Source organism: Oncorhynchus kisutch, linkage group LG5, assembly GCF_002021735.2.
Source record: "Oncorhynchus kisutch isolate 150728-3 linkage group LG5, Okis_V2, whole genome shotgun sequence".
NCBI classification, from domain to species: Eukaryota; Metazoa; Chordata; class Actinopteri; order Salmoniformes; family Salmonidae; genus Oncorhynchus; species Oncorhynchus kisutch.
Genome location: NC_034178.2, coordinates 64,154,707 through 64,218,252, shown reverse-complemented (window position 1 = coordinate 64,218,252; position 63,546 = coordinate 64,154,707). Strand labels below are relative to the sequence as shown.

Sequence of the window (63,546 nt, the reverse complement as noted above, 5' to 3'; positions counted from 1 at the left end):
TTGTGTTTGTATGACTTGGCCGGTGATTGAAGTCCCAACCTTCCAATCTCAGGGTGGACACTATAACCAGAAGCACCTGAGTTGGTTGAGGCTTTAACTAAAGTGCTACCAATTGTTCAGCTCACTACCTTTAACCATTATTTCCTGATATTGGGCATCGGTTCAGCAATGTGCCACACGTTTTGATGGTTTCCATGAGTAATCATTAGTCTTGACAATAGATCTACTCATGTTGCCTTTCCTGTTTTCCCCTTTAACTTTGTACAGCAAATTCAGAGAATGATGATTCGGAGTGAATAATGTTTTCCTCACACACTTTGCTATGTCCTATCCTTACTAGGCTCAAAGGGCCCTTGGTTGGCCACTTTAGAATCGACCAGCTCAGCTATTTTGGAAAGGCCCCATCTCACACTTCCTTTCAGATTCCTTAGCATTGCTCAAGTATGTACTTAAAATTCCCATGTATACTTTATCTTCAGAGAATTCAATACATCTCCTTGTTGGTGGAGATTTCGGTAGCCCTTTCCACTCCTGACATCACGTAAACGGGTTGAAAATGGCAGATCTTGTCATTGTTAAACGCCTAAATTGGAACGCAGTCGCTGTACAGTAACATGCTATACATGACGTCAGAGTTACGGTTTTCCGCTTCACTGTTCTGTATGGTTTTTGACGAACAAACGTTATAAATTTGAGCACCCCCCGCCCCCTTCCCTCCCACTAATTGTGCTACTTTTGCACATTTGTTGTTCTCTGAGTGAGGGAAATGCTGTAAATTGAGAAGTCGATGTGTTCTGAAAGATGAGACATTGAGGATTATAATAAATACAGCGTTGATGTCATACAAGCAAACCACACACCCGTGAGTCCAAATGTGCACATCACATTTCCATATTTGAAAAATAATGTAAATTACAGTATCAACGTTTATGATCGCTATGTTTGATCCACAGTTAAAAGGATGACTGCCATGTGTTATACCCTGCCTGGGTTGTCCTGGACAGAATGAGCCTATGTTTGTCGTGTTGCATGCAGCGGAACACACACTTGAATGCACTCATGTCATGACTCCATTCTATAAGCCCCAAAATTACAATATGTTTGTCTGAAGTGCCGTTTGAAAGCCTAACACTGTAAGATCATATTTTATAACTTGTTAACCAACTTTATAACCATATCGGCAAGAGAAGACGCTTTCAAATGATTCCCACCTGACCCAGTTTGCAATTTATAATGGAATGTTTTTGGATTGCGTAAAGAAAAACAGTAATTGTGTGGATCCGGGCTGTGTTCCTATCAAAGCTAGGAGAGTTTTAAAAAAATCACCTTATAGTTGAAGGCTCTTTCCTTGAGTCATATACAGTGGGGCAAAAAAAGTATTTAGTCAGCCACCAATTGTGCAAGTTCTCCCACTTAAAAATATGAGAGAGGCCTGTCATTTTCATCATAGGTACACTTCAACTATGACAGACAAAATGATTTTAAAAAATCCAGAAAATCACATTGTAGGATTTTTTATGAATTTATTTGCAAATTATGGTGGAAAATAAGTATTTGGTCACCTACAAACAAACGAGATTTCTGGCTCTCACAGACCTGTAACTTCTTCTTTAAGAGGCTCCTCTGTCCTCCACTCATTACCTGTATTAATGGCACCTGTTTGAACTTGTTATCAGTATAAAAGACACCTGTCCACAACCTCAAACAGTCACACTCCAAACTCCACTATGGCCAAGACCAAAGAGCTCTCAAAGGACACCAGAAACAAAATTGTAGACCTGCACCAGGCTGGGAAGACTGAATCTGCAATAGGTAAGCAGCTTGGTTTGAAGAAATCAACTGTGGGAGCAATTATTAGGAAATGGAAGACATACAAGACCACTGATAATCTCCCTCGATCTGGGGCTCCACGCAAGATCTCACCCCGTGGGGTCAAAATGATCATAAGAACGGTGAGCAAAAATCCCAGAACTAGTGAATGACCTGCAGAGAGCTGGGACCAAAGTAACAAAGCCTACCATCAGTAACACAGTACGCCGCCAGGGACTCAAATCCTGCAGTGCCAGACGTGTCCCCCTGCTTAAGCCAGTACATGTCCAGGCCTGTCTGAAGTTTGCTAGAGAGCATTTGGATGATCCAGAAGAAGATTGGGAGAATGTCATATGGTCAGATGAAACCAAAATAGAACCTTTTGGTAAAAACTCAACTCGTCGTTTTTGGAGGACAAAGAATGCTGAGTTGCATCCAAAGAACACCATACCTACTGTGAAGCATGGGGGTGGAAACATCATGCTTTGGGGCTGTTTTTCTGCAAAGGGACCAGGACGACTGATCCGTGTAAAGGAAAAAATGAATGGGGCCATGTATCGTGAGATTTTGAGTGAAAACCTCCTTCCATCAGCAAGGGCATTGAAGATGAAACATGGCTGGGTCTTTCAGCATGACAATGATCCCAAACACACCGCCCGGGCAATGAAGGAGTGGCTTCGTAAGAAGCATTTCAAGGTCCTGGAGTGGCCTTGCCAGTCTCCAGATCTCAACCCCATAAAAAATCTTTGGAGGGAGTTGAAAGTCCGTGTTGCCCAGCAACATCCCCAAAACATCACTGCTCTAGAGGAGATCTGCTTGGAGGAATGTGCCAAAATAACAGAAACAGTGTGTGAAAACCTTGTGAAGACTTACAGAACATATTTGACCTCTGTCATTGCCAACAAAGGGTATATAACAAAGTATTGAGATAAACTTTTGTTATTGACCAAATACTTATTTTCCATCATCATTTGCAAATAAATTCATAAAAAATCCTACAATGTGATTTTCTGGATTTTTTTTCTTCTCATTTTGTCTGTCATAGTTGAAGTGTACCTATGATGAAAATTACAGGCCTCTCTCATCTTTTTAAGTGGGAGAAATTGCACAATTGGTGGCTGACTAAATACTTTTTTGCCCCACTGTAAATACATTGAAATTAGTTAAGAACTGTGCAGTTTGGTGAGGTGTGTGGCCAATTGGAGACACACGTTAGACATCTCAGTCAAACTCTTGTAATCGTTTTTTTCTCATCTTGCACCTACTCCAAAATGTCAATGAATATTATTTTTATGTTACTGAATGTATACAGAGTATTTTGAGATTTCGTTTTTGCCAAATGCTGTGAAAAGTACAGTACATGTAAAATGAACATAAAATCAACAGTGTAATGTTTGGAATCAGTCTTGTGTCAGGTAAACTGTTGTCTTAACCTTTGGTGTGTTCATTTCCCCATAATCTCAAGTGTTTTCTTTCCATTGCTACCATGGTCATGCATACGCTTTTTATTGTTATTATGTTAGAAACATTTCAATATGGCCCAATTTCCACAAGTGTAAGGGGTTAACCATATGAAAACATCACCACAAATGTGTTGGTATGAGGGGCTGAAATTAGACTAGGGACAACAACAACTATGTAAAAATATATTTAATTTCAACGCAAAATACAAAATGGTGTTGAAAAGGCAACCAAATAGTCTCATTTGTTCCTCCAAAATCACATTTCACCAAACCAGCATTATGAGAGGAACATTCTTTTTTTGACAGTCATATTTTTTACAGTCTTTTTCCGCAGTTCGAAGGCATTCTGGCCTATGTGTCGGTCTGTGTAGGAGTAGGTGTGATAGCTGGAGTTTTTCCCTGAGGTGCGGACTTGAACTAAACCATCCTTGGAATTTGAGAGTTGTCTATCTTCGGCTCATTCGTAGTGCACGGGTTGCATGCATTTTCAGACAACCCCGACCATCTTTCCCCTGCAAAAATAAATGTCATGTTCGGTCAATGTCATTCATTAAGATCAGAATTGATTTCTGGAAAATTCTGAAGCGGGAACCATCTGCGACCAACATATGAATACTACATGCATCTTTGTCTTTGGCTTAAATCCATGCTCATTCTCCCTTGTGGATAATACAAATAGTTTAGTGAAATCTAATGTCATTGATATCAACAAACCCTTCCTCGGCTTTTCCTTTAAAGGATATCTAAGCAGACTGAAAATGATATTAATAAATGCACGATGTCCCAACAGGGATCATTTTCCATGTGTGTGTTCTCTCTCAAGAAGCTGTTTGACAGATTTTAGCATGTTTGACAAATTTCCCTTAACTGACGGATGCCCATTATGATGAATCTTCAAGTGACATGGTAAGAAAGTATTTAACAAAATAGGCCTAGTATTGTTTTGATGCCATACTATCATTGTGAAATGACTATTTTTGTAAATGACATTGAATGCACAGAAACAGTAGATTATAATAACATGATGCAATACTAGCTGTCAAATGTGCCACTCGCCCACTTCATAACCATAGGCTACTGCCTGTCTACTACGTAAAATAAGTTAAATATATTTGAAATTCATACTTGACATAGCACTGTCATGCACGCTTACCCCTTTCCGCTGGTTGCTCAAGCAAAAGGTGCAGATTGTTCTGGGTTGCTTCCCCTCGCCATCTCCTTGCACGCGATACACTGCACTCAAGCACGGCTGCCCATCCTCGCACCCGTCCCCAAGGACAAGAATGTTGGCCAAGTGCGAGATGTAGCTGGACGCCAACCGGAGCGTTTCAATTTTGGAGAGCTTTCTGTCCACCGGCTCCGTGGGTATGAGTGTCCGGAGCGCGGTGAAGGCGGTGTTGACGCTTTGGGTCCGGTCTCGCTCCCTGGCGTTGGCTGTGTTGCGCTGTTTGACCACAACAACCCCACCGACTCCCACCACGCGGGAAATCTGCCGACAAGTTTTCTCTGAAGAGGCACAGCATCCATAGCTCTGGTCCGAGCTGCCGTCGCTCTCGCTGCGGTTCCCCTCGTCGTCCGACATCATGTTGAAGTCAGGAGGATATGAGGAGAAGGGGTAAGTTGCCACCGGCCGAAGCATGGTATAGGCCATGATAAACTAAAGTATAATGAAACTATTCCCTAGAGAAGCCAACAGTTTAATTTGTGGGCATGGACAGCCGTGGAGACCAGAACGTGCATAAGAATTCCCCCTCGAATAAGAAAAAAATGTTTTGACATATCCCCGTAGGATGGTGTGGCCCGGATGGTCAACAGTGAGTGTGTGTAAACGTGCTTGAGTGAGCTCTTATAGCCTACTGTAGCTCTTCAGCAGAAGGGGAGGGGTTGTTCAGGCAAACCAATCTGTCCAAAAGGACCAATAACTGTCCAAAAGAAACAATTTCCCTCGAAATTATATTATAGACTATAAACAACTTTTATAATTTTAATAGGTCAGTATCATTTTCAGAAAATTAAGCATAATTTACATGATATGGTGGAGTTTCAATTATTTATTGAATTCCCCTTAAACACTGTTTGACACTGGAGGCTGCTTTTGCCATTTAATTATGCACCACGCTAAAAAAAGAAGAAGCTATTATTATGAGAAAAACCTTTTGTCCAACATTGCACTAATTTAAATTGGCCTACTACCATTGTTGGATATTCAAAATATGTAATGAGTGTGATTATGCAGAACGAATGTGAGGTGTGGCACTCAAATCAAATCCTTTATATAAAAATGTTAGGTTTTGGTCAACAAGGACCTACATAAGATATAGAAAGGTGAGTGCACTTACCAAAACTGCTAGAAAGCAAGCAATCTTAAACCACAACAAATTGTTTATTATGTAGGCCCAAGTATACATATTACAGTTTAATATCATGTAATCAAACTAAAGTAGGCCTAGGATCATTGACAAGGGGGTTCTAAACTCCATCTCCTCTTAAAAATAATAACACTTTACTTAAAGCATCCAGGTATGATGCTTTATAAGTTATGTATAACTTCACAACATTACAATGTCTTATAACAAGGTATATGTTATGTCTCTCTATAGGTATTAGTCTAAAGCCCCTGTGACAGATTCTGTCCTCAGAGGCCAATCTAAGAGTGGCACAACGGTGAGCCCTGGTTAGTTTGTTTAAAGGGTTAAGTGAGCTGGGTAAATAAACAGGCAGCAGATGCTGGAGGTGATCAAGCCCTCCACTTTCTCTAGTTGCGGCCCCAAATGGCACCCTATTCCCTATATAGTGCACTACTTTTGATGGACCCTGATAAAAAGTAGTGCACTATAAAGGGAATAGGGTGCTGTTTGGGATGCTCACACAGAGTGCGGAAAAGCAAATGGCTTCCAGATTCTCTGGTGTGTGCCATCAAAAGGCCTGTTTGGCTTGCTTTACAAACAACCTCTGACACATCGAACCACCGACAGACCCTGCTGGCTCTGGCACTAGCTCAGCTGCACCAACAATGGTGACCTGCAGAAGACCCGGTGCCCACTCATAAACTGGGACACCACAAGCCAAGGTTATTTTTACTGCTCCTCAGCCGGCCAGCAGCACGACCCCTTACTCACTTTCCCCCAGCTCACAGTTTGGAACCGTAAATACTTTGTCCCCCCCCCCCCCCCGCACCAAGGAATACCACTTAAAACTTGTTGAGGTGATTAACTAAGGGATATTTAGTTTGCAGTCAGTGTGCTCCAAAGTAGTGTTTGTAGGTGTACAATGAGAAGGTGGTATTTAAGTGCAATTTATAGACTATGGTGCAAAAAGTAATTGGTCATTTTTTAGGACAGAAAAATAACAAATAAAAAATGACATTTGCAAGAAACCACGAGTTGTGACCATTACATGACAAAAGAAAGTGGAAAAACCAGATAACGTTTTTAAGTGATGTCTGTATAGGCAGGCAGCTGAACAGTGTGTCACAACAGGCCTGACAAATAGCCCCCTTTAGGACAATACACCAACTCCTCCTGACTGTTTTCTCTCTTGGACAACTCCTGCACTGTTTTGAGTGATGTTATGGTGACCACATCGTGAGTCAGACCCAATATTGTAATATAACCAGCAGAGCGCTGCCATGATGACCCGCTAGGGTTAGATACTCTCTGTAGTCAGGCGTGTTGACTCATGGATGCCTCGGAGAAAACCGATAAAACCCTGACCCAGAGCAGCTCTAGCCTGGTCCCAGATCTGTTTGTGCTGTCTTGCCAACACTCGTGGTCATGAAGTCATCACACACTCTTAGATAAAAAAGGTTATATCTAGAACCTTAAAGGGTTTTTCGACTGTCCTCGTAGGAGAACCCTTTGAAGAAAACGTTTTAGTTCCAGGTAGAACCATTTTGGGTTCTATGTAGGATTCTCCAATGTGGACAGCTGAAGAACCCTTTTTTCTAAGAGTGTAGGAGTTGGCAAGACAACACAAACAGATATAGAACCAGGCTAGAGTAGCTACACCAAATATCACCCTGCCAGCTGCAGCTCTCCTAGAATATTGGGGGCATACAATAGATTGTAATATTGACAATACTTCCAGCATGAGGTTTTTGTACAGAAAAGTAAATGCAGTGGTAGGATATGAGGTCTGAATAACATTTCAGATGCCTATATCACTCATTTAGAGAGACTGCTCCAACAGAAGTGGTTATTGCTGCAAACATCACACCGTTTTTGTGGAGGAGGTGCATCATGATGTCTGTATTAAACAGAACGTCGCTGCCCCTCCCACCTGTGGGGAAAACAAGGTTAACTAAGTTACTCCATTGGCCCACAGCAAAAACATGACATTTTTCAAACACAATTTTCATGTTGTCTGCTTGTTTAAATCAATGACAAAACTACATTTAAGAAAAGTACAACTTGTCTAAAGATGACTTTTCAACATTGCCTTCTGCAGAGCATTTTCACTTAGAAAAACCTAATATTGTAGCCTCTCTCATGCCCTTTGTCATTACGGTGCTAGTGTAACCGATGTGAAATGGCTAGCTAGTTAGTGGTGGTGCGCGCTAAAAGCGTTTTAATCGGTGACGTCACTCGCTCTGAGACCTTGAAGTAGTGCTTCGAGGGTGACTGTTGATGTGTGCAGAGGGTCCCTGGTTCGATGCCAGATAGGGGCAAGGAGAGGGACGGAAGCTATACTGTTACACTAGCAGCCACGTGTGTGAGTGCTAGCTAGCTATTTACTGGAACATTAAGCTAGACAAGACCAATAACACAAACAAACGGACTATACAGTTTAGCTAGAAATAGTGAGTGGAGTTACAAACGGACTATACTAAACAAGCCTTACCTGTGATGAAATGTTTCCCACACACATAGCTACGTACTTGGGCACCGGGTCCCACTCTCCCACCCCGAAAAGCCGACTCTGTTCCCTACATGGGAAATATTATTTTCCCCCAATTTGTGGGCGTGATCGAGGGAAATTCCTTATTATTATGGGAATACTGACTGGGACTATTTAATGCTGAAACACATCAGTTGTCATTGTTATTATATAACGTATTAAATATAAGAACATGACACTTTTTATTCTACTTTAATGTCTATCAATACCATTATTTCCAGTTTGTCCCTCAGTTCATGCAACTTGGTAGGACTATAAAGTAGCAATAGTATACTTTTTTGACCCCTTAAATGTGACCTAAAGATGAGGCTTTCAATCTAACTCTCCCCCCTCTTTTTTTTCTCTCTGCCTCCCTCTCTCCCGCCCTTCTAAAGATACTGATTGTCTTACACAGCTTTCGACATGCTGAGTTATCTGGACAGGTGGGAGTGTCAGTTAAAATCAGCACTAAATGGCCCTATACTTCAGTAGTCTGACTACACCACAATCTATTTACTCTAGTTTCACTTGATTTGAGGATTACATGAACAAATTAGGAAAAATGTACATGTTTGAGACTGATCCAATGAGATAGGTCCAATGTTCCCTTAAAACATTATTTAAAAAATCATAATGTAGGCCTACCAGAGTGGCCGACCATCCAAAACAATGGAGAAAATGCACCCCATAACATTTTAACACGGAAACAGCTGTTCTATCATTCAGCCTACAGTAGCAGCCAATGTTTGGTGTTCAATGTAGGCCTACATTTCATGCGACTTTTGAAAAAACATGCAGGGCTTGACATTAACCTGTTTATTCACTTGTCCTTCAGAGGTGACTGGAAATGGAGGTGAGTGGAAATGGAGGTGAGTGGAAATGGAGGTGAGTGAAAATGGAGGTGACTGGAAATGGAGAAGACTGGAAATGGAGGTGAGTGAAAATGGAGGTGACTGGAAATGGAGGTGACTGGAAATGGAGGTGAGTGAAAATGGAGGTGAGTGATAATGGAGGTGACTGGAAATGGAGGTGAGTGAAAATGGAGGTGACTGGAAATGGAGGTGACTGGAAATGGAGGTGACTGGAAATGGAGGTGAGTGAAAATGTTGTAATGTGTTTGATGCAAGAAAACACTTTACAAAATAAAATCAATTATTATTCCCAGAGAGTCAGATGAAAATATTAGCCTCTTCCTATTAACTACTTAGCTATCTTAAAATACAACACTGCCCCTTTAAGACATAAACGCTCTTTACCTGACCTGTTTTTCAAAGATGGCTAGAAATGTACATGTTTTGTGTTCTTGTAGGAAGCAATCACTCTCCCAATGTTGACCAGAAATGAGAGAGAACAGGGCCAATAACTCCATACAACTAGCAATGAATATGAACATACAGTAAGTGTACACGTGGCTACATGCAGCTCTCGCGGTGATCTCAAAACATGCACATCTACTCACGTCTGCTGGTGCCTGTTAATGCAATAGAATCCTAATGTGATGCTCTTTGCAAAATCTCTTGCATAGGTTTTGCATACTAAGTCTTGCATAGTTCGTTTTATTTCGGTATGTTGCATTGAAAGTGGCTAATATCAACCCCTCTGAATCAGAGAGGTGCCTTTATCGAGGTCATCGGGGCCTGGGGAGCAGTGGTTGTGGAGGTTAACTGCCTTGCTCAGGGGCAGAACAGCAGATTTTCCCAGAACAGCAGATTTTCTGGTTTGAGATAGTACTTAGAAATGTTTCCTATATAATAACAATGCATTTTGTTACATTGCTAGATAGATTAAAAAACAGCAAACATTTCCTATTATAGGTGACATTCTCTCAAGGTTACACTTGCTGGGTCAAGTATTGACCTGAGGACATTTGGGTGGTATTTTTGGTGGGACGGACGGATATCCAAACGGAGTAGGTGCCGAGGTTTGATGAACTAACTATCATGTCATCATCATCTCCTCTGAGACCCTCATCTCTCCCAGACAGTTTGGAGGTCCACCCCTCGATCACAAACAGGAAGTTTTCTCACACGCGACGATTCTTTGGAGAAGCCTGCTAACAGGCCTTAATGGTCGCCTGGCCGGGCCTGCGGTTCCTCTGACCCACATTAGACAGCTTCCTCTTGGACCGCATGGGACCTCGGGACCCTTGTCTCAGCTCCATGGTGTTCACGGGCCGGCTAGTTTATCAGGCTGGAGAATCTACAAGAACCTACAAGGCGGGCCATAAAAGCTCCTCTTTTATGATCCTACTTCCAAGGTTGAAGATTTGATCAGATTTAATAAAGGTAGGCTATAAAAGGCCTCTTCCGCTATATCCCTCTGACGTAACGTGCTCTTGATTTGGGCCGCTTGTATCCTCAGTCGCGATTGGCTGAGAGTGGACCTGGAGTGGGGATACGGATTCTTTTGTTAATTGTTTTGATGTTTTTTTATGTATAGTGTGTGGGGTTTGGCTGTTTTTAATAGCTAGGTACATCCTTTTCATGGACTGTGGTTTAGAATAGCGTGTGTATGTGGGATGGGTGTTTGTGTGTACGGACCGCATTGTGTCTAAAAATAGTAGTCTGGAGTGCACTGAGACACATAGCTGTACTTTCCCATGGGGGACCCAGTGGCCGGGGGCCGAAAAGGGAAGTTTCTGGGCCCCTGTCTGGGCCAGAGGGGGGAAAGGGGCCTGGTTCTCATGACACCTGACCCAGTCCACATCCTGTCCTCAGCCCTACAGCGTGGTGTGGTTAGGGGGCCGAGCCGGGCCAGTGGAGAGCCTCTGACCCAAACTAGATCCGGATGGCACTCTGACTGGCTCTCTGACTGGCTCTCTGGAGGCACAAGCATGGGGGAAACACACTGCTGTCACACCCTACATGGTGGTTTTCCCTATGTACTGTATACTAAGGACTGACTGTATGGTCGTACAAACCTTGTTTGTTTGATGGATCCTTTTTCATAAAAGTGGTAGCCCCCTCTGCTGGTCAAGAAAAGAGCTGTTATTTGTTAGTTGAATTAACTCAAAGTTGTTGTGTGGAGCAAGAAGGATTCAAACAAAATGTATTCTGAATTTGTTGATACTTTTGTTTTCTTAATGGTTTATGTGTCAGATAATGTTACCTCGAGTGAACATGTGTGTTAAGTTGATGATGGTTGACCCCTTGAAAATGGAACATGGCACAGAGAACAACTTAGTGAAAATATGATATTTTAATCATTAATATTACTTGGTAAAAGTTCAAGGCATTTTTTCAAGGTTTTTCATGATTACATACAAAGTTGAGGACAATTCAAATTCAACAGCTGTATTGTAGACCTAAATAGGGCAAATAATTAATGGTACCAATCCTTAATAATGGTATAAAAATGTTACTTTACATGTCTTTACATGTCTGACTATCACATTGTAGCTTACAATTACATCCTTTGCATAGATTCAAAAACAAAGGGGCATATTAATAATTTCCTATGTAGAACACAAATATATCAACAACTATTGTGAATGAGATCAGATATAGCACTACTTAGTCTCAGAATTATATTACAGCATTTTATAAGATGTTCAATTCATAAATCAAATTCACAACATAACCAATCAATTTATCATTTGATAAATAAATAAATACATAAATTAAAAAATGTATAAATAAACAAATATGTCTCTTGTGGAAGACATGTTTAAGGGGAATTAAGAGCTAATTGGCATATAAAATAATACTGGAATGTAAATTATTGCAAGTAAATAAATAAGAATTCATAAAATAAATATTTTAAAAAATATATAAGTTATTCAGTCCTCATCATCAGTTATCTTCTATGTTCTTGAACAACCCTCAATGCCATTATTATTGCTCTCTACCAAAAGGCAGGAAGAGGAAGACGAGTGTTGAGGAGTGCTCTCTTTGACAAGGGTTATGTTTATTAGGCACCGAATGGAAGAAATCGGACTGAAACAAGGAGAGGGACTACCTGGATTTGTCCAATAAGAAACCCTCATTTTCGCTTTCAGTTACGAAGCATTTTAAAATATTTTCTGTTATATGCCCTAATGAACACAACCCTGGTCTCTCTTGTAAGAAGATGTTATCTCAGTGAAACCGACCTGGATAAATAAGCTGAAATAGAAAATAAACTGATCCCTGATCAGTCCTCAGAGCAGCAATCCTCTTCGTCTCCAGAGCCCTTGAAGCAGGCCGACTCGTAGTGCTTGTTCAGGTAGGACTTGAGTACAAAGCTCTTGCCGCAGTGCTTGCACTCATAGTGCTTGAAGGCTGAGTGCGTCTGCATGTGGGCACGCAGGTTGGAGCGGTCCGCAAACGCTTTCCCGCAATGGGCACAGGCAAATGGTTTTTCGCCCGTGTGCGAGCGCATGTGACCCTGCAGCAGCCACGGCCGGCTGAACACCTTGCTGCACACGCTGCACTCGTGCCGCAGGTCGTGGGTGAGCATGTGCATGGCCAGCGCCGGCATGGACACATAGGCCTTGTGGCACGTGGGGCACGTCCTGGCCTGCTGGCCGTCCAGGCTGCGGTGCGTCTGCTTGTGGCGGCTCAGGTTGGATGAGGTGGCGTAGGTCTTGCCACATTCGCCACACGTGTGGCGGCCCGATCCCTTGGATTTCCCGGACTTCCCTTTGGCAGCCTTAGCCACTGTGGCTCCTGTGGAGCTTTCTTCTGTACTGCTATCTCTCTCCTCACCTTCCTTGTGTTGGTGCCTGTGGTTGGCCCTTGTTTGAGAGCGGCCGTCGGAGATGAGGAAAGCGTCCACTGGGTAGTAGATGCTGCTATCCGAGTCGGTGGTGACGCTCGAGTGGGGGCTGTCGGGCTGCTCCATGTCATGGTCAAAGTAGTCCTCCCCCCCGCTGCTCCCCGTGCTCCCCGGAGAGTACAGGGGCCCCACAGAGAGCCCGGTCTGCCGCTTCGAACCCAGCTCCTTTGTGCTCTGGCATATTGAGGGGATGACATAATCCTGGATGTAGCCTGTAGCAGGTTGGAAGAGAAAGAATTTGAATAAATAAGGGCATACATTTATAAAAATGTATACACATTTTTACTAAATAATTTATTACAAAATACGTTTTGGGATCGAGGATGTTATGGTTTTATGATTGCAGCACTCTTTCTGATGCCAGTTGAAAGCATCTTGTTGTTTTTTAGTTTTTTTGTTGAGCCATTGAATAAAAACCTCTCACTGGGCACAGACGTCGATTCAACGTCTGTTCAACGTTAGTTCAACATAATTTCATTGAAATTACATGGAAACGACGTTGATTCAACCAGTGTGTGTCCAGTGAGCTGGATCTTCCATGCGTTGCGAATCATTATGAAACTATACAAGAAACCAAAAGCAAGTACTTGGTTCAGCAAGATTTGCGAATTAAATATGAATGACTCTTCAGTGCACCGTTTTTCAGCGATCAATAACTCATCCGGCTCAGAACAAGGCTTGTATCCCAAATGGCACCATATTCCCTATATAATGCACTACTTTTGACCAGGGCCCATAGGGAATAGGGTGCCATTTGGGACGCATCTAAGGACAATCATTGCTAGCTACATCAAAAACACCATCACATACGAAACACAAGTTCTATGCACTGACACAACAGTCATAAAATTAAACACACTTGTTAGTTGTCCACAACCGATCCACCTGTCACCTTCCCATCCAATGCCACCATATATAAATCTGGGCCAAAACAGAATGTCTAAGAAGAGAAATTCCCCAAAGCTCTAATTCATTTTAATAAGATCATTCTCCATTAGTGGCGTGTTGAAAGTGCCTGTGAGTATGGTAATAGAGAGATTGAATGACAGGTGCAGTGTCATTTGAGGATGGGGATGGAAAGGAGGAGTTATAGTCTGATCTTGACAGCAGTATATTGTGCTCCCCCTGCAACACAAAGGGATTCAGACAGCTGGCATCCTAAATCTGGGAACAGATTATCCGGCGAGCCAAAGCTCTGTGGTTATGAAGGACATTCCACCAACAACAAGAACAAAACACACCACACATTTTCGATGGAAGTGTTTTGCCCTGAAATCACAGTATGAGTTGACAAAACCTGTACATCTAAAGTTGGTTGTACTCCCCTCTCATTTTTTTGAATCCATTTTGTGACATCATAAACAAATGATGTTACATAAAGCATGTTGCCCTTTTCCATTTAAGGTAATATGTTCTAATGTATGCTCTTTTTCACCATTTAACATTGAGTTTTGTCAATTCATCAGAAAAACATTATATTTTGTCAATGGATTTTAGAGGGGGACAGAGAGGGATTTAATTTCTGCAATTCGACCCCCTGTGGGTATCTAGCATCCTGTAAGATCAGATGGGATGGAGGAGGATGAGGAGATGGAGATATGGAGGGGGGTTGGTGATGATAAGGGGAAAAGCTCAAGAATAACAGCTAAGGACAAACCAGTCCCATGTGGATATCTGCTTTCTGGTGGTGATGGATAGATTTGGACCTCACAAAGGCTTGGATGGGATTTCAAGCCTAATGTACGCATCCATGTATACCATTATGCATGTACACAATAGTATTAAAGCCTGTTGTGTGATCTGCTCAGTATTAAATTCATTGGTCCAGTGTGACCTGAATACTATTTAGCATCACTGGAGTTAGAAAACAAAAGGATTGAATTGAAAACACAACATCACAGGCTTCATGGCAGAAGACATGGATCAAGAGGTTGATCCGTTTACTGAATAAAAAAAAAAAAAGAAGTAATTTTTAAAACAAATGCTTTTGTGATTTTTTCATTCCTAAACAAATACAGTATTGCAACAACAAAAAATATCTAAAACCTACAACTCTAATCTATATACTCCTGAGTGGCGCTGCGGTCTAAGTCACTGCATCTCAGTGCTAGAGGCGTCACTACAGACCCTGGTTTGATTCCAGGCTATATCACAACCGGCCGTGATTGGGAGTCCCATAGGGCGGCGCAGAATTGGTCCAGCGTCGTTAGGGTTTGGTTGGGGTAGGCCGTCATTGGAAATAAGAATTTGTTCTTAACTGACTTGCTTAGTTAAATAAAGGTTAAATAAAAAATAAAATAATAAAAAATATACAGCAAGCAAATTAATGATGAAAATGCACTTTTTGTTTTCAATGTGTAGACAGAATTTTTAAGTAATCTTGACCCACCATTTTCACTCAAATGGACCGCCAAGTTGGTGGTGGACTCAGTGATGGCACGTGTGAGTGTGTACGATCCATCGTTGTGATGCTGATGAGGATGATTGGAGGAGGAGAAATCGTGGACCTTCAGTTGCTTCACCAAAAAGGAACGTGGCATTTTCTTGACGGGCTGTTCCTAATGCCACATATGAAGAAGAAAACTGCACAGGAAAAAGTCAAAGACCTGCACCCTTTAGAAAAGGCCTCAAGTCAAAGAAAACCAAAATGGTGGTGGACGATGCTAAAAGATGCTCTGAGATTTCCCTCCCTGCTAAAACTCCCAGGCCTGAATAGCCTCAGTCTGAATGCCAGAAGGAAGAGAAACAGAAAGGACAGAAGAGAAAGGGAAAAGTGAAAGACAAAGGATAGGAGAAAGAACACAGAGAAAGAAATAAAGTGTAGAGAGATAGAGGGTGAGAGAAGAGGAGATGGCTAGACTAGCTGAGCCCAGCACTCGCACAGGCTTTTATATGGAACACGAGTCCCCTAAGATCAGGTGGTGCCTTTGGAAAAGGGAGCCTGCTTAGCATTAATCCATCAAACATCCCCGGGGACACACATCAAATTACCACAAGCCGTCTGTGCATGCCAGCGCGCACACACACACACACACACACACACACGAGTGCACATGCACATTGCAGCCATCTCCCCCTCCTCCCCTCCCACCCCCACTCTTTTTTACCCCTACCTCTCTCAGAGAGAGAGAGAGAGAGCAGACAATAGCATGGCTGAAACACGTGGGTGACACTACACACAACATCTTGTCTCCTATTGTCTTACCCCCTTCTGCAGATATTATAATATTTAACAGCTAAATGCTGATGAATGTAATTTGATTTCATAATGATAATCTTCTTTTATAAGTATTTGTAAGTAGCAGTGGAGGCTGCTGAGGGGAGGACAGCTCATGGTAATGGCTGTAACTGAGCAAAAGGAATCGCATCAAACACATATAAACCATGTGTTTGATACCATTCCACTACCTGGCATGATGACTCCTTGCTGTCCCCAGTCCACCTGGCCGTGCTGCTGCTCCAGTTTCAACTGTTCTGCCTGAGGATATGGAATCCTGACCTGTTCACCGGACATGCTACCTGTCCCAGACCTATTATTTGACCATGCTGGTCATTTATGAACATTTGAACATCTTGGCCATGTTCTGTTATAATCTCCACCCGGCACAGCCAGAAGAGGACTGGCCACCCCTCATAGCCTGGTTCCTCTCTAGGTTTCTTCCTAGGTTTTGGCCTTTCTAGGGAGTTTTTCCTAGCCAACATGCTTCAACACCTGCATTGCTTGCTGTTTGGGGTTTTAGGCTGGGTTTCTGTACAGCACTTTGAGATATCAGCTGATGTACGAAGGGCTATATAAATACATTTGATTTGATTTTGAGTTGATTTGAATACCACGAGCCCGTCCTCCCCAATTAAGGTGCCACCAACCTCCTGTAAATGGGGATATGGATTTTAACAAAAGGTAATGTATAGGCAACTGCCAAAATAAAGGAAACATTTAAATGAGGTAGTATATTGAAGTAAATTGAAAACAGGTGCTTTCACACAGGTGTGGTTCCTAAGTTAATTAAGAAATTAAAACATCCCATCATGCTTAGGGCCATGTATAAAAAATGCTGGGCAGCCCATTATTTTGGCTACCATGACTAGAAGAAGAGATCTCAGTGACTTTGAAAGAGGGAGCATAGAGGGTGTTAAGGGTTTGTGTGCCTCAGTCACCAGATCTCAACCCAATTGAACAGTTATGGGAGATTCTGGAGCGGCGCCTGAGACGGCGTTTTCCACCACCCTCAACAAAACAACAAATTCCAGACAGTTGTAGAATCTATGCCAATGTGCATTGAAGCTGTTCTGGCGGCTCGTTGTGGCCCAACGCCTTATTAATGCACTTTATGTTGGAGCTTCCTTTATTTTGGTAGTTACATGTACATATATGTGGCAGAGGCTGTAAAATGTGAATGTAGCCATCTACATATTGAATTGGATGTAATGAACATTACATTGCGATGTGTATCTCTCCAGCATAAACCACTTCCACATTTTACATTTACATTGTTGACATTTCAGAGATACTGCAATCAGTGCTGAGACCACAGCTGCTATTGTTCACTCTCATCCCTGATTGTATGTTTCTGGCAGTTTTATGTCCACTTAAGAATATCTTGACCCCAACGTCAACCGGACGTGACTTTTGGTCTGGCGGCTGGTACTCGGCTTTACCAAGGCCTGGACAGTGAGGATACACACACTCACACACACACACACACACACAGGTGGGTTTATAGATTCTAAAGGTACAGTTGGACTAAATCGTGGGCCTTGAAAAGTCTTTGGATGTATTTTTGCTAAGGCACGAACAGAAGGAAAACCCTCTCTCCAACAACAAGAAAAGCGATATGCCTAATTTCATTCCTTTTGTGTTTAATTTCTTTTGGGGGAAACAAGTGTTTTACTCATTTGTGTGCGACTATGCACTATGTGACTAGCTAACCGCATAGCAAATAGGCCATACAGTGTGTTAGTAGGGAGGGGCTATTGTTGTCTGTTTTAGTAGAGATAATTGAGATAATTTGTGCTAATCGCATCCAGTCATTGGTGGAGGGCCCTCTGCAAAACAAATGCAGGTCCTTTTCACAAAGAACGTCTTTTCAGCGCTTCGCTAAAGTTGCTTTCTTCAGCACCTGACAATGAGACAGCTGCAAGCCAATGAATGAGCCTGATTGTCTTGTCCATTAATCGGCAGTAACCAGTGAGTGAATCTGAGAAAAGAAAGGAATTAACTTGTTTTCACCTTCACTCACTTATTTCTGAGTATGTACCGAGTTGAAAATGAAGAATTATTCTTTAAAAAAAATACTTTTTGTGTAGTCTTATACATACAGTTGGGCAAAAAAGTATTTAGTCAGCCACCAATTGTGCAAGTTCTCCCTCTTAAAAATATGAGAGAGGCCTATAATTTTCATCATAGGTACACTTCAACTATGACAGACAAAATGAGAAAAGAAAATCCAGAAAATCACATTGTATGATTTTTAACTAATTTATTTGCAAATTATGGTGGAAAATAAGTATTTGGTCACCTACAAACAAGCAAGATTTCTAGCTCTCACAGACCTGTAACTTCTTCTTTAAGAGGCTCCTCTGTCCTCCACTCGTTACCTATATTAATGGCCCCTGTTTGAACTTGTTATCAGTATAAAAGACACCTGTCCACAACCTCAAACAGTCACACTCCAAACTCCACTATGGCCAAGACCAAAGAGCTGTCAAAGGACACCAGAAACAAAATTGTAGACCTGCACCAGGCTGGGAAGACTGAATCTACAATAGGTAAGCAGCTTGGTTTGAAGAAATCAACTGTGAGAGCAATTATTAGGAAATGGAAGACATACAAGACCACTGATAATCTCCCTCGATCTGGGGCTCCACGCAAGATCTCACCCCGTGGGGTCAAAATTATCACAAGAACAGTGAGCAAAAATCCCAGAACCACACCGGGGGACCTAGCGAATGACCTGCAGAGAGCTGAGACCAAAGTAACACAACCTACCATCAGTAACACAATACGCCGCCAGGGACTCAAATCCTGCAGTGCCAGACATGTTCCCCTGCTTAAGCCAGTACATGTCCAGGCCCGTCTGAAGTTTGCTAGAGATCATTTGGATGATCCAGAAGAAGATTGGGAGAATGTCATATGGTCAGATGAAACCAAAATATAACTTTTTGGTAAAAACTCAACTCGTCGTGTTTGGCGGACAAAGAATGCTGAGTTGCATCCAAAGAACACCATACCTACTGTGAAGCATGGGGGTGGAAACATCATGCTTTGGGGCTGTTTTTCTGCAAAGGGACCAGGACGACTGATCCGTGTAAAGGAAAGAATGAATGGGGCCATGTATCGTGAGATTTTGAATGAAAACCTCCTTCCATCAGCAAGAGCATTGAAGATGAAACGTGGCTGGGTCTTTCAGAATGACAATGATCCCAAACACACCGCCCCGGGCAACGAAGGAGTGGCTTCATAAGAAGCATTTCAAGGTCCTGGAGTGGCCTAGCCAGTCTCCAGATCTCAACCCCATAGAAAATCTTTGGAGGGAGTTGAAAGTCTGTGTTGCCCAGCAACAGCCCCAAAACATCACTGCTCTAGAGGAGATCTGCATGGAGGAATGGGCCAAAATACCAGCAACAGTGTGTGAAAACCTTGTGAAGACGTTTGTCCTCTGTCATTGCCAACAAAGGGTATTTAACAAAGTATTGGGATAAACTTTTGTTATTGACCAAATACTTATTTTCCACCATAATTTGCAAATAAATTCATTTCCTGGATTTTTTTTCTTCTCATTTTGTCTGTCATAGTTGAAGTGTACATATGATGAAAATTACAGGCCTCTCTCATCTTTTTAAGTGGGAGAACTTGCACAATTGGTGGCTGACTAAATACTTTTTTGCCCTACTGTACCCATAACGCACATAAACATTTTGTTGACTTCAGCTGGGTACACAGGGATTCTGCATAGGACAAACACATGACAAAACCTCCACTTGAATTTTGAGGTGACTTGAAAAGGCATGTACAATCAACTCGATCCGCACCATCCCTATCCCACAGAAAGACCTTAACAAGAAGGCCTGATGAGATGTCACGGAAAGAGATACAAGAAAAACATCAACCCATTAGGTGTTGTGATAAGGGGGGAGAGATGGAGTAGGGTGGAGAGCTGTTGGGGGGCACAACGGGGGTTGTACAACTACATTTTAATCTAGTCTGGCCTCAACCCTGATAAAAGGATTCTGTCCGTCTCTCTCCTCTCCATTTCGGTGGTCATCAATCAAACGTGTCACTCCCTCCCTCCCAACGGTCTTTGTCCACGACGTCCATCCGTTGTGGTGGTGTGAGGAGGACCAGGTCTCCTGAGAACTGGGACCTACAGAAGGCAGAAGAAGAGAGAATAAGGTTTAGGAAGAGAAAGCTGTGACATGATGCCTGATCTGGATGGATGCTAGTGCAGACAATAGGAGAAATGTACTGTACTGCATGAGACATTCATTTCAATAGTACTTGTGATTGTGTTCTTATTGACCAATAATGATACATTACAAACCAGGAACACAGGACACAAGAACGTGATTATTTTTTTATAGCGCTAAAACGTGGACTGTGGCCATTTTCGCAAAAAAAAAAAAAAAGAATAAATAAATAAATATAGAAACAACATGCAAAGGTCAGCTCCAGACAGTAGATCAATGACATTACACAATGTTTAAAATGCTGACGAGTGCCTGTTTGGTGCATTCTATTGTGTCTCAGAAAAAGAACAGGTGTCCACTACACTGATAAGCCATAAAAAAAAAGATTATGTTGTACCAATTATGTCTATCTATCGCATTTCTGAAGCATTTCGCTACACTCTCATTAACATCTGCTAACCATGTGTATGTGACAAATAAAATTTGATTTGAGTTGAAATTACCTGATTTTATTGGCTAAATGTCCCAATAGCATCCCGTTGTCCTTGGCTCCTGATATTGATAAAGAGGCTTGCGCCTCAAATGTCACCATATTCCCTATATAGTGCACTACTTTTTTACCTGGACCCATTGGGCTCTGGTCAAAAGAAGTGCACTATGTGGAGAGTAGGGTGTCATTTGGGACACATCCAGAGTGAATTAACTTTCGTAGGACACTTGGCCTTGGGACTTCATGCTTGCCAATAATACTGCATATTTCTAACCATATATCATATATAGCATATATCACTTCCCTTGTCCCTATTCAATATGCAATCAACTGATGGTGCCACTTGGGGTGACATTGTCTATACAAGTGTCATTCGGTGGCCTTGAGAGCACTTACACTAAATGTCTCTTTGTCAGATAGCCCTTCAGCGCTCGCGGTTCAATTGCACTGTCAAAGGGAGTATTATTAATTATTAGTAGTAGTATTAAGGGAGAATTACCTGCAGAGGACCCCAATGGGGACCCTTATCTGAAAGGAAACAACATACCATTTGGCTATGGTCCGCATTAAAAAAGCTATTTTTCACTAAATGAAGTACAACTAGAATAATCACTGTATCTGTATATGAGCTGAAAAAGGAATGTTGGGAGAACGCATCATCAATTCTGCCTAATTGAGGGGCACGAGGCACGTGCAGGAAAGTGTGTGTGTGTCTGTGTGTTGGGGGGGGGGGTGTTCGAGGAGAGGTTACAATGGATGTGATAGGGGCCAGCTGTAGTGCTGAGACCACGAGCTGTGTGTTAGAGGGGAGGGGGTCTAAGGGGGGAAGTGGTGTGGGTGTGTTCAGGGGGGAGGGAATTCTCACCCTCTCACACTCTTTGTCCCGGGGCCATCTGCTCAGGGTTTCGTAATGGGGCGTGCAGTAGTGTGAGGGGGTGTAAGGGGTGGGATATTGGTAGAGGGCTACATTCCGTCACCTTAAAGCCATGCGACAGCCAGCAACTCAGCTGCTCCCCTTGGGACCAGGCTATTGGGGCCGAAGCCTGGCTATTGGGGCCGAAGATGGAGATGTACAGTGGCCCAAGTGACCTTGCCGAAATGACTCTCCATTTCCCTTATCAGTTGCATTGGTTTATCAGCCGTTGTAGTTTTTTTTTGCAGAATAAAGGGGGGGGGGAGTATCTGGGTTCGACACGTGTGGCATGTCGGCACTGACAAAGCAGTGGGCTCCAGTCAAACCTGACGGGAAGTCAGGATTACTAACATATAACATATAACTTTATATGCTAGATAGAAGACTGACAACCTTGTCAACAGCTCCTCTGCAGCCCCCAAGTAAGCTGAACTAGCCCTCAGTTTCCCTCTGTTTATTTGTCATTATTATCAAGGGAGGGAAAACTCACCTTCCACTTTTCTCCAATGTCCAAGAATCTAAACAAAATCAACACGTTTTTTTATTTAATGAGAAAGTCCAAAAGGACATATGACAGAGTATGATCAACTTAATCAATAGCCGTTTCAATCAACGGGACAAATCTCAAAGCAAACCCAAAATGATACATGTACTGTATGTGCGCCGTCCTTCGAAATTAAACACAAAGCAAACAACCTGTCTCATTTAGCTAATTGGCACTCTAGTTGTGGGTCTCACTCTCTTTGAGCGAGAGTGTGTGTGTGTGTGTGTGTGGTATTGACCACACGAGCAGATGGGCCTCTCAAAACTGCTCGGTGCAGCCCCATACACATCGGGTCATGCTGGAGAATGGTGTGGGACTATGTGTGTCAGTGGATCATGTGACTCCTCCCACAACTGGTCTTCTCTCTGTCTGTGTTTGACATCTGAACGCAACAAATGGAGTGCAATCAGAGAATGGAGTCAATCATGAAGATGTGTGTGACTACAGATATGTCATTTGATGATCAGGCAGTTGGTCTAATGAACACAAGTTTACGACATTAAATGAATAAATATCAGATATACACTACCGTTCAAAACGTTTGAGGTCACTTAAAAATGTCCTTGTTTTTGAAAGAAAAGCAAAAAGAATTGTCCATTAAAATAACATAAAATTGATTAGATATCAGTGTAGACATTGTTAATGTTGTAAATGACTATTGTAGCTGGAAACGGCTGACTTTATTAATGGAATATCTACATAGGCATACAGAGGCCCATTATCAGCAACCATCACTCCTGTGTTCCAATGACGTTGTGTTAGCTAGTCCAATTTTATAATTTTAAAAGGATCATTAGAAAACCGTTTTGCAATTGTTAGCACAGCTGAAATCTATTGTTCTGATTAAAGAAGCAATACAACTAGCCTTCTTTAGACTAGTTGAGTATCTGGAGCATCAGCATTTGTGGGTTCGATTACAGGCTCAAAATGGCCAGAAACAAAGAACCATTTTCTGAAACTCATCAGTCTATTCTTGTTCTGGGAAATGAAATCTACTCCATGTGAGAAATTGCCAAGAAACTGAAGATCTCGTACAACGCTGTGTACTCCTTCACAGAACAGCGCAAACTGGCCCTAACCAGAATTGAACGAGGAGTCAACTGTGAAGAGGCGACTCCAGGATGCTGCAGAGTTGCAAAGAAAAAGCCATATCTCAGACTGGCCAATAAAAAGAAACGATTAAGACGGTCAAAAGAACATAGACACTGGACAGAGGAAGATTGGAAAAAAAGTGTTATGGACAGACGAATCTAAGTTTGAGGTGTTCGGATCACAATGAACATTCGTGAGATGCAGAAAAAATTAAACGATCCTGGAGGAGTCCTTGACGCCATCTGTCAAGCATGGTGGAGGCAATGTGATGGTCTGGGGGTTCTTTGGTGGTGGTAAAATTGGAGATTTGTACAGGGTAAAGGGGATCTTGAAGAAGGAGGCTATCACTCCATTTTGCAACGCCGTGCCATACCCTGTGGACAACGCTTAATTGGAGCCAATTTCCTCCTACAACAGGACAATGACCCAATGCACAGCTCCAAACTATGCAAGAACTATTTAGGGAAGAAGCAGTCAGCAAATGCATGCAACAAATGTGTGGAGTCAAAAGCTTGATGTAGTCATTGAGTGCTATGAATATGGGACCAAATACTTTTTTACTACTTTAACACACATATAAGTGAATTTGTCCAAAAACTTTTGGTCCCCTAGAAATGGTGGGACTATGTGCAAACCATGCTGTAATTTCTAAACGGTTCACCCGATATGGATGAAAATACCCTCAAATTAGATCTGACAGTCTGCACTTTAACCTCATAGTCTCATTGTAGCATTTCCAAATCCAAAGAGCTGGAGTACAGAGCCTAAACAACAACAAAAATGTGTTGGAGCTCACTGTATGTACAGTATATTGGAGTCATATTCTATTTGATATTCTTATTCATATTCCAAAACGGGTTAGCCCTGCCTAGCATAAGCCACATCACTTAACATCATTTGAATGAACATTCTACATTGCCATGGGAATTATTGCATCACAATAATCAAATCAAATTGTATTAGTCACATGCGCTGAATACAACAGGTGTTACAGTGAAAGGCTTACTTACGAGCCCCTTACCAACCATGCAGTTTAAAAAAAATATGAATAAGAAAAATAACAATATCGAGACTATATACAGGGGGGTACCAGTACAGTCAATGTGCGGGGGCACCAGTTAGTTGAGACAATATGTACATGTAGGTAGAGTTATTAAAGTGACTATGCATAGATGATAACAACAGTCTGGGTAGCCATTTGATTAGGTGTTCAGGAGACTTATGGCTTGGGGGTAGAAGCTGTTTAGAAGCTTCTTGGACCTAGACTTGGCGCTCCGCTTTCCGTGCGGTAGCAGAGAGAACAGTCTATGACTAGGGTGGCCGGAGTCTTTGACCATTTTTAGGGCCTTCCTCTGACACCGCCTGGTATAGAGTTCCTGGATGGCAGGAAGCTTGGCCGTTCCCACTGCCCTCTGTAGTGCCTTGCGGTCGGAGGCCGAGCAGTTGCCATACCAGGTGGTGATGCAACCAGTCGGGATGCTCTTGATGGTGCAGCTGTTGAACCCTTTGAGGATCTGAGGATCCATGCCAAATCTTTTCAGTCTCCTGAGGGGGAATAGTTTTTGTCGTGCCCTCTTCACGACTATCTTGGTGTGCTTGGACCATGTTAGTTTGTTGGTGATGTGGACACCAAGGAACTTGAAGCTCTCAACCTGCTCCACTGCAGCCCCGTCGATGACAATTGGGGCGTGCTCGGGCCTCTTTTTCCTGTAGTCCACAATCATCTCTTTTATCTTGATCACGTTGAGGGAGAGGTTGTTGTCCTGGCATCACATGGCCAGGTCTCTGACCTCCTCCCTATAGGCTGTCTCATCGTTGTCGGTGATCAGGCCTACCACTGTTGTGTCATTGGCAAACTTAATGATGGTGTTGGAGTCGTGCCTGGCCATGCAGTCATGAGTGAACAGGGAGTACAGGAGGTGACTGAGCACACACCCCTGAGGGGCCCCCGTGTTGAGGATCTGCGTGATGGATGTGTTGCTATCTACCCTTTTAATTTTTTAATTTTTTACCTTTATTTAACCAGGCAAGTCAGTTAAGAACAAATTCTTATTTTCAATGACAGCCTAGGAACAGTGGGTTAACTACCTTGTTCAGGGGCAGAATGACAGATTTGTACCTTGTTAGCTTGGGGATTTGAACTTGCAACCTTCCGGTTACTAGTCCAACGCTCTAACCACTAGGCTACGCTGCCGCCCCACCCGCCACACCAGATGGGGGTGGCCCGTCAGGAAGTCCGGGATCCAGTTGCAGAGGAAGGTGTTTTGTTCCAGGGTCCTTAGCTTATTGATGAGCTTTGGGGGCACTATGGTGTTGAACGCTGAGCTGTAGTTCTCACATAGGTGTTCCTTTTGTCCAGGTGGAAAAGGGCAGTGTGGAGTGCAATAGAGTATGCATCATCTGTGGATCTGTAAGTGCGGTATGCAAATTGGAGTGGGTCTACGGTTTCTGGGATAATGGTGTTGATGTGAGCCATGACTATCCTTTCGAAGCACTTCATAGCAACAGACGTGAGTGCTACGAGTCGGTAGTCTTTAGGCAGGTTACCTTAATGGTCTTGCGCACAGGCACTATGGTGGTCTGCTTAAAACATCTTGGAATTACAGACTCGGACAGGGAGAGGTTGAAATGTCAGTGAAGACACTTACCAGTTGGTCAGTGCATGCTCACAGTACACGTCCTGGTAATCCTTCTGGCCCAGTGGCCTTACTCACATCGGCTGTGGAGAGCGTGATCACACAGCCTTACAGACAGCTGGTGCTTTCATGCATGTTTCAGTGTTATTTGCCTCGAAGCGAGCATATAAGTAGTTTAACTCGTCTGGTAGGCTCATGTCACTGGGCAGCTCTCGGCTGTGCTTTCCTTTGTATTTGTGAGTGTACCCATGAGGTTACCAGTAGTTCCTAACGGCATCCTACAAACACCTGTGTCCTGCTTGCCAGTTGGACCCATTTGATCCAGCAGCAAGAGATGGGTTCCGATTATTGAGAATTCCTATCCTAATATTGAGCAATTGAGCAATTAGCCCTCAACCACTGACATGCAGTGCCTTAGACTGCTGCGCCACTCGGGAGCCCCCCGAACTTAATCATGCAGCTGACGTGACATTTTAGTTCTGGGTTAACCAAGAGGATCATTATAAGATGATAGTAAGACATTATACAGGGGTCATACATGCTCATAACAGGTCTTACAATGCATAATACCTGCATCATAATGCATTATTCATTCAGGCTTTAAGTAAAGTGTTATCCAATGGTTCAATGAAAAAGAACAGTCTACTTTCCTTAGAATTTTTACTATGAGATGTTCTGATGGAAAATCACATAAGCCTAGCTGATCTTAAATCGTGTGATTCTAGGTATTTGCTGTTGATGTGAATTATTGCCTAAACCACAATACCCCCCCCCAAAAAATCCTGATTGAAAACCTATATATTGCTGGGGCCATATTCATAAACCATTGCAGAATAGGACTGCTGATCTAGAATCAGTTTAGCCTTTTAGATCATAAAGAATGAGACTTCATGGACAAGAGGGACCTGATCCTATTCAGCACTTCTACTATGAAGAACTTTATAAATACAGGCCCTGATATAATGAGGTGTACTCTAATTTTGGCACTCCTTTGAGTTCACAGAGTTCTCCATATTGTGTGACGTAGCCTATAGGAGACTGCGGCACCCCCAGCTGTGTCTCTCATTGTGATGAATTTGTGCTGCTTTCCCCTAAAAACCGCCCAGGTCACGTAACTCTTTGTTCCATCTCTACGTTGGCCTCGCAGGAGAGGAGCGGTGGCTGAGCCCGGCGGCCAAAGGGGAACAGCTGTTGAATGAGGACCAGTGGTCTGCTTCCCATAGAGATGCTGCACCTTGCAAGTCACTGTACCAAGATGGACGAGAACAATCCCCATTTTCTGAGCAGACATGTTTCCTACTCAGCGGATGGCCACTTACTTCATAAAGGACTTTTCTCCCCCAATTGGTCTTCCCCAAATCTTCTCTCTGGGTGGGTGGCTACTTCACCCTCTCCGGCCCTCTCAAATGAGAAATACCAGTGTCAAATCAGGAGGTCCATCCTTCCAGTATCATGAAAATCTGCATGACACTACAGAAGTCTTTCCGTCAAAGCCTAGTGTCACATTTGACATTTGCCACAAAAAGACCCTGGGGACATCCTGAGATTTCAGTTTGCAGATGTCTGTAATCTTTTTCGTAAAATTAGCATAGGGATTACATATTGGGCCACATTTGCTGTGTTTAATTATAAACTGGGTGATTCAAGCCCTGAATGCTAATTGGCTGACAGCTGTGGTATATCAGACTGTATACCATGGGTATAACAAAACATTTATTTTTACTGCTCTAATTACATTGGGTAACCAGTTTATAATACCAATAAGGCACCTCTGGGGTTTGTGATATATGGCCAATATACCATGGCTAAGGGCTGTCCAGGAACTCCACGTTGCGCATAAGGTTTTGGCTCTGGCCACAGCACTGTTTCAGCAACATTGAAGGTTTTAAATGACATCCACTGTGCTCTTGATAAGAAGTTACATTGTGTGTCTGTCTTTATTGATTTGTCGAAGGCTTTTGACACTGTGGACCATGCTGTGTTAGTGCAAAGGTTAAAATGTTGTGCAATTACTGGTTATGCTCTAGATTGGTTTATAAATTACCTATCAAATCGCACATAATGTGTAATGGCGGATGGTTGTAAATCTGAGTCCATAGAGGTGTGCTCAGGTGTTCCGCAAGGTTCTAATTTAGGCCCACTGTTGTTCATTCATTGGGGATCTTATTGAAACAGCGGATGTTCATTTTTATGCAGATGATACTGTTCTTTATTCAAGTCGTAGTAGTTTATCTTTAGCTTTTGAAAATGCCCAAAGAGCATTTAACATCATACAACAGAATCTGTATGATTTAAAGCTGGTTCTAAATTCGGGTAAAACAAAATGCATGGTATTTTCAAATGCCAGGCATGTTACTAATAATGTCATTGCTGAATTGGCTGGACATACTATAGAGCAAGTTAAAGTGTACAAATATTTGGGTGTGTGGGTTGATGACAAGCTGAGCTTCACTGTGCATGTAGAGAACTTGATAAGGAAGCTCAAGCTGAGAAAAGGTTTTTATTACCGGCATAAGGCTTGTTTTTCTTTTGAGGCCAGGAAGGAGCTGGTACGATGTACATTACTGTCGGTATTAGATTTTAGTGATGTTATATATATGCAGGTCTCAACCACTACCCTGAGAGCACTTGCTTCAGTGTATCATGCAGCCCTCAGGTTCATTACAAATCAAAAGGCCATATTGGGTAAAAATGCTATTTTATCTCTGTTCTTTTTTAGCCAGGTCAATAAATAAATATCAATTGAGGTCTTTGCTTCTAACAGCACCAAAAATTAGAACAGATCATGGTAGAAATAGTTTTAGTTACTTAGCTCCGTGGTCCTGGAATTCTCTCCTGTACATTTTAAAATTTGATGATCTAGTTTCGTCGGTGGAGTTTAAACACTTGATCGATGTATATATCATAGAAGAGTGCAATTGTCTTTAGGACAACTGTTTTTAGTCAAGACTTTTGTGTTTTTTACGTAAAATGTTTTTGTTGCACTGTATGTGTGTTTATAGTTTTGTTTAATGTTGTGTTAGTGTATGTAAGTTGTTTTGTCTGAAACGTTGTTCCCCCTGCTGCTATTGGACCAGGTCTCTCTTGGAAAAGAGATGTTATCTCAATGAGAAAAACCTGTTTAAAAAAGGAGAGAGAGAATAAGGAACAACCCTTTGTAGTGGTGTATTGGCCATATACCACACCTCCTCGGGCTTATGGCTCAATTATAAATGGTTACAAAAACCCAATGAAGATGTAAGCTAATATGTGTCCCTATAGCATTTTTTACATTGTTGTTAAATGTATTTTACAGTGCATTCGGAAAGTATTCAGACCACTTGACTTTTTCCAAATTTTATTACATTACAGCCTTATTCGAAAATGTAGTAAATTGGGTTTCTCCCTAATTAATCTACTCACAATACCACATGATGGCAAACCAAAAACAAGTTTATAATTTTTTTTTACATAAGTATGCAGACCCTTTGCTCAGTACTTTGTTCAAGCACTTTTGACAGCGATTACAGCCTCAAGTCTTCTTGGGTATGAAGATACAAGCTTGGCACACCTGTGTTTGGGAAGTTTCTACCATTCTTCTCTGCAGATCCTCTCAAGCTCTGTCAGGTTGGATGGGGAGCGTCGCTGCACAGCTATTTTCAGGTCTCGATCGGTTTCAAGTCCGGGCTGTGGCTGGGCCACTCAAGAACATTCAGAGACTTGTTCCGAAGCCACTCCTGCGTTGTCTTGGCTGTGTGCTTCGGGTCGTTGTCCTGTTGGAAGGTGAACCTTCACAACAGTCTGAAGTCCTGAGTGCTCTGGAGCAGGTTTCAATCTAGGATCTCTCTGTACTTCGCTCCATTCATCTTTCCCTCGATCCTGACGAGTCTCCCGGTTCCTGCCTCTGAAAAACAGCCCCACAGCATGATGCTGCCACCAACATGATCCACCGTGGAAATGGTGCCAGGTTTCCTCCAGACATGATGCTTGGCATTCAGGCCAAAGAGTTCAAACTTGGTTTCATCAGACCAGAGAATCTTGTTTCTCATGGTCTGAGAGTCTTTAGGTACCTTTTGGCAAACTCCAAGCAGGCTGTCATGTGCCTTTTACTGAGGACTGGCTTCCGTCTGGCCACTCTACCATAAATGCCTGATTGGTGGAGTGCAGCAGAGATGGATGTCCTTCGGGAGGTTTCTCCCATCTACACAGAGGAACTATGTAGCTCTGTCAAAGTGACCATCGGGTTCTTGGTCACCTCCCTGACCAAGGCACTTCTACCCCAATTGCTCAGTTAGTGAGGGCGGACAGCTCTAGGAAGAATATTGGTGGTTACAAACTTCTTCCATTTAAGAATGATGGAGGACACCGTGTTCTTGAGGACCTTCCATGCTGCAGAAAATGCTGCAGAAATTGTTTTGGTACCCTTCTGCCTCGACACAATCCTGTACCCTGTCTCATGAGGTCGAAGAACAATTCCTTTGACCTCATGGCTTGGTTTTTCACTCTGACCTCATGGCTTGGTTTTTCGCTCTGACATGCACTGTCAACTGTGGGACCTTATATAGACAGGTGTGTGCCTTTCCAAATCATGTCCAATCAATTGAATTTACCACAGGTGGACTCCAAGTTGTAAACTCAGCAAAAAAAAGAAACTCTCACTGTCAACTGCGTTTATTTTCAGCAAACTTAACATGTGTAAATATTTGTATGAACATAAGATTCAACAACTGAGACATAAACTGAACAAGTTCCACAGATATGTGACTAACAGAAATGGAATAATGTGTCCCTGAAGAAAAGGGGGGGGGGGTCTAAATCAAAAGTAACAGTCAGTATCTGGTGTGGCCACCAGCTGCATTAAGTACTGCAGTGCATCTCCTCCTCATGGACTACACCAGATTTGCCAGTTCTTGCTGTGAGATGTTACCCCACTCTTCCACCAAGGCACCTGCAAGTTCCCAGACATTTCTGGGGGGGAATGGCCCTAGCCCTCACCCTCCGATCCAACAGGTCCTAGACGTGCTCAATGTGATTGCGATCCGGGCTCTTTGCTGGCCATGGCAGAACACTGACATTCCTGTCTTGCAGGAAATCATGCACAGAACGAGCAGTATGGCTGGTGGCGTTGTCATGCTGGAGATTCATGTCAGGATGAGCCTGCAGGAAGGGTACCACATGCGTTGAGATTGCCTGCAATGACAACAAGCTCAGTCCGATGTTGCTGTGACACACCACCTCAGCCATGACGGACCCTCCACCTCGAAATCGATCCCGCTCCAGAGTAGAGGTCGGCCGATTAATCAAATGGCCGATTAATTAGGGCCGATTTCAAGTTTTCATAACAATCGGAAATCTGTATTTTTGGACACCGATTTGGATGAATTTTTTTATTTTATTTATTTAAAAATATATATTTTTACACCTTTATTTAATCTTTATTTAACTAGGCAAGTCAGTTAACAACACATTCTTATTTTCAATGACGGCCTAGGAACGGTGGGTTAACTGCCTTGTTCAGGGGCAGAACGACAGATTTTTACCTTGTCAACTCGGAGATTCAATCTTGCAACTTTACAGTTAACTAGTCCAACGCTCTAACCACCTGATTACATTGCACTCCACGAGGAGACTGCCTGTTACGTGAATGCAATAAGCCAAGGTAAGTTGCTAGCTAGCATTAAACGTATCTTATAAAAAACAATCAATCAATCATAATCACTAGTTAACTACACATGGTTGATGATATTACTAGTTTATCTAGAGTGTCCTGCGTTGCATATAATCGATGCGGTGCGTATTCGTGAAAAAGGACTGTCGTTGCTCCAATGTGTACCTAACCATAAACATCAATGACTTTCTTAAAATCAATACACAGAAGTATATATTTTTAAACCTGCATATTCAACTAAAAGAAATCCAGGTTAGCGGGCAATATTAACCAGGTGAAATTGTGTCACTTCTCTTGCGTTCATTGCACGCAGAGCCAGTGTATATGCAACATTTCGGGCCGCCTAATTTGGCAGAATTTTACGTAATTAACATTGAAGGTTGCGCAATGTAACAGGAATATTTAGACTTATGGATGCCACCCGTTAAGATAAAATACGGAACGGTTCCGTATTTCACTGAAAGAATAAACATCTTGTTTTTGAGATGATAGTTTCCGGATTCGACCATATTAATGACCTAAGGCTCGTATTTCTGTGTGTTATAACTAAGTTTATGACTTGATAGAGCAGTCTGACTGAGCGATGGTAGGCACCAGCAGGCTCGTAAGCATTCATTCAAACAGCACTTTCGTGCGTTTTGCCAGCAGCTCTTTTGCTGTGCTTCAAGCATTGTGCTGTTTATGACTTCAAGCCTATCAACTCCAGAGATTAGGCTGGTGTAACCGATGTGAAATGGCTAGCTAGTTAGCAGGGTGCACGCTAATATCGTTTCAAACGTCACTCGCTCTGAGACTTGAAGTGGTTGTTCCCCTTGCTCTGCATGGGTAACGCTGCTTTGAGGGTGGCTGTTGTCGTTGTGTTCCTGGTTCGAGCCCAGGTAGGAGCGAGGAGAGGTACGGAAGCCATACTGTTACACTGGCAATACTAAAGGGCCTATAAGAACATCCAATAGTCAAAGGTTAAACGAAATACAAATGGTATAGAGAGAAATAGTCCTATAATTCCTATAACTACAACCTAAACCTTCTTACCTGGGAATATTGAAGACATGTTAAAAGGAACCAACAGATTTCATATGTTCTCATGTTCTGAGCAAGGAACTTAAACGTTAGCTTTTTTACATGGCACATATTGTACTTTTACTTTCTTCTCCAACACTTCGTTTTTGCATTATTTAAACCAAATTGAACCATGTTTCATTATTTATTTGAGGCTAAATTGATTTTAAGTTCAAATAAGTTCATTCAGTATTGTTGTAATTGTCATTATTACAAATCCATTTTTTTTTAATCGGCCGATTAATCGGTATCAGCTTTTTTGGGTCCTCCAATAATCTGTATCGGTATTGAAAAATCATAATCGGTCGACCTCTACTCCAGAGTACAGGCCTCGGTGTAACGCTCATTCCTCCGACGATAAACGCGAATACGACCATCACCCCTGGTAAGACAAAACCGCGACTGGCACTTTTTGACAGTCCTGTCTGGTCCAGCGACGGTGGGTTTGTGCCCATAGGCGTTCCTGGTTTAACTCGGGCAGTTGTTGTTGCCATCCTATACCTGTCCCGCAGGTGTGATGTTCAGATGTACAGATCCTGTGCAGGTGTTGTTCACGTGGTCTGCCACTGCGAGGACGATAAGCTGTCTGTCAGTACAGACATAGGCGTCTCACAGTACGGACATAGCAATTTATCGCCCTGGCCACATCTGCAGTCCTGATGCCTCCTTGCAGCATGCCTAAGGCACGTTCACACAGATGAGCAGGGACCCTGGGCATCTTTCTTTTGGTGTTTTTCAGTCAGTAGAGAGGTCTCTTTAATGTCCTGCTTTCATAACCGTGACCTTAATTGACTACCGTCTGTAAGCTGTTAGTGTCGTAACCATTCCTCAGGTGCATGTTCATTCGTTTATGGTTCATTGAACAAGCACAGGAAACGGTATTTAAACACTTTACAATGAAGATCTGTGAAGTTATTTGGATTTTTACGATCTATCTTTGAAAGACAGGGTCCTGAAAAAGGGACATTTCTTTTTTTGCTGAGTTTAGAAACATCAAGGATCAACAATTGAAACAGGATGCACCTGATGCACCTCTCATGGAAAAGAAAAATACCTTGCGTAAATAATTTTTGTAAATTTGTGAAAATTTCCTAAAACTTGTTTTTGCATTGTCATTATGGGGTAGTGTGTCAATTGATGAGTATTTGTATTTAATCCATTGTGGAATAAGGCTATAACATAAAATGTGGAAAAATAGAAGGAGTCTGAATACTTTCCCAAATGCATTGTATATAATTTGATAGTGAAAAACAGAACCCTCAAGTTTGGTAGTTTACACCTCATTTCTCTATAAAATGTAACTGCTAATGAAAAATATTTAGAATATGCTAACGCAAATTTAATATTAGGGTAAATATATTAGATTAACTATACTTTTAAAAAATCAGAATGATACCTCTTTAGCGTCTTAACATTGTTCCTGCACAATAAAAATACACATTCTAAGACATGTGATAACACATACACGTTTTAGATATTTCAAATACAATGTTATCATTCCACTGTGCGACGGAATGCCGCCCATGCCGAAATGGACTGAGAATCACAAGGAGACAAACACATGCAAAAGTAATTATGTTTAATTCAAATAAAACCATGCACAGGTCACCATAACCCAGACTACAGAATCACACCGGTTAAAAAATAAACATCTAAAGCCATACATTGCATTCAGTGGGCCCACTGTATGAGATAACCTCAACGAACATACACAGGTCAGCCCTAAAGATGAAACAAAAAACTAACTCATTCTCCACCTAGTAATGTGAACCTGAAAAAGGTGCCAAGCACATAAGATAAGTATTTGAAACCCAATGTAATTTAACCCCTCCCCTCAAAATGTACTTCCTCCCCATTCAATCACAAAGGGTAACAATCCACATGGCAGAGAGGCCAGAGGTTTAAAATAGGAGTGGGCGATGAACCGAGAGTGCCCAGTTGATACACACAGTGTTGAATGCCTAATCCCATGTACCGTACATGTGCCAAGGCCCAGAAATTCACATAAATCGGGATTGAGAAGCTGGTTAGACCAATGCTAGCCTGAAAAACACAAATAAATGTTTTAATTCCCTCCCTTGCCGTTTCACCAAGAGTGGTTCAAAAAATAAAACATAAGGGTGGGGGGGGGGGGGGGGGGGGGGGGGGGGGGGGGGTTCACTTGTTTGATTTCAGAAACAGACCCTGGCAAGACAATGCAGTGTATCCTAAGCCACTGTATAGTTTAACAGGGCAAGCAGAATCAGATAAAAACTAGAGTCTTGCAGCGACATTAAGAGCAGAACAGTTACAACTTCACTGTCCACATTTCAGGGGGGCCACGGGATCTACTTTTCTTTTGCGGTGCAGCAAGTCATCTTGATTTCCACCCCTGCTACACACTACAGTACAGAGTAAATGCCACCACCCTTGGGTTGAAGAATCCAGCACACACATAAGATAGGTACACTCAATAAGATAATTTATGTTATTTTACAATCTGGATGTAGAACACAAATAATAAGAAAAAAAAAAGATTAGTAAGATGTACAGTAATTTGTATCGTAATGTCTGGTCTGCGCAGTTGGGTAGATGATGGGGGGGGGGGGGGGTGGAGTTCACCTGTGCAACCATCTCTGTCTAATGAGAGAGAGAGAGAGAGCGAGAGAAAGTGGGCATGGCATTTAGGACAGAAGGTGAGAGGGGCCTGGCAAAAGAGAGCTTACGTGAGAACAGAGTATTCAAGAGTCTCAGAAAAATAAGGGGTACGTAACGCTGTGTGTGTGTGGGGTGGGGGGGTTCGTGCGAGTGTGCAGATGTGAGGAAGCATTGAATCAGTGCGAGTGCATGTACTGTATGTGTAGGTTTACGTGTGTGTGTGTGTGTCGATGGAGATAGTGAGGGAGAGTAGGGATAGCAGGGCTTGTCAGGGCAAGGGGGCTCAGTTGCTGAAGACCTGGCCTTCGGGCGGCTGGGGGAGCTTCATGTTCTCTTTACACATCATGAGCCTCCGGAGCTCCTGCAGCACCACACGGATGCTGTACGAGTTCTGCCACTTAGCCAGTGCCGCCACCGCCCGCGTGTCCACCTGAGGGGAAGTTACAGCCATGTAAGAGACTCGCACACAACTTGGAAAATACATAAGCTGTGCTCAAATACTCATACTAACATACTACAAACTTAACGAGTGAGATATATACACACACCTAATTTTAGTGTAAATGAACGGTATAATTTCAGTTAAGCGTACTAGCGCTTCGCATGTCTACTGGAAGTTGATGCTGTTGCTATGCAACCTCTTGCTAGCCTAAATTACTAGCTAGAAATTCTACGACTTCAGGTGTGTTATTAAATTCAATCCGTAGTGCCAGAGTTCGTAATTCAGAGTGTTTCGCTCTCGGAGCGTTCAGAGCGCACTCTGCCAGGCAGCGTCACTGAACGCTTTGGCCGAGGAGTAAGGTTGATCCGAGCGTTCTGACCTCACAACGTCAGTCAAGCACCCAAGCTAATTTGCTAGCTACTTCCAGACTCAAGTGAGAGAATACCTCACTCTGACCATTTTACTCAATCTAGCAGAGCTGGTTAGGCTGTTTTCATGTTATCTAGAGCGGTGGTGACAAACTGTTGCTGGCAACAATTTAATTACGCCTTTTTGCCAACGTTTACTGACACCGGCCATATTCAACTGGTGTTGAGTGTTTGTAAATCCATCAGTCATTCTGTGCTCTGGTACACTCGGACGAGAGTGCTCTGAAATCGGAGTAGAAAGCCAGAGCGAATGTACGAACACACCCAAATGTCCATTGAGAACGCACGACTATAGCATTTAGCAAAGCTAAAAATGGGAATAATCAAAGTCAATAAATATTGGGTAGTTAGATAGCATATAGTTAATATACTGGCAAGTTCTATGTATTAGTAGTCAACAAACATTAGGTAGCTAGCTAACTTACTGGCACATTCTGAAGAATTGCATTATGGGCCCTAAGAGCACAGAAATAGTGTCCACTGCTTGTATACTTTGGCAAATGTAGTTCGACATCTGGGAACTTTTGGTATACTAACTATACCCATATTATGACCAATAAGCTTACTTTACACTCAATTTACATCGCAAATAGTATGGTTAGTATGAGTATTCTAAGACAGTTATGGCCTCTGTAGAAGAAAATTGGGTTTCAAACCTTGGCTAATTTATTATCTTTTTTAAATTATTTTTTTAATGCTCATTGGTGCCTTCAGCTCAGACAAGGACAAAAGTACCCTCAAACAAACAAACAGATTCCTGGACTAAAACCCATGTTCAGTAGAGTTTCAAGTGCTTTTTAGTCTAGGACTTCATCTGGGTCTGGAAAACCAGTCCTGCGTCTGTAGGTAATGAATCCGCTGTGCTTTGCAAGCTGTAGGCCTTCAGGCCACATACTCCAAAATACAAAAAAGGTGCTGAATCCAACCCGAACAGGACATGTATGACCTGAGACTTACCACACCGTTTGAGTTGTGCACGCCATTCAGATTGATCTTGGTCACAAATCGGACAAAAGGGGGAGACTCAGGATATCTGGGTCCACATTCTACCTTTAGACTGTACATCCTGTTCTCGTAGATTGTCTGGAAGAAAGACATCAGAAAGAAGGCAAGATTTAATTCCTGAAACAGGTTTTGGTTGAAGATAAAGCCTGCATGGTAGTGGGTAGCTTTCAAATCAAATCAAAGTTTATTTGTCACGTGGTAGTGGGTAGCTGTCTTAGTTATCATCATGAGCGGTGAGCCATGACAGTAAGTAAGCTTGTTGAAGGCCTATGATTGGCCTGCTGGCTCCAGTTTAGTATTGGCCTATGTTGTTAATTAAAAGGAGCCTGCAAAACAGAGGTGCATCTGGGACAGAAAGCGTGTGGTTCTTTGACTCATGGATGTTTCTTTCTTTGTTTGCAGAACGCCTGTGGCTGTCCAAATAGAATTTGAATTTTTCTATTTCAATGATATTGCTGTCGCGCTCACGGTATGTTCCTCCCAATGGTGTGTGTGAGTGAGATAAACACCGCCTTCGGAAAGCTTTCAGACCACTTGACTTTTCACATTGTTACGTTACAGCTTTATTCTAAAATGTATTAAATAGCTTTTTTCCATCATCAATCAACACCAGATGACAAAGTAAAAACAGGTTTACAATTTTCAGCTAATTTATCAAAATAAAAAAGGAAATATAACATTTACACAAGTATTCAGACCCTTTACTCAGTACTCTGTTGAAGTGCCTTTGGCATTGATTATAGCATCAAGTATTCTTGGGTATGACACTACAAGCCTGGCACACCTGTATTTGGGTTGTTTCTAAAAAATTCATCTCTGCAGATCCTCTCGGGCTCTGTCAGGTTGGATGGGGAGAGTTGCTGCACAGCTACTGTCAGGTCTCTCCAGAGATGTTAGATCGGGTTCAAGTCTGAGCTCTGGCTGGGCCACTCAAGGAAATTCAGAGACTTGTCCCGAAGCCAACCTGGCATTGTCTTGGCTGTGTGCTTAGGGTCATTGTCTTGTTGGAAGGTGAACCTTCTCCCCAGTATGAGGTCCTGAGCGCTCTGGAGCAAATTTTCATCAAGGATCTCTCTGTACTTTGCTCCACTCATCTTTCCCTCGATCCTTACTAGTCTCCCAGTCCCTGAAAAACAGCCCCACAGCATGATGCTGCCACCACCATGCTTCACCGTAGGGGGGGTGCCAGGTTTCCTCCAGACGTGACACTTGGCATTCAGGCCAAAGAGTTCAATCTTGGTTTCATCATACCAGAGAATCTTGTTTCTCATGGTCGGAGTCCTTTAGGTGCCTTTTTTGCAAACTCCAAGCTGGCTAACAGGTTCCTTTTACTGAGGAGTGGCTTCTGTCTGGCCACTCCACCATAAAGGCCTGATTTGTAGAGTGCTGCAGAGATGGTTGTCCTTCTGGAAGGTTCTCCCATCCCCACAGAGGAACTCTGTCCTGACCAAGGCCCTTCTCCCCAAATTGCTCAGTTTGGCCGGGCGGACAGCTCTAAGAAGAGTCTTGGTGGTTACAAACTTCTTCCAATTAAGAATGAATGAGGCCACTGTGTCCTTGGGGGACCTTCAATGCTGCAGAGATGTTTTGATACCCTCCACCAGATCTGTGCATCGACAATCCTATCTTGGAATTCTATGAACAATTATTTCGACCTCATGGCTTGGTTGTTGCTCAGACATGCACTGTCAACTGTGGGACCTTATATAGACTGCCGTGATTCCAAATGTCCAATCAATTCACCACAGGTGGACTACAATCAAGGATGATCAACAGAAACAGGATTCACCTGTGCTCAATATCGAGTCACATAGCTCAGGATCTGAATACTTATTTTTGCTTTGTCATTATGGGGTATTGTGGGCAGATTTAGGATTATTATTTTTAAAATCTATTTTAGAATAAGGATGTAAACGTAACAAAATGTGGAAAAAAATCAAGGGGTCTGAATACTTTCCAGAAGGCACTGTAAATGATTGGTTCCTCCACTGGGAGAAAGGTGATTTATGCTATGTTTATCCTCTTTGTTCATGCTCACAAGCATCAACAACAAAAACACATGTACTTCATAAGCTGACAAAATCATGGTTTAGGCTGGGCGAGGGCAACACTACTTTAGGTCTCAGGGCGGGTGACATCACACAATGATGGCTGCTATTAGTGCAAACAGCTAACTAACTAGCTAGCGATTTCACTTGCTACTTGAGCATGGTTTAGAGCTGACCTGCGGTGTGCACGGTTTAGCTGAAGCAGTGTTCTTGGCTATGATTGAGCAGCAGCCCATCCTCTAAAATCAAAATGTTCCATGTTTCCATTCCTCAATTGGGGTTAAAATAGAGGTGACTCCATATTGATCGTCAACTGTGGCTATAGATGTGAAAAGCGACGTTGCTGTGTCAGAAAATGGCATTAGCTGTCAAATCCATTTGCGACGTCCTTGTTTTCTCACTTCCTCAATGCTTATAATTTAGAGAAGGAAATGCAATGCACTTCAGAAGAATTGAGGAAACCAGGACTGAGAAAGCAAGGATTTCTGTGGCGTGACGGTGTTTGGTCTGTCACCCTGAGAGGCCTTATGGCGTTTGTGTGTGTGCGTCATTGGTTTTCCATTACCCTGGGAGGCCCTATGATCATGCCTGTCCAGCGAGTCAGCATTATGTCCTCGTCGTCCTCCAGTCCCCAGCTCACTGTCCCGTCTCCAACACCCTTCTGGCCCTCTTCCAGCTCCTCCAGTAGCCGGAAGTTACGGGGAACTTTGATGACTTTTAAAACATACAAGGTTCAAAGCAGACATTTTTCAACCACACATATCTAGTAGTTACTACAACGTAAACTGAAAATTCACTGCTCTGTGCCAAGTTGACTCAATGGGTTCTGTTGAATTGTTCATAAAAAATGCAAAGTGTGGAGCAAGGTTGAAAATACTGTTCATTGTAATACAGTTTATACAGGAAGACGTGAAAGGTAAAAACCGGATGATGCTTGAGAGGTTTTAAGTCACTTAGGATCTATAATGTGTGGAGCAAAACTGCAGTGTGGAGCAAAACTGCAGTACTCTGTTAGATTGTTCCATTCCTTTCATCAAAATGTTAGGCAAACATGGAGCTAGGCCTAATTCTATGAATTTTGATAGCGATTCGTTTAACACAACCCTCCTCTACTATTTGTATGTTAGCTAATCAAATACTATTAGTAGGAACCAAGTAACTAGCTGTCCTATATTATTCACGCACCTCTGAATCTGACACATGCAATTGCCATAGCCATCACTTTCTCAAGTTGTGGGTGTGTAGCTGATGGCCAAAGTGCACTTGCTAGTTAGGTATCGAAAAGGGAAGGGGGATACCTAGTCAGTTGTGCAATTGAATGCATCTTCCGCATTTCACCCAACCCCTCTGAATCAGAGGTGCGGGGCGGGTGGGTATAATTTGTGGAACGTTCCAACATGAATCTGTTCCAATAACTAAGTAAATAACAAGGTTTCCAACAAACAACGCATCCAAAGTTGTATAGCGGCCGAATAAGATACCGGGTATGGGCTACGTTTAGAGTTGATGCCTATGCGGCAGCTAGTTAGCTAGGTGAATTGATCGTGCTAAGTTACTTTGTATGCGTTTGTTGGCAACTTTGTACTTGATTACGTTTTTGGAACAGATTCCTGTTGGAACGTTCCACAAATTATACCCACCCCGTTGACTTAACTAACCGCTAATAAACAGCTGGAGAAATGCATTTTGACAGATGCCAGTTATAGTTAGCTATTTCAGTTATTCGAAACATGTATACTAGTTCCGCCAAGCTCGATTTGTAAGTTGTCTCCGGTTCAGCTGCCACTGGTACCAGCTAACGTTACTAGTAATGTTAGCGTCGTTAGCTGCGCAGAAACATGACGCTGCAGTTGAATAAGCTAGCTAGTAAGTTAGACGAATACACAGACGATGGCTAAACCACACTAGAACCACAAATACAATATTTTATATACAAATTATGGCAGAATCAATTAATATTTTAAATACACCAAGTGAGTTGGTCGAGAGTTACAAATAGTCGGAGAAGAGCAAACTGCGCTAACGTTAGCTAGTTAGTAGCTAGCAATACTGGCTGAGCGAACTCACCCACATTCATCTAGTAAACATGTCTCGGGAAATTGTGGAATGTCTTTGAGATTAATGTTTCATAACGGAATGTAATATAGCTATTAAATTAAACGTAAAATACGTGTGAACGGGAAATTAGATTACCTGATCCGGCGGCGGCCGCCATCTTTGTCACTGAATAGCGAGGACGCGCACGTTCGAGCACGTCAGTGCAAATCGACTGGTCTGTTTGAGCAGTTTTTGGAGCCGAAGGTCAAGATAAACAAGATTTTCGAGAAGGGTGCAATTGCGGCCCGCATTCGGGGCATTCCTGCATTTGTAGGAACCCCTCTTTATACTTCATTTGGTCAAATATACATTTAGTACAGGCATGGGGGGGCCTCCAGTACAGCAGGTGGCGTTAGATAAACCACAGACGAAGGGTCTGGGGCGATAATGGTAGCATGCTAGACATACACGGTAGACAGTGTTCCTTTGCCCCGCTTCTTGAGCACTGTTGCTCCAGCTAGCTAGCAAGGAGGACTCACAGCAGACGGGGGCGCAACCGTTTGTTAGCTATTAAGCTAGCTAGCACACGATGTCGTTAACTCAAACTAGCTAGTACACAGTGTCCTCGCCCCCATCTGTCAGCCACGGTTTTCTCCGGTACAGAGCAGGAGGGGGTGACACCGTGTGCTAACTAACTAGCACCCTAGCTAGTCCGCGGGGGGCGGCTGGTAGACGGTGTCCTTCGCCCCCGCCTGTTGGGTAGTGTTTTCCCCAAGTTTTGTTTGTCTGGCCATGTGGAGAAAGTGAGAGGCAACTTACCGGTTTGGTCAGGGCCAGCATGAGGGTTAAAGTTTGTCCTGTGTCGGTGAATGTAGCTATTAAGTTAAGTTTGAGCATCATAGCAATACAATGTTTTCTTTTCAGCTGTCAACATTCTACAAGGAAAGAGACACTTAGTCAATTATATCATCATTAACCCGGATACTAGACAGTTGAGTGGTAAATCAGTTCTAGACCGTTATCATTGATGAGAATTAATCTAAAAATCTATTGACATTCAGAATTGACTTTGTTTAGACATCCAGCCTGTATTGTAGTTGCATGACCAGAGACAAATCTTCAAATGGACATTATTCATTTATTCGGAGTGTTACAGGCATTCAGTTTTGATTTATAGGATCCTTCCCACTATAGGATTGATATGTCAAGTGATAAAATCCTAAGTTATTAATTAAAAGTTTATGGAAAACTTCACTTGTTCTCAATATAAACGCAACATGCAACGATTTTACTGAGTTACAGTTCATATAAGGAAATAATAACATTTAAATATATGTATTAGGCCTTCATCTATGGATTTCACATTACTGGTAATACAGATAAGCATCTGTTGGTCACAGATACAGTGCCTTTGGAAAGTATTCAGACACTTTGACTTTTTCCACAATTTGTTATGTTACAGCCTTATTCTAAAATGGACAAATCCACAGCCATCTACACACAATACCCCATAATGACAAAGCGAACACAGGCTTTTAGAAATGTTTGAAAATGTTTTTATTTGTATTTTTTAAATACCTTATTTACCTAAGTATTCAGACCCTTTGCTATAAGACTCGAAATTGAGCTCAGTGCCTCCTATTTCTACAACTTAATTGGAGTCCACCTGTGGTAAATTCAATTGATTGGACATGATTTGGAAAGGCATACACCTCTATATAAGGTCCCACAGTTGTGACGATGCATGTCAGAGCAAAAACCAAGCCATGAGGTCGAAGGAATTGTCCATAGAGCTCCGAGACAGAATTGTGTCGAGGCACAGATCTGGGGAAGGGTACGAAAAATGTCTGCAGCATTGAAGGTCCCCAAGAACACAGTGGCCTCCATCATTCTTAAATGGAAGAAGTTTGGAACCACCAAGACTCTTCCTAGATCTGGACGCCCGGCCAAACTGAGCAATCGGGGGAGAAGGGCATTGGTCAGGGAGGGGACCAAGAACCCATTGGTCACTCTGACAGAGCTCTAGAGTTCCTCTGTGGAGATGGGAGAACCTTCCAGTAGGACAACCATCTCTGCAGCACTCCACCAATCAGGCCTTTATGGTAGAGTGGCCACACGGGAGTCACTCAGTGAAAGTCACATGACAGCCTGCTATGAGTTTCCCAAAAGACACCTAAAGACTCTCAGTCTATGAGAAACAAGATTCTCTGGTCTGATGAAACTCTTTGGCCTAAATGTCAAGCGTCACGTCTGGAGGAAACCTGGCACCACCCCTACGGTGAAGCATGGTGGTGGCAGCATCATACTGTGGGGATGTTTTTCAGTGGCAGGGACTGGAAGACTAGTCAGGATCGAGGCAAAGATGAACAGAGCGAAGTACAGAGAGATCCTTAATGTAAACCTGCACCAGAGTGCTCAGGACCTCAGACTGGGGAGAAGGTTCACCTTCCAACAGGACATCGACCCTAAGCACACAGCCAAGACAACACAGTAGTAACTTCAGGACAAGTCTCTCAATGTCCTTGAGTGTCCCAGCCAGAGCCAGAGCCCGGACCTGAACCCGATCAAACATCTCTGGAGAGACCTGAAAATAGATGTGCAGGGACGCTCCCTATCCAACCTGACAGAGCTTGAGAGGATCTGCAGAGAAGAATGGGAGAAACTCACCAAATACAGGTGTGCCAAGCTTGAAGCATCATACCCAAGAAGACTCGAGGCTGTAATCGCTGCCAAATGTGCTTCAACAAAGTACTGAGCAAAGGGCCTGAATACTTATGTAAATGTGATTTTTCCGTTTTTTATTTGTAATAAATTAGCAAAGATTTCTAAAAACCTGTTTTTGCTTTGTCATTATGGGGTATTGCGTGTAAATTGACCAAAAAAGTCAAGGTGTCTGAATAATTTCTGAATGCACTGTATTTCAGACCCCTTGACTTTTTCCACATTTTGTTAGGTTACAGCCTTATAATAAAATTGATTAAATTGTTATTTTCCCTCTCATCTATCTACACACAATACCCCATAATGACAAAGCATAAAGACGTTTTTAGAAATTTTTGCTAATTTATTAAATAATAAAAAACAGAAATAATACATTTCCAAATTATGTCGAATCAATTGAATTTACCACAGGTGGACTCCAATCAAGTTGTAGAAACATCTCAAGGATGATCAATGGAAACAGGATGCACCTGAGCTCAATTTCAAGTCCCATAGCAAAGGGTCTTAATACTTATGTAAATAATGTATTTCTGTTCAAATTATTTTATGAATTTGCAAAAATGTTTAAAAAATACAATTAAAAAAAGGTTTTCACTTTGAAATTCTGGAATATTGTGTGTAGATTGCTAAGGATTTGTATTTATTTAATACATTTTAGGATAAGGCTGTAACGTAACAAAATGTTGAAAAAGTCAAGGGGACTGAATACTTTCTGAAGGCACTGTACATATACATATATTAATACATTTTTTGTGAAATTAGTCTGCGGGCCTACAAGCATGTCACTACACCCACAATAACATCTGCTAAATATGTGTATGTGACCAAAAACATTTAATTTGATGGACGCCAGTTACCCATCCCTGTATTAAATGAATCAAGCCCTAGCTGTGAAGTCCAACTTTTTTTTGGCCACAAATGTTTATTTGTGTTACAGTGCCCTCTTTTGTTCCTACACTTCTAATATTTGTCTTCACTGAATGATGTGGTCTTATGAAAAGGGAACAGATCTATTTCTCTACTATTAGTGTTCCTGAGGTTTGTGGTGCGTTAGTATCAGTGAGCTTAACTTCAATGGTGGAGAAAAATGAAAACATCTTCTACTGACAGACAGGGTGGTTTTGTAGGTTTTAGTTTGTATATGAAATTAACATTGGTTGATGTGCACACCAGAGAACTCTGTACTGATTCGTTCCCCAATGTGACTTCTGTGACTTTTTGAAAAGTTTGTCTTATTTCAGTTTCCTCCAATAGGCTTCCATCTCCAATTTTAACTATAATTATGGCTATATACTCAACTACGGCTATAATAGTGTAGCCTAACATATATAGCTTATTTATTTATCACAACTTTATTCATCTTATGTTCTAACAATGTTATTATAACAGGCCTACAATTCAACATGAACTATTAAATGTCACTGGGGACATGATTCACATCTGACAGCTTACATCTCTCCATGTCAACTGTTGTTATGCACAGACTCTACTTCCTTATGAATATAAATAATTCAAGAATTCAATAATTCAATAATACAAGGTAGCCCTTGTAATTGGCTCAGTAGTAGTGTATTATTTTTTATATTATTTTATCCCTCTTATGTACACTTTTGTCACTTTTGTTTCCAAACATCCATGTGATAACCTGTTTTTTAATGAAGTTGGATAAGCTTAACTTTTTACTGATTGGGGAATGCAATGTAGGTGAGAAATAAGACACACAATGTGATGTAATGGAATTTACTTTGTTCTTTTTGGTAAGTGGTGGGTGGCTCTTGAAAAAGCAGTTTGATTTTTGAGTGACATTACGAAGGAGAGTAGGATCAGACGTCGTTCTGCCATGGAACAGCACCCGTTTTCAGAGATGAGGTACTCCGTCAGGGTCTCCCTCACTAATTTTGCCACCCTGGTGGTGTTGTTGCCCCCTGCCTGGGTGACCTCCTGCAGGCCTGCTCTTGGATGCCTCTCCTCCACCAGGGTTGACCTTTGCGACCCCTTGCTCCCCTTGCCCTGGAATTTCCTCTTGATGTAGTTGTGCAGGACACAGATCGCTCTCACACAAGCCTCCACATTCTTCGGCTTCAAAGCTATCATTTAATGTAATTGAATCTTAAGTAATATGTCAGGGAGGTTGTTGTAACATATCCCCAACTCCTCCAGTCCTGGTAAATGGATAATAGTGATGCACTACTGTCACGCCCTGACCGTAAATTGCTTTGTATGTTTCTATTTTTTGTTTGGTCAGGGCGTGATGTGGGTGGGCATTCTATGTGTGTATGTCTAGGTTTGATATTTCTATGTTTTGGCCGGGTATGGTTCTTAATCAGGGACAGCTGTCTTTCGTTGTCTCTGATTGAGAACCATACTTAGGTAGCCTGTTTTCCCACTGTTAGTTTATTTATTATTTATTTATTTACCTTTATTTAACCAGGTAGGCAAGTTGAGAACAAGTTCTCATTTACAATTGCGACCTGGCCAAGATAAAGCAAAGCAGTTCGACAGATAAAACGACACAGAGTTACACATGGAGTAAAACAAACATACAGTCAATAATGCAGTATAAACAAGTCTATATACAATGTGAGCAAATGAGGTGAGAAGGGAGGTAAAGGCAAAAAAGGCCATGATGGCAAAGTAAATACAATATAGCAAGTAAAATACTGGAATGGTAGTTTTGCAATGGAAGAATGTGCAAAGTAGAAATAAAAATAATGGGGTGCAAAGGAGCAAAATAAATAAATAAATAAAAATTAAATACAGTTGGGAAAGAGGTAGTTGTTTGGGCTAAATTATAGGTGGGCTATGTACAGGTGCAGTAATCTGTGAGCTGCTCTGACAGTTGGTGCTTAAAGCTAGTGAGGGAGATAAGTGTTTCCAGTTTCAGAGATTTTTGTAGTTCGTTCCAGTCATTGGCAGCAGAGAACTGGAAGGAGAGGCGGCCAAAGAAAGAATTGGTTTTGGGGGTGACTAGAGAGATATACCTGCTGGAGCGTGTGCTACAGGTGGGAGATGCTATGGTGACCAGCGAGCTGAGATAAGGGGGGACTTTACCTAGCAGGGTCTTGTAGATGACATGGAGCCAGTGGGTTTGGCGACGAGTATGAAGCGAGGGCCAGCCAACGAGAGCGTACAGGTCGCAATGGTGGGTAGTATATGGGGCTTTGGTGATAAAACGGATTGCACTGTGATAGACTGCATCCAATTTGTTGAGTAGGGTATTGGAGGCTATTTTGTAAATGACATCGCCAAAGTCGAGGATTGGTAGGATGGTCAGTTTTACAAGGGTATGTTTGGCAGCATGAGTGAAGGATGCTTTGTTGCGAAATAGGAAGCCAATTCTAGATTTAACTTTGGATTGGAGATGTTTGATATGGGTCTGGAAGGAGAGTTTACAGTCTAACCAGACACCTAAGTATTTGTAGTTGTCCACGTATTCTAAGTCAGAGCCGTCCAGAGTAGTGATGTTGGACAGGCGGGTAGGTGCAGGTAGCGATCGGTTGAAGAGCATGCATTTAGTTTTACTTGTATTTAAGAGCAATTGGAGGCCACGGAAGGAGAGTTGTATGGCATTGAAGCTTGCCTGGAGGGTTGTTAACACAGTGTCCAAAGAAGGGCCGGAAGTATACAGAATGGTGTCGTCTGCGTAGAGGTGGATCAGGGACTCACCAGCAGCAAGAGCGACCTCATTGATGTATACAGAGAAGAGAGTCGGTCCAAGAATTGAACTCTGTGGCACCCCCATAGAGACTGCCAGAGGTCCGGACAGCAGACCCTCCGATTTGACACACTGAACTCTATCAGAGAAGTAGTTGGTGAACCAGGCGAGGCAATCATTTGAGAAACCGATGAGAAACCGATGAGGATATGGTGATTGACAGAGTCGAAAGCCTTGGCCAGATCAATGAATACGGCTGCACAGTAATGTTTCTTATCGATGGCGGTTAAGATATCGTTTAGGACCTTGAGCGTGGCTGAGGTGCACCCATGACCAGCTCTGAAACCGGATTGCATAGCAGAGAAGGTATGGTGAGATTCGAAATGGTCGGTAATCTGTTTGTTGACTTGGCTTTCGAAGACCTTAGAAAGGCACGGTAGGATAGATATAGGTCTGTAGCAGTTTGGGTCAAGAGTGTCCCCCCCTTTGAAGAGGGGGATGACCGCAGCTGCTTTCCAATCTTTGGGAATCTCAGACGACACGAAAGAGAGGTTGAACAGGCTAGTAATAGGGGTGGCAACAATTTCGGCAGATAATTTTAGAAAGAAAGGGTCCAGATTGTCTAGCCCGGCTGATTTGTAGGGGTCCAGATTTTGCAGCTCTTTCAGAACATCAGCTGAATGGATTTGGGAGAAGGAGAAATGGGGAAGGCTTGGGCGAGTTGCTGTTGGGGGTGCAGTGCTGTTGTCCGGGGTAGGAGTAGCCAGGTGGAAAGCATGGCCAGCCGTAGAAAAATGCTTATTGAAATTCTCAATTATGGTGGATTTATCAGTGGTGACAGTGTTTCCTATCTTCAGTGCAGTGGGCAGCTGGGAGGAGGTGTTCTTATTCTCCATGGACTTTACAGTGTCCCAGAACTTTTTTGAGTTAGTGTTGCAGGAAGCAAATTTCTGCTTGAAAAAGCTAGCCTTGGCTTTTCTAACTGCCTGTGTATAATGATTTCTAGCTTCCCTGAACAGCTGCATATCACGGGGGCTGTTCGATGCTAATGCAGAACGCCATAGGATGTTTTTGTGTTGGTTAAGGGCAGTCAGGTCTGTTCCTGGTTCTAAATTTCTTAAATGGGGCATGTTTATTTAAGATGGTTAGGAAGGCATTTAAAAAAAATATCCAGGCATCCTCTACTGACGGGATGAGATCAATATCCTTCCAGGATACCCCGGCCAGGTCGATTAGAAAGGCCTGCTCGCAGAAGTGTTTCAGGGAGCGTTTTACAGTGATGAGTGGAGGTCGTTTGACCGCTGACCCATTACGGATGCAGGCAATGAGGCAGTGATCGCTGAGATCTTGGTTGAAGACAGCAGAGGTGTATTTAGAGGGAAAGTTGGTTAGGATGATATCTATGAGGGTGCCCGTGTTTAAGGTTTTGGGGAGGTACCTGGTAGGTTCATTGATTATTTGTGTGAGATTGAGGGCATCAAGTTTAGATTGTAGGATGGCTGGGGTGTTAAGCATGTTCCAGTTTAGGTCGCCTAGTTGTGGGTGGTTATTTTCTGTTTAGTGTTGGTTGCACCTTGCAGAACTGTTTCGGCTATTCCTAATGTTATTTTGTATCTTAGTGTTCAGTTCAGTATATTAAAGATGAACACGTACCCCGCTGCATTTTGGTCTGACGATGCCTCTTCTTCCGATGAATGCTGTGACAACTGCATGCATTTGTTCCAGACCTTTTTCTCACACACCTTTACTGTTTAAATGAGTTGTTCAGTGTGTGTCCCTTTCGCAAAGTGGCTGCAGTACATTATGTTCACCCAACATGTGAAGTGGTCTTTCCAGACTATACACATGTATCTAAAATTACACTTATTGGGGGGTTATTTAATGAGAGTACTCCAACAGTAATTTAGTACTTCTCTTTTATTTATATAGTACCAGTCGAAAGTTTGGACACACCTACTCATTCAAGGGTTTTTCTTTATTTTTTACTATTTTCTACAGGTAAACATGGTTAGCAGAATGCCAAGAGTGTGCAAAGCTGTCAAGGCAAAGGGTGGACACTTTGAAGAATCTCAAATATAACATATATTTAGATTTTTTTTAAACACTTTTTGGTTTACTACATGAGTCCGTATGTTATTTCAAAGTTTTGATGTCTTCACTATTCTACAATGTAGACAATTGTAGAAACAAAAAAACAACCATTGAATGAAACTTTTGACTGGTACTGTATATATTCATATACATTTGTGTTGTTGTACATGTATGCTGGCCTTGTGTGGCTTGCTATGTCAACCTCTTGGTCTAACAAAAGCTGTTGTGGTTGGAAACAACATCCTGTACTTCACAATGGTGAAGAAAACAGCGTCTTTATGAGAAGACCTATGTTTGAGAGATGTGAGAAGCCAGCAACCTGTTGACACCAGCCTATGTGATTCTCAGTGGTTGGAAATGTGGTTTCTCACATTCATGGTAAACCCATGCACAGAAACACAGATATAGTCTGCAAGGATGACATGTAAGAAGAATCAGTTACAATAGACACTGTATAGTCATATTTTTCTTAATTATGTACATTTCTCAGCGATAATGAACTCCAAAGTTTGTAAGATGTTTTTGGTCCTCAAAAGTACTCTAATTTAAAGTGGTCTAATATTTAGTAGTAGTAGTACATTAGGTAATAGCAATGTGGTGTGGATACAACACTGGAAGCATAATGAATTCAAACAGGGTTTTATTGCCAAGCACTGTAACTAACACACTTACCATGACTTACCATTCCACCATTTTCCCAACAACAGTACGTTGCAACACATTTAAGGAACAAGCCCCCATGACACCAATGCAACACATTTAAGGAACGAGCCCCCTTGACACCAATGCAACACATGTAAGGAACGAGCCCCCATGACACCAATGCAACACATTTAAGGAACGAGCCCCCATGACACCAATGCAACACATTTAAGGAACGAGCCCCCATGACACCAATGCAACACATTTAAGGAACGAGCCCCCATGACACCAATGCAACACATGTAAGGAACGAGCCCCCATGACACCAATGCAACACATGTAAGGAACGAGCCCCCATGACACCTCAATATTAGTTTATTATCAACAGATCCGCCTCGTTTGCTTATTTTAATATTAGAATAGTACTTTTATATTTACTTCTTGTGGTAAAACTGTTGGCACCTTCTGAGTCAGACCAAACATCGCTCTACCCTTAAAATGGGTTGCATCGGATACCTACCTTTGCCTCTTTGACCTTTGTTAGAGAAGTGTAATGTACTGTAGGTCAGTCCTTCATCCTCTGTCTGTAAGGGAAAAAAACTGTGTCAAGTAGGAAATTACACCGGAAGAGAATATAACACATCGAATATAAACCACTGTTGTCATAAATAAAAAGATATTCCAAATATTATAGGACCTGAAATCCCAACCTCAACCAAACTAGCATTAGCATGCCAACCTCTCTCACAGAGCATCAAATAGCGCAGGGGGGGGATTTCCACTAAGCTAAATGGAATTGTTTTAATAAGGTCATAGGATAATTTTGCTTTTTGATTATGAATTTTAAGACCCCTTGAAGTATCCCCCCCAAAAAAGGAAAAAAAATATTCAGAATTGTTGTCCTTACTGTTATCATTCGTGCAAATGCATCGAATAACAGATTTACTACAAAAAATCAAAAGCAGGTTTGTTCTGAGGTGTCTGTCCTCTATCTGAAAGATATAAGACTGATCAGGAAATACATTTTTTGAAATGTATTTAACCCCTTATTTTTGGCACTAAACCAGTCTCCAAATATACTGTACTTCCATTCATTTTTTAAACTGGTGCCGGGGGACCTTCAGACAAGTCCTGTGAGCCATGTAGGTGTCCTAGAGCAGAACATGTACATGGTCGTGAGAATCTCACCTTTCCACAGAGGGGTCATATTAGTGTGTGGCCCAAACTGTTTGGACACTACAGACAGAAGTTGGCAAATCGTCTGTACCGACTTCAGATGAGTCCCAAGACGCTTGTGGGGGTCGTAAAGCAAAACGGTTAATAACATTGTGTTCGTGAGAGGCCAAACCATTCATACGATTTTGTGAGAACACAGATTTTCGGGATGTCACATGGTCTGACAAACACCGCTCTAGCTCTGTCACCTTTCACTGCAGATGCAGAATTGCGACATATGCGGATGCGGTGGATTGAGACGCGTCTAATGCAAAAATATCTCTATCTTAAACTGATGGATTTGTATTAGGATTTATTTATTATGCTAATTAGATGTTATTTTATCAGAGATCTTTTGCAGAAACATGGAGCAAAGTAGTTGAAGAGAATGACAAAATATACAAAAACATATTTAATTGGTAAATATGCAAATACATATTTAATTTGATCATATCAAATATTCTGAACTATCAATCAATCATGAATAAACAGTGGTCAACCCTCCAATATTTCCAAATAAACACAGAACAACACTTGCATGCCAATAACAAATCCCTTTTAGTAAAAAAGCTTGACCTTTTCTTTTATAGATTCACCAGGCACCGACAGAGGAGAGCAGAGCAGCCATAGCAAAGATGACACAGAAAGGAGACAAGATGGCCACCAGCATCCAGCACTGATCAGAGGATGGAGTTGCTGAAGACAGAGCATCAGTAGACTGAGAATGAGACGATGTCTTTGACCCACTGGTCTGATCTGTTTCAAGGAAATATACATTTCCATTGATAGACTTTACTCATCAATCTATTCAGAGAAATAGCAAGAAAGTTAAATTACGCTATTTAGTACATACCATCACCAGTATAGCTAAGGATGCAGCCAGACTAAACCTTTCCATTAGAAGTACAATAGTAGAGTCCTAGAACAGATTCAGTGATGTTGTTGATGATCAGACTGATGGACTTGTTGCTTTGGAGATGTTTAGTAGAAAAACCTCCAGAACCTTTATGTTGAATATTCCCTCCTCCAGTCTTCGTGGTAGTAGACACCATGAGGAAGGGCACCTTGTCACATCGCTGTCCGTACCATAGGGTTTCTTCATGGTGTTCTACATTGCAGTCCAGAGAAACGGTGCCCCCAGGACTAACTGTGACAGTCGTTGAATTGAAGGTCTTCAGATAAGCAGATATTATCATTAAGCCTAATGAGAAAAGAACATCGAATTAGATCTCAAGATGTGCAAAAGACACATTAGGAACATTTCTAAGTAACAAAATCATGACAAGAAACATTAAGAATTGTGAAGAATTTGTTAGCTACAGTACTTACAATATAAGACTGGGACAGCAACAGACCCTGAGCTGAACCTCAGTGTTGTAGCACCTCTGACCAACAGCAAGCTGCATACCATTTTGAGGGCACCACTGAGATAACATCAGCTGAATTCAAACCATTAATCCTGAAGATGTTACAATGGAATAAGAGAGAAAATTGAGAAACACAAGTTTTGGAAATCCATGTCTTAAAATCTTCACTGAAACCTTAAACTGACATCATTGCTGAGACCATGTTCTAGACCTGTAATAATGACTATAAAACCTTTGAAAAACATTTGATAGTTTTAGTATTTGAGCAAGACTTCCTGTTACTTATGATGCTCCCCTCGCTGGTTGCAAAATATATTTTGGTTTGTGGGTTCACACCTTTTCTACAGTAACACATTCAACAACAGATGAACATTAACATAGACTTGGGTTTGTCATCCATTTAGTATCATTATGTATACATTTTTGCTATTACCAATCTGTAATGAATCTGTTCCCAGTTTTTTATATATATATATTTACACTGAACAAAAATATAAAAGCAACTTGCAAAGTGTTGGTCCCATGTTTCATGAGCTGAATAGATTCCAGAAATGTTCCATGTGCACACAATATCACATTTGAAGGTAAGACCCAGGTGCAGGCAATGTCGAAGTAACAAAAGTTTATTAATTAGAACACAGGCAGGCAAAGGTACAGGACGGCAGGCAGGGTCAGGTCAGGCAGAGGTCGGTAATCCAGAGTAGAGGGCGAAGGTACAGGACGGCAGGCAGGCTCAGGGTCAGGGCAGGCAAAAAGGACAAAACCGGGAAAACAGGAATATAGGCAATACAGGAGCAAGAGGAAAAATGCTGGTAGGTTTGAGGAACAAAATTAACTGGCAACAGACAAACAGAGAACACAGGTATAAATACAGTGGATAATGGGGAAGATGGGCGACACCTGGAGGAAGGTGGAGACAATCACAAAGACAGGTGAAACAGATCAAGGCGTGACACACAAGGCTTTCAAAAATTAGTTTATATCCCGGTTAGTGAACATTTCCCCCGTTGCCAAGAGATTCCAAACCACCTGACAGCTGTGGCATATCAAGAACAGCATGATCATTACACAGGTGCACCTTGTGCTGGGGACAATAAAAATTCTAAAATATGCTGTTCTGTCACACAACACAATGCCACAGATGTCTCAAGTTTTGAGGGAGCATGCAATTGGTATGCTGACTGCAGGAATGTCCACCAGAGTTGTTGCCAGAGAATTTAATGTTAATTTCTCTACCTTAAGCTGCCTCCAACGTTGTTTTAGAGAATTTGTCCATACATCCAACAGGCCTCACAACCTCAGGTTGTGTATGGGATCGTGTGGGCCATAGGTTTGAAGATGTTAACGTTGTGAACAGTGCCCCATGTTTGTTGTCCGCAGAAGCTACGGACAACAAACACAACTGCATTTTATTGATTGTCACAATCGTCATAATGATTGGACCAAGGCGCAGCTTGCGTAGAGTTCCACATATTTTAATTAATAGAAACTCACCAAACAAACAAACAAACAAACAAACAAACAAACAAACAAACAAAAATGAAACGTGATGCTACTGGTGTGCACACAGGCAACTATCTGTAGACATGATCCCACAAGCACAATGCGGAAATGGCTGCCTAAATATGATCCCCAATCAGAGACAACGATAAACAGCTGTATCTGATTGGGAACCATACCAGGCCAACATAAACCATGAATCACCTAGATGATCCACCCTAGTCACTATCATGCCCCAACCAACAGAAAATAAACAGCTCTCTATGGTCAGGGCAGTACCCCTGACCATAATAAGTATTTCATGTTGTATTCAGCGCATGTGACAAATAAAGTTTGAGTTGACTTGATGTTGTGTTTATATTTTAGTGTGTATATACAATTATATAAAATAAATTATCAAATGCATCATCAGAGAAGGTTAACTGGATTGTAAAATACAACAGTTTTATGACATTATAGTAAAATCCAAGTATGCTCTGACTAATGATATGCAGAAGTATAGAGGTACAAACACTGTGGCTTGCTGAATGCCATAGACAACCAGTACAGTGTAAGACATACAGTTGAAGTGGGAAGTTCACATACACTTTAGCCAAATACATTTAAACTCAGCTTTTCACAATTCCTGACATTTAATCCTAGTACAAATTCCCTGTTTTAGGTCAGTTAGGATCACCACTATTTTAAGAATGTGAAATGTCAGAATAATAGTTGAGAGAATGATTTGCTTCAGCTTTTTGTCATGCGGAATGACGCTGGAGAGACGAAGCAGGTATGGGGAGTAAAACATTTCATTATAATGGACAGAGACGAGACAGGAACAGCGTCAGAAACAAATTCAAAAGACAAAAACAATACAATGCAAATCATTCATACAAATCATTAAAATCCAGACAGAAAATATTTACACAAGAAGCAATGTAATATCACACAGTCAAACTCTCAGTCATTTAGTCATTCTGAGATTCTCACTGTTAAACATCGCACGGCGTTTCAACACAACGGCTCTTTATGTCATCATTTGATCTGATCAGTCAACACCAATTGTTTTTCTAAAGTAATCTAGTATCATTTCCCTGCATCAGCAGGGAACAGAGCAAGGGAGCAGACAAATATAGGGGAGGAAATTAACATGTGATAAGTGCAGGTCCAATAACGCTGATGCGAGTGACGAGGGAAGGCAGGTGTGGGTGATGGATGGCAGGAGCGTGTGATGCAGGGTAATCTGGCGCCCTCAAGTGCCAGGGGAAGGGAAGAGCGGGAGCGGACGTGACAGTACCCCTCCCACTTGGCCCATTCCTCCTGACAGAGCTGGTGTAACTGAGTCACGTTTGTAGGCCTCCTTGCTTTTTCAGTTCTGCCCACAAATGTTCTATAGGAATGAGGTCAGGGCTTTGTGATGGCCACTCCAATACCTTTACTATGTTGTCCTTAAGCCATTTTGCCAAAACTGGAAGTATGCTTGGGTTCATTGTCCATTTGGAAGACCCATTTGCAACCAAGCTTCAACTTCCTTACTGATGTCTTGAGATGATGCCATCTATTTTGTGAAGTGCACCAGTCCCTCCTGCAGCAAAGCACCCCCACAACATGATGCTGCCACCCCCGTGCTTCACGGTTGGGATGTTGTTCTTCGGCTTGCAAACCTCCCCCTTTTTCCTCCAAACATGACGATGGTCATTATGGCCAAACAATTCTATTTTTGTTCTATCAGACCACAGGACATTTCTCCAAAAAGTATGATCATTGTCCCCATGTCACGACTTCCGCCGAAGTCAGGTCCTCTCCCTGTTCGGGCGGCGCTCGGCGTCGCCGGTCTTCTAGCCATCGTCGATCCACTTTTCATTTTCCATTTGTTTTGTCGTTTTACCTCACACCTGGTTTCAATTCCCTCATTTACTTGTTGTGTATTTAACCCTCTGTTCCCCCCATGTGTTTGTGTGGGATTGTTTATTGTAGTGCTTGTGCACGTTCCCTTGGAGTGCACGACGGGTTATTGTGACCATTTACTCTTGTTGTTCTGGATGCCGATGGTTTTGCTTAATAAATCTCTGGTTATTACCAAGTTCTGCTCTCCTGCGCCTGACTTCTCTGCCGCCCATTACGCACCCCGCTACACCCCATGTGCAGTTGTGAACCCTAGTCTGGCTTTCTTTGGCGGTTTTGGAGCTTCTTCCTTGCTGTGCGGCCTTTCAGGTTACGTCGATATAGGACTCGTTTTACTATGGATATAGATACTTTTGTACCTGTTTCCTCCAGCAACTTCACAAGATCCTTTGCTATTATTCTGGGATTGATTTTCACTTTTCGCACCATCCTGAGCGGAATGACGGCTGCGTGATCCCATGGTGTTTATACTTGCATACTATTGTTTGTACAGATGAACGTGGTACCTTCAGGCATTTGGAAATTGCTCCCAAGGATGAACCAGACTTGTGGAGGTCTGCAGTTGTTTTCTGAGGTCTTGGCTGATTTCATTTGATTGTCACCCAGGAGGCCTTAGAGATCCTTTTATGTCTCTATTTTGGTTTGGTCAGGGCGTGAGTTGAGTTGGGCATTCTATGTTGTGGGTTCTATGTTTTCTATTTCTGTGTGTTTGGCCGGGTGTGGTTCTCAATCAGAGGCAGCTGTCTATCGTTGTCTCTGATTGAGAACCATACTTAGGTAGCCTTTTCCCACCTGTGTGGTGTGGGTAGTTGTTTTCTGTTTTGTGTCTTTCTGCACCAGACAGAACTGTTTCGTTCGTGCTCTTCGTTGTTTTTTTGTTTGTTGTTAATCAGTGTTCAGTTCAAATAATAAAGATGAACATATACCACGCTGCACCTTGGTCCTCCACTCCTTCCAACAGCAGTTAAACACTCTTAAGCTGCGTTCATAACCAAGTGGGTATTTACCACATACGACTTGGAAGAATCCACTTGAACACCCCTCTGACTGGTAATTACTAGTGGGAAACTCATCTATCATCCCTGAGCTTTGACGTCACCTACTAACGAAATGACCTCTAAAACAGCATTTTTGGGCAGTTAAATACAACAACAAAGCACAACATTTTTGGTTGACGCAGCTCTTTGGTCATTGACCAATCTGCATTGTCAATTAATTCGAACCACGTGAATGCATCCAACTGGTAGTTATGACTTCCCAACTAGTAATTACTACCTTTCCACTTGGTTATGAATACAGCATTACTCTGAGATACTTGACATAGTACATACCTCCCCTGGTCTGAAGCTCACTGTTGTAGCACAAGTAAGGTTCTGGTGCCCTCCTGTGTCCCTCTGACCAACAGCAAGCTGCATACCATTTTGAGGGCAGCACTGAGACAACATCAGAACATTATTCCTGAAGATGTTACAATGGAAAAAGAGAGAAAATTGAGAGACACTAGTTTTGGAAAGCCGTGTCTTAAAATCTTCACTGAAACCTTTGATTAAACTGACTTATTTCTCCTCTTAATTGCACTGCACCAGATCATGTGCATTCAAAGGTGATGGATTTGATACAGCATTATTTTATTATTTTACTTTATTTAACTAGGTAGGACTAGTTGAGAACAAGTTCACATTTGCAACTGCAACCTGGCCAAGATAAAGCAAAGCAGTTCGACACATACAACAACACAGAGTTACACATGGAGTAAACAAACATACAGTCAATAATACGGTATAAACGTTATTATACAGCATGTGCAAATGAGGTGAGATAAGGGAGGTAAGGCAATAAATAGGCCATGGTGGCAAAGTAATTACAATATAGCAATTAAACACTGGAATGGTAGATGTGCAGAAGATAAATGTGCAAGTAGAGATACTGGGGTGCAAAGGAGCAAGATAAATAAATAAATACAGTATGGGGATGAGGTAGTTGGATGGGCTATTTACAGATGGGCTATATACAGGTGCAGTGATATGTGAGCTGCTCTGACAGCTGGTGCTTTAAGCTAGTAAGGGAGATATGAGTCTCCAGGTCAGTGATTTTTGAAGTTCGTTCCAGTCATTGGCAGCAGAGAACTGGAAGGAAAGGCGGCCAAAGGAAGAATTGGCTTTGGGGATGACCAGTGAGATATACCTGCTGGAGCGCGTGCTACGGGTGGGTGCTGCTATGGTGACCCGTGAGCTGAGATAAGTAAAAGTAAATACAATCTTTAATAATAAAGTTTTACATTAAGACAAAATTCAGACAAAGTGTAAAATCTTTGAGAAACATTTGATAGTAGTTTAGTATGTGAGCAGACTTCCTGTTACTTGTGATACTCCCCTGGCTGGTTGCAAAATATATTTCAGTTTGTGGTTCCTTTTTTGCTATTACCAATCTGTAATAAATATGTTCGAAGTAGTGTATAGATATATATATATATATATATATATATATATATATATATATATATATATATACTTCCGGTCAAATGTTTTATAACACCAACTCATTCAACGGTTTTTCTTTATTTGTTCTATTTTCTACAATGTAGAATAATAGTGAAGACATGAAAACTATGAAATAACACATGTGGAATCATGTGGTAACCAAAAAAGTGTTAAACAACAACATTCTTCAAATAGCCACCATTTGCCTTGAAGACAACTTTGCACACTCCTGGCATTCTCTTGGTGTTTTAACACGTTTGACCTGTAGTGTATATATACAACATATATATATATATATATATATAGATACAGATATAAAATAAATGATCAAATGCATCATCAAATCAATACAACAGTGTGGTGACATTATAGTAAAATCTAAATATGCTATGACTAATGATTTGCAGAAGTATAGCAGTACAAACACAGGGCCTTGCTGAATGCCGTAGACAACCAGTACAGTGTGAGACACATATAAGGGCTTCATAGCAAAAGAACGATGTACATTTTACAGGAGGAATTTTAACTACAACAATACAGTACCAGATAAACAATATCTATACCAGTAGCTGTACTAACATTAAGAAATATCATATCAGCATGTTCCATCTACAACTGCAGCTAATAAACAAATACATAGGATCACACTAGTGTTCTTCCCTTTCCCTCTGCGATCTCCATTAGAAAAATGTATGGAGCTGTAATGCACTCCTTCCTCCTGTCCCTGTTAAAATGAAACAAGCATAGTGTATTATATGTATTCTGCTACTATATGTTTAAACATAGATACCCAAAGGCCTTTGCATTCAACTTTAAAATGGAAGAACGCCTAGAGACAGATCCACAGTCCTCTCCCTGATTTCATCGTGGGGGACAATTAACCACAAGTTTGTTTCCTTTTTTTTGTTTCATCTGCTGGTATGGACATTTCTCAGAGAAATATGCTAAGGAAAATTGTTATCTCTGTAACAAGTAAGGTGCTGGGGTTCAAGCAGACAGGTCTGGAGGTCATTTATGACAAAAGAGCCCTCACTACGATCCACAAGGTACTGATGGACCACAGACATCCTCTTTACCGAGAGTTTGAGCTACTCCCCTCGGGGAGACCTTACAGGGCACCAGGGTACAAAAGGAATAGAGCCAGGCAATCCTTTGTCCCAGAGACAATAAAGCTTCTGAATGTTTAAAAAAAAACTACTCTTAGAAAAAACGGTTCATCGGGCTGTCCCCATAGGAGAATCCTTTTGGTTCCTTTTCAGTTCCATTTTGAAACATTGTGGAAAGGATTCTACCTGAAACCAAAAATGGTTCTTCAAAGGGGTTTCCTATGGGGTCAGCCGAAGATCAAATAAAATGTATGTATATAGCCCTTCTTACATCAGCTGATATCTCAAAGTGCTGTACAGAAACCCAGCCTAAAACCCAAATAGCAAGCAATGCAGGTGTAGAAGCATGTATATGAGTAAATGACAATGGGCTGGCCTACAAGTGTGACATTGTAGTTGACTAAGAGTGCCCTCATGAATTGTACATCTTCATCCTTAATTGTCAGTATATGTCCTTGTCTAAATAGTTTTTATATACAGTATATATATATGCATAGTACGGCAATGAACATTTCCCTATGGGGATGATGAAGCTATTATCTTATTGTGTCCTGTTGTTGTCACGAGAATTTTCAATCCCAATGATAATAACTATCAATCAATCAATAGCTTTGACCAATCCCCGAGGTTTGTAAGACCATGGGTTTAATAATAATTAGTCAAAGACTCAGTTTATGTACAATTTAGTACAGTTTATTCAGAGAATGTTCTAAAGTCCATTATGCAAAGACATCCATTTTATTTCTGTGCACATACTTCCACACAAACAGTGGGTATCCTACGCACATACTTCCACACAAACAGTGGGTATCCTACGCACATACTTCCACACAAACAGTAGGTGAGTTTTATCTCCATAGTTCTCACCACCGTGTATCACTACCCAGCCGACAGTTCCATTCCCCCGAGATTAGGAAAACCTTGAGAAGTACTCCCTGTCCTCTCCCAAGTCTCTGAGGCCTAGCCAGGTTGGTCCAAACACAGTTTTAATTGTTCTTCGGGAATTGTCCTGGGCACCAACACACAAGTTCAAATCCTAAGCTACGCCTTGCTCAGACAGTCTGTGTTTTTCCACTATACAGATACATTGTTTAACCCAATTCCGACTAAAACTACACACATCATCAGATTATAATTTTATGGTTCTAATCAATTTCATACAATTATAAGGTTTCAGAGTGGAATTATTTGATCCTTATCTTTCAACATATACATTATTTTATCAGTTGTATTCTGTGCTGCTCTGCTGGCGCTCATTGTCTGTTTGTATTGTCATTTTAATTGTTTTTATTAACCTGCCCAGGGATTACAGTAAAAAATTTGCTCGCTAAAATGGGCACTTTTACAGTAATTTTGATTAATGTGCACTGTCCCTGTAAAACCACATTTTATAAAGTAAAAGTAAATACCTACATACCTGCACATCGTCGTTGGGTCTCTGAACTATTTTCGGGCGCTCAAGTACATTTTTTCCCTGTGGGTACAAAGAAACTGTTGTCATCATGTGATTCAAAACGTTTTATGCATATATTATTAATTAGGGTGTTAGGGTTATAGCAGTAAACTTATAGTGTTATTGATTGACCAGTTTAAAAAAAATAACATTGTAACATATTTGATAAAAAAATATGTTCATAATACATAAAGGGTGTTTGAAGTTTTGAGAATGAACTTAGCCTTAGCCTTTTCTCTCAAACATCCAGGTCCAAAAAAGGCGAGCAGAGCAGCGACAGCAGCACTGAGAGAACACAAAATGGCCGTCAGCACCCAGGACTGCCCAGAAGACTCAGGAAGACATATTGAAGACTCATCCAGATTCTCTGTGTAAATGCAACACAAAATTGTCAATAGTTGAGAAAAGCAAATATGAAACCATAATGGGATGCTGAAGAGAACATACTGTACCATCAAATGCAATAATGTGACCTGATCCAACAACGGTTTTGCCACCAACTCCTGAGGTACAATAATAAAGCACTAGAAAAGACTCAGTCATGTTGTCGATGGTCAGACTGATGGAGTGGTTGTATTCCACCGTTGTGGGGGATCGGTTGTTAAAGCCTTTGTAGAATTGATTTAGAACTTCCTACGGGCTAACAATAGACTGTTTGGCTGAGATGATGACGAAGGGAAGCTTGTTGCTCTGTTTGTCCATACCACACTGTTTGGTTTTTGTGTTCTACACTGCAGAACAGAGTGACCTTGTCCCCAGGTCTGACGACTCTGGTCACCGTTTGGTCAGAGGGAGCCAGTGGACTGGAGAACACTGGAGAGACCAGTGGAGAAACAGACATGACTATAGAGCCTACTAACTTTTCTATCATTGTTTTAGGTTAGTCACACACAGTAACACAGTTCCTAACAATTGACTTATTAATGCAGACAGGCCTACTATGGTCACATAACCTTGTACGATTTATTATAAGTATCTGTAATGTAATATTATCTTGTCATGATCCTGACATTGGATAACTGCAACATAGAAATGCATTACACATAAGATAAGCCTTAGAAGTCGTAAGGGCTCATGCATGCTGATTACAAGTAACAAAGCATTTGATCATTATTGTTTGCTGTTAGGTGAAGTGTTCCCACAACAGCACTTTACTTAAAGTTACCTAGACTGGTCTTGATAGACTTATGAGTTGATGTAAATAAATATAGTTGATTTAGAACTCAGTAGATAGGCAGGTACTTACAATGTAGGACAATCAGGACAATATGAATGTTCTCCATATTTACAGATGTTAACTGTGGTGAAAGAGACACCTGAGTTTTATAACCAAGGGGCTTTCGTTATTACCTTAAATGGACAGATACAAAGAGAGGCTAAGTTATTGGTTCACCGTATGTCATGTCACCTCCTCCTTTAAGCCCCCACCTGATTATCTGAGTGTCAATGATGAAGCTGCCAGTGATCTTGGGTGGTTTGGCTGTGTTATTGTGCAAAACAAAACTTTGGTGGTTGATATTTGCTTTTTGTATGCATCTACTCGTAAAGGCATAGATGAAATGTGTAAGTGTGCAACATCCTTGAGGATATGACAAATTACAATGAAGGTATTGAATTCATTTTCCGTAAGGACCCCTCTAAAAAGCACATTTTCTTCTACCTCTTCTCAAAAAAGCAGCGCTCCTGGCTCTGCCGTCCTACCACTGGCGGTACCATTCAGATTGTGACATGACGCACTGTCAGATGATATACAATATATTTGTTAAACCAATGTATGAACTTTGTCAAGTGTATCAGTGATCACCTTACCTAAGGTCTTGTCATAAGCTGAGACCGAAACATGTTTTCACCCCTCACCCTACTGTACTGGTAATAATAGACCGGAGGTAGTAAAAGTGGTCAAATAGTGCATACTGGTATGTCATATTATTCTGTACGTAAATCTGAGACAATTAATTTAGTATGATATGTATTCATTTGTCGATGTATGATATGTTACGAAATATAATTTGTATTATATGTTATGAATTTACAAAACGTACAATATGTTATGAATTTGTTAAGGTATTATATGTTACACATTTTCTAAATGTATGATATATTACGAATTTGAGCTAACTGGCTAACGTTAAGTAACTGGCT

General features: G+C 41.8%; 3 protein-coding genes and 2 long non-coding RNA genes across 7 annotated transcripts; all 5 read right to left on the bottom strand.

The window, feature by feature from the left end:
• Positions 1-3,450: 3,450 nt before the first annotated feature.
• On the bottom strand, positions 3,451-5,077 carry LOC109890298 (transcription factor 15-like). Its single transcript, XM_020482277.2, has 2 exons — positions 4,426-5,077; positions 3,451-3,784 (listed from the first exon to the last, which is right to left on the bottom strand). The coding sequence occupies exons 1-2, from the start codon at positions 4,921-4,923 to the stop codon at positions 3,719-3,721; spliced, it is 564 nt and encodes a 187-aa protein (XP_020337866.1). The 5' UTR covers positions 4,924-5,077; the 3' UTR covers positions 3,451-3,718.
• Positions 5,078-11,923: 6,846 nt separating this feature from the next.
• LOC109891649 (transcriptional repressor scratch 2-like) lies at positions 11,924-20,901 on the bottom strand. The gene is made up of 3 exons (XM_020484170.2): positions 20,813-20,901; positions 20,199-20,266; positions 11,924-13,114 (listed from the first exon to the last, which is right to left on the bottom strand). The coding sequence occupies exons 1-3, from the start codon at positions 20,899-20,901 to the stop codon at positions 12,279-12,281; spliced, it is 993 nt and encodes a 330-aa protein (XP_020339759.1). The 3' UTR covers positions 11,924-12,278.
• Positions 20,902-34,252: 13,351 nt separating this feature from the next.
• On the bottom strand, positions 34,253-42,140 carry LOC109891404 (ubiquitin-conjugating enzyme E2 variant 1-like). Of its 3 annotated transcripts, none has more exons than XM_031825664.1 (4): positions 42,107-42,140; positions 39,816-39,964; positions 37,155-37,280; positions 34,253-35,757 (listed from the first exon to the last, which is right to left on the bottom strand). In XM_031825664.1, exons 2-4 carry the CDS (start codon positions 39,855-39,857, stop codon positions 35,611-35,613), a joined length of 315 nt encoding a protein of 104 aa, XP_031681524.1. In that variant the 5' UTR covers positions 39,858-39,964; positions 42,107-42,140; the 3' UTR covers positions 34,253-35,610. The 3 variants fall into 3 exon arrangements, with proteins under 3 accessions (XP_031681524.1, XP_020339489.1, XP_031681523.1); XM_020483900.2 differs by lacking the exon at positions 42,107-42,140 and adding an exon at positions 41,444-41,666; XM_031825663.1 differs by lacking the exon at positions 42,107-42,140 and adding an exon at positions 41,318-41,450.
• Positions 42,141-52,010: 9,870 nt separating this feature from the next.
• LOC109890297 (uncharacterized) lies at positions 52,011-53,299 on the bottom strand. The gene is made up of 2 exons (XR_002255397.2): positions 52,941-53,299; positions 52,011-52,812 (listed from the first exon to the last, which is right to left on the bottom strand). It is a non-coding gene; the product is annotated as an uncharacterized LOC109890297 (long non-coding RNA).
• Positions 53,300-59,019: 5,720 nt separating this feature from the next.
• Positions 59,020-62,685, bottom strand: LOC116374235 (uncharacterized). The gene is made up of 4 exons (XR_004210105.1): positions 62,651-62,685; positions 61,593-61,771; positions 61,369-61,425; positions 59,020-59,569 (listed from the first exon to the last, which is right to left on the bottom strand). It is a non-coding gene; the product is annotated as an uncharacterized LOC116374235 (long non-coding RNA).
• Positions 62,686-63,546: the final 861 nt, after the last annotated feature.

Coding starts and splice junctions, on each gene's coding strand:
- LOC109890298 (XM_020482277.2), bottom strand. CDS start 4,923: ATGGCCTATACCATGCTTCGGCCGGTGGCAACTTACCCCTTCTCCTCA. Junction 3,785..4,425: donor TGAGCAACCAGCGGAAAGGG/GTAAGCGTGCAT, acceptor TTATTTTTGCAG/GGGAAAGATGGTCGGGGTTG.
- LOC109891649 (XM_020484170.2), bottom strand. CDS start 20,901: ATGGTGACATTTGAGGCGCAAGCCTCTTTATCAATATCAGGAGCCAAG. Junction 20,267..20,812: donor CATTTAGCCAATAAAATCAG/GTAATTTCAACT, acceptor TGCCTTCTGTAG/GTCCCAGTTCTCAGGAGACC. Junction 13,115..20,198: donor GGACGTCGTGGACAAAGACC/GTTGGGAGGGAG, acceptor AACCTGCTACAG/GCTACATCCAGGATTATGTC.
- LOC109891404 (XM_020483900.2), bottom strand. CDS start 41,465: ATGGCGGCCGCCGCCGGATCAG. Junction 39,965..41,443: donor GGCGGCCGCCGCCGGATCAG/GTAATCTAATTT, acceptor ATGTTTTAAAAG/TCATCAAAGTTCCCCGTAAC. Junction 37,281..39,815: donor TGATCATAGGGCCTCCCAGG/GTAATGGAAAAC, acceptor TCTTTCTTCCAG/ACAATCTACGAGAACAGGAT.